The following is a 72,089-nucleotide window of genomic DNA, read 5'->3' as shown; positions in this document are numbered from 1 at the left end:
CAGTTGTTCTTTTGCATCACATATAACGATCTGGGTCGGATTTCCAAGTCACATATTCCTGCTCCAGTTTCATTTGGAATCTTTGGTTTTGTTTCTCTGATTCCTTCTGTTTCTGTCATCATGACCATATTGTTGCTATGGCAACCACCACAACTACTCTCACAACTATTAACACCTCTGTCACTGCCAACAACACCACTACTACCACCTCTACACTCACCTATACCACTATCACCAAAACCACCACCAATAGTACTATTACCACTACTGCCACCAACACCTATACCACAAACGCCATCACCTTAACCACAACAGCCTCTTCAATGACAACAGTAACCTGACTATTTGGTGTCAACTGGTTATGTGCCCAGCATTACCAACAACAATGTGTAAAGCATCACTTCTTTCTATACAAAATTGGTACCATGGGGAGGTACATATTTGTTTGCTATGCAACATCACACTTCATACCTAAGCATCATACTTTTCACATAAAGAGGGTAGCCCCTTGTTGCCAACAGAGATAACAGTTCCCTACACTTTTCCCAGTTTGTTAACTATGTTTTCAGTGGGGGGAGGGGAATCCACCTCCTTTGCTAATTAAGTCACCTAGGTAAGAATAACTATCAACATCTTCAGAAGAATCTTCCAAACACTTGAAAGACGTCATTGTTCTGGCGTTCTTTCTGTTTACCATTGCTGTGTCGACCAGCCTATGACCCCATGATATCCATTGTACATCCATAAATACCTGGTATATACCCCTATGTATGTTTATGGGGGATGTACAGGAGTGCCTTGTCTGTTTTCATGCGTATGGATGTACATAAGTGTTTGGTGTATACCTGTGTCTATGGATGCACATACATGCCTGGTCTGTGTCTATGGATGTATATGTGTGCTAAGTGTATATTCATGTATCGATGTATATAAGTGCCTGGGGTGCATGTGCATGTATACTTGAAAATGTATATAACCATGTCTATATTGATGTATGTGTAATGCGTTGCAAACATGTTGACCTTTACAGAAGAGGGACCGGTTGAACAACACGAAGCAAGGCCGAGACTATTTGAAAAATGATAACCAAGCATTGCAACGCAGCTGTGGCCTGTTGAACAACAAAACCTTGTTATACAACTTTGAAGTGCAGAAGGACGAGAGTGAACATCTGCTCCAAGAAGTGGAGAATCTCAAACTACGATACACAGAGTTCAACATGAATTCACAGAAATTGCAGAAGAAAATAGCCGCAGCTGAGTATCAGAAAAGTTTGTTGTAGACAACAGATTCCAATGGAGTTTGTGACAGCTTTACATTAAATTCATTGAATGCAATTGTTTAAATGCTTTCACTCTTCTTCTTCTTATTATAATAAAAGAAGTCATTATCATTGTTATTAATTATTATTGCAGTTAAAGCTGCAAGCTGGCAGAATCATTAGCCCACAGGACAAAATGCTTAGCAGAATTTCTTTCAGCATTATGTTCTGAGTTCAAATGTTGTTGGGGTCGACTTGCCTTTCGTCCTTTTGGGGGTCGATGAAACAAGTACCATCCAAATAATCGAATTCCCCACTTCCCCAAAATTGTTGGCCTTGTGCCAAAATTTAAAACTGTTATTCTTCTTCTTATTATTAATTTTATTGCAGTATTTGTTCCAACATTTTGTGTTCTGAGTTCAGATCCTACAAGGACTATATCTTTCAACCTTTTTTGGTTGATAATTTACCAGTCATGTACTGGGGTGAATGATATTGACTAAGCCTTTTATTTTTTTATTTGTTTCAGTCATTTGACTGTGGCCATGCTGGAGCACCGCCTTTAGTTGAGCAAATCGACCCCATGACTTATTCTTTGTAAGCCTAGTACTTATTCTATCAGTCTCTTTTTGCTGAACCACTAAGTTACGGGGACATAATCACACCAGCATTGGTTGTTAAGCGATGTTGGGGGGACAAACATAGACACAAACACACACATATATATATGATGGGCTTCTTTCAGTTTCTGTCTACCAAATCCACTCACAAGACTTTGGTCGGCCCCAGGCTATAGTAGAAGACACTTGCTCAAGGTGCCACACAGTAGGACTGAACCTGGAACCATGTGGTTGGTAAGCAAGCTACTTACCACACAGCCACTTCTGTCTCTTCACTTGAAATTTCTGGCCTCCTGCCAAAATAAGGAAGAGTTATTATCATTATTTTAAAATAAAATATGGTCCGTTGTCTTCTGCTGAACCGGAGTACACGGCGTAAAATGTGTGCGGAATCTAGCAACACTATTTTCTGAGGTTCTCCCACATTAACACTGCAAGGGAGTTTGTTGAGCTGCTTATCAAGGCCCTTTTTAATTAGCCCTAATGCTCCAATCACCACTGGTGCTGTGCTGCGCTGCTTTTTATTCCCCACTTCTTGGTCACTTCTATTTCTAGGGCTTTGTACTTAAATAACTTCTCAACTTCTTTAATGGACACATTTCTCTCTGATGGTGCTGTCACATCTAGCATTAAGCATTTCTTATTCTTCTCATCTTTGATGATTATGTCCGGCCTGTTTGCCTTGATTTCTTTATTGGTGTTCATTGGCATGTCCCAGAGTACTGTTACGTCATCTTTTCCGGTCACAGTTTCAGGTTTATGCTGGTACCGTCTTTCTGAAGCTGGAAGCTGGTAGTGTTTACATATCTTCCAATGGATATATTGCGCTACTCTATCGTGTCTATGAATATATTCGGTTTTTGCAAGCGCTGTGCATCCAGTTAAGACGTGGTTCACTGTTTCATCTTGCTCATGACACATTCTGCATTTCTGGTCAGTGCCATCGTTCATTATTTTCTTGTGGTAAGCCCTGACTGCCAAGCCTTGATCTTTTGCTGCTATGATAAAACCTTCGGTTTCGGCCTTCAGTCCTGAGGTCTTCATCCATAATACATGAGTGTCTCGCTTTTCTACGTCTGATTTGTTCACTCTACATCGGCCATGCATGGGTTTTTCTAGCCATTCTTCTTTGCTCTTCTTCTTCGCTTGTTTTTCAATTTCTTCCTTAACCCTTTTAGCAAACTGGGTTACTTTCTCACTCGCCTTCATCCTAGGTTCTTCTGTCATCAGTTGTTTCTTAAACTGTACAGATTCTTTGTATACCGAGTATAGCTTCTTTACTTTATCATGCTGGTGCACAAGCTTCATTAGAGGATCTTTTGACAGCTCAAGATATGTATTTAATCCTACAGTGGTGGTTTTGTAAGATAATTCTAATTGAGTTAGTCCTCTTTCTCCCATGCTTCTCGGTAAATAAATCCTGTTCACATCCGTTTTTGGGTGGCTCATTCGAGCCATGGTTAGTAGTTTTCTGGTCTTGTAGTCTAGTTTCTTTATTTCGCTCATTTGCCAGTTGATTATGTTGAAACTGTAAGCTACGATCGGTACTGCAAGAGTGTTAATGGCTTCTATTTTGTTTGCAGCGTTGAGTTCAGACTTTGTCACTAACCGTACTCTCCTGTAGTACTCTTTTCTAATCTTCTCTTTCATTGCTGAATGTTTTATGCCGTTACTTTCGTCTATGCCATTATTATTGTTGTTGTTGTTGTTATTTTTGTTCTTTTTTTATTTATTATTATTATTACAAAAGTGACAGCTGTTGGGTGCCCTGCATTCCAACCAGTCGATATATGTGATGGTCAGTAGGCCTCACAAACTTGACCCTTTCAGCAACCCAGAGATTTCTTTGTAAATGGAACCCTCAAACTAGAAGGTGTTCCCTTATAGTAAAGATTTCATGGATATATGTCCAATCCATGCCAGCATGGATAACGGACATTAAATGATGATGATGATGATGTGGAGCTGTGAGCCTCAAATTGTTGGTGTTGTGAGAAGAGGCAATATGCTTGGTTAGTCAGTTGATAAGCAGGGTTGCTGGGACAGGGGTGTATAGGGAAATAATGTCCAAGCTAAAAGGAAAATCTGTAAGTTTCAGTTTGTTGATAACTTTGGTGGAGTTTTCAACAGGTTCTTGGAAGAAGGGAATGGGTGAGGGTGAGAGAGAGGAGGGAATAGAATGAATAATGAACAAGAGCTAAGTAGGTGATAAGTAAAAGAGGCAAGGAAGAGTAGGTGACAACTGTAGAGATTGGAGAGGTTTCGGAGGGTGGGTGTAGTGAATAGTGGGGTAACCAATAAAGCAGGGGGGGGGGGGGACATGTAGCAGAATAGTCATGATACAGAAGAGAGGGGAAGGATGAGGCAGAAAGGCAACAGATGGTTGGGAAGGTTATAAGAGTGTGTGTGTGTGTGTGTGTGTGTGTGTGTGTGTGTGCGCATTGGTATAAACACAGTATTGTATCTGAATCCATGAAGAAGAAACTTTCCAAAGTTGTGCAGCAAGAAGTTTGTTCCCAACCACATGGTTCTGGGTTCAGTCCCACTGTGTGGCACTTTGGGCAAGTGTCTTCTACTATAGCCTTGGGCTGACCAAATCTTTGGTAAACAGGAACTGAAAGAAGCCTGTCAAATATACGTGCATGTGTGTGTGTGTGTGTGTTTAACTCCCACCATCACTTGACAAGTGATGTTGATATGTTTATGTTCCTGTAACTTAGAGGTTCAGCAACAGACTGATAGAATAAGTGCCAGGTTTAAAATAAAGAAGAACTGGGGTCGATTCATTCAACTAAAAATTCAAGGCAGTGCTCCAGCATGGCCACAGTCTAATGACTGAAGCGAATAAACAAATGTTAATGTATTAACATTGGTGTGTATGTGTTTGTGTGGGTGTGTATGAGTGTGTGCCTACCATAAGTGCAGAAGTGTGTGTGTGTATGTATGTGTATACATATGTGGAAGTGGGTTTGTTGGGAGCGGGGAGAGTGTGTATGTTATGTGTGAGAAAGAGAAAGTGAGAATGTGTAGTGGAGAGAGAGAGAGGTTATGAGCAAGAAGCATAGTTTTGGTCGCTCACCATTTACAATCTGGTGCCATCATGGCTTTACTAGTTGTGTCGAACCAGTATTTAATAAACCCACCCTGGCCCACCACTCATCTCAACAGGTTGGCTGTGTTCAGCAATTCCAGGACCATCAAATAAAACAGCTGGAAAATCTAGTTTGCGTTGTTTTTTTCACCCAACAGCTCTTATGACAAACTATACATTTCTCCTCCTCTTCTTCTGCTTCTTCTTCTTCTTCTGCATTTATCAATATCTATTATTATTGATTAACTTAAACAAATAACTTTGTGTGTCATGTTTTGGTTGCTGTGGTTTCATCAATACTCGTTGAAGGCCTTTCATCTTTTGAATCTTTCTCATTGCTTTGACTGCTGCTGCTGCTGCTGATGATGATGATGACGGTGGTGGTGGTGGTGGTGATGTGTGTTCAAAGAGAGAGAGAAACAGGTCAGTCTTGTTTCTCTAAATGCTGCTGATGATAATGATAGTGATGGTGGTTATGATGTGTGTTCAGAGAGAAAGAGAAACAGGCAGAGTGTTGTCTTGTGTTTTATCCTTCTACCATTCAGTTGCCATTGATATATATATATATATATATATATATATATATATATGTATATATATATACATATATATATATATATACATATATAGATATATATTCTTTCTCTGCAGCATAATTCTACAAATGTTACACTACAATGTGACAGAAAATATCAGCCTTTTTCACATGCTTTCTGTTCTACCATTTCAATAGTGTTATGCAGACCATTGCTTGTCTTTATCTATCTATCTATATACACACATATACACACACACATAAACGATGATGAAGATGATGATGATATATATATATATATATATATATATATATATATATTACATTTGTAGACGGTCATTTTGCCAATAAATACACACACCAGTTATTTGATCTTCATTTTATCATCATCGTTTAACGTCCGCTTTCCATGCTAGCATGGGTTGGACAATTTGACTGAGGACTGGCTACACCAGGCTCCAATCTGATTTGGCAGAGTTTCTACATCTGGATGCCCTTCCTAACGCCAACCACTCTAAGAGTGTAGTGGGTGCTTTTTACGTGCCACCAGCACGAGGGCCAGTCACGCGGAACTGGCAACGGCCACGCCCTGGCTTTATTATTATTATTCCTGATAGTCTTACTGGAAGCTGTATATTCTGTGGAAGGAGAAACAGAGAAAGAAGGAGTTGGTGCTCAGGCGGAGATAATCGTTTCTTTCATCTTGTGGGAAAATCTTTTATTCAAAGAGTGAGAAGAGTGAATACATCTTTTATTGCTTATAATTCTTTTATTACTATTCTTTATTATTAACATAGTAGTTGTGTATGCTATCATTTCATCTTCTTTTATTATATTATTATTATCATTTGTTATGTCAGAGTTCTTTCGTCTCACAATATGTGACCTCATCATTGACTATCTGTTTTTCAGACCCCCACTCTTCTCTTTGGTCTTGTCCTGTCTCAGATAAGATGGGATGGCCATGGCCAGACCTCTTTTATTATAATAAAAGATGGTTTGCTCAATCAGAGCTGACCTGTGGCTAAACAACACCACCACAAATGGTTTTGATCTCTCCGAAGTCTGGTCTTAGAGCAAGTCTAACCAGACGGCCTCATAGGTATATTCGTTTTATAAAAGATTCTGATCTCGGCACAAATGGCTGCTTTGAGAGTCAGTAATTCTACATTAAACAAACAATGCATGAAATAATTCATGTTGTGTAAGATAACACAGAACTGAAGAAGTGTTGGCTTTGATGCAGGATCAATTGCTGCTTATTGCACTCTCCTCCTTGGTCAGAAAACAAACAGAGGTGCAAGCATGGCTGTATGGTTAAGAAGTTTGCTTCCCAACCAAGATGTTCTAAGTTCAGTCCCATTGTGTGGCACCTTAGGCAACGGTCTCTTACTATAGCCTCAGAATGACCAAAGCCTCGTGAATCCAGGCTCCAATCTGATTGGGCAGATTTTCTATAGCTGGATGCCCTTCCTAATGCCAACCACTCAGAGAGTGTAGTGGGTACTTTTACGTGTCACCCGCACGAAGGCCAGTCAGGCGGTACTGGCAATGAATTTGATAAATAGAAATTGAAAGAAGCCTGTCGTATATGTGTGTCTGTGTGTTTGTGTTTACCCTCCCCCACACCACTTGACAACCCATTTGTTTACAGTCACATAACTTAGTGGTTCAACAAAAGAGACCAATAGAATAGTACCAGGTTAAAAAAAATATAGTCTTGGTGTTGATTTATTTGATTAAACGTTCAAGGTGATATCCCAGCATGGCTGCACTCCAATGAATGAAACAAGTAAAAGATACGCCTGTCCACTCCTACCATCTACAAACCATCTTTGCTTGTTAGCATATATAAATTGACGTTTTCCTCTCAATCTTCTGCTTTCTTGACAAAGGACTACATGCCTGAAATATTGAAACCTCCTTCTTTGTCTTTATGGAAAAAACATGCTTTTTACATTTGCTAATATTTTTTTTTGCTGTCTTTAATGACAATTTAGATTCATCATCATCCATGTTCCATGCTGGCACAACTTGTCTGGTTCTTTTATTGAGTTTTCATCACAAAAAACCTCTCAATGAAACTAAACTTATACATTCAAAATAAGTTTGTTTTTTTTTGTAATGAGAAGTAAAGCTTCCAGTTTATATATTTACAATTATTTACACAGAAAACTTTTAAATAGCTTGTATACAACAGCTGTCTTTTAAATAGCTTGTATACAACAGCTATCTTGAAAGATATACAAGATTGATTTCTTTATAATTCTTTGGGTTCCTGACCTAATAAATATAAACCTATTCTTTATCAGAAAACAACAAGAAAACAAAAAACAAATATAAAAGAAACCAATTCTGAAAACGGAAACAAAACAAGGATATTCTTTGAAAGACATTGATGATGGTTTCCGGAATTGATACAGAGCAGACAAGCATTCTCGACAGCTGTCTCTTATTTTCATTCTTTCATCATCAACATCGTTATAATTAGTATTAAGAAGGCAGTGAGCTGGCAGAGTCATTAGCATGCCAGGAAAAATGTTTAGCGGCATTTTGTCCTTTATGTTCTGAGTTCAAATTCCACCAAGGTTGACTTTGCCTTTCATCTTTTCACTTTCAATAGAATAAGTACCAGTCAAATACTGGGGTCAATGTAGTGGAGTTGCTCCTTTATCCAAAACTTATTGGCCTTGTGCCAAAATTTGAAACCAATATTATTATTATTATTAAAGTGATGTAAAGGTGGATGGCTCAGTGGTTAGAGCATCAGTTTCACAATCATGAGGTAGCGAGTTCGATTCCTGGACTAGGCTGTGTTGTGTTCTTGAGCAAGACACTTCATTTCACATCACCCCAGTTCGTTCAGCTGTAGAAATGAGTTGCGACATCACAGGTGCCAAGCTGTATCGGCCCCTTTGCTTTTCCCTTGGATAACATCAGTGGTGTGGAGAGGGGAGGTTGGTATGCATGGGTCACTGCTGGTCTTCCATAAAACAACCTTGCTTGGACTAGGGTCTCAGAGGGGAACTTTCTAGGTGCAATCCCATGGCCATTCATGACCAAAGGGCATCTTTATCCTTGAGGTGACAAATTGGCAGAAGTGTCAGCACATGGGACAAAATGTTTAGTGGCATTTCTTCCAGCTCTTGGCATTCTGAGTTCAGATACTGGTGAGGTCAATTTTGTTTTTCATCTTTCTGGGGGTTGATGTAATCTACTCACCCCTTCCCTCAAAACACTGGTTTCCTGCTACCATTAAAGAGAATTAACATAGGACCATGCTGAAGAATAGCAGTAATGTCACCACAGCAAAGTTATTACATACTCTGGACTCACAGCCATGCAGTAGGAATGATTTTCTAGAAGTTTACCTAGTACTAAAAGCACCCACTACACTCTCGGAGTGGTTGGCATTAGGAAGGGCATCCAGCTGTAGAAACTCTGCCAGATCAGATTGGAGCCTAGTGCAGCCATCTGGCTCGCCAGTCCTCAGTCAAAGGTGGCGAGCTGGCAGAAACGTTAGCATGACGGGTGAAATGCTTAGCGGTATTTCGTCTGTCTTTACGTTCTGAGTTCAAATTAGGCCGAGGTCGACTTTGCCTTTAATCCTTTCGGGGTTGATAAATTAAGTACCAGTTACGCACTGGGGTCAATGTAATTGACTTAATCCCTCTGTTTGTCCCCTCTATGTTTAGCCCCCTTGTGGGCAATAAAGAAATAAGTCAAATCGTCCAACCCATGCTAGCATGGAAAGCGGATGTTAAACGATGATGATGATGAACAGCCAATATTTCTTTACAGTGAAGTTCTTCATTTTTACACAATCATTTAACCATTTTGATCTCAACCTGTTTCAGACCGACCTTGGTCCTATAATACAAACTTCCTGTTTTAAGACTTTCCATCAAAATTCCACATTAATTCATGTTCCAAATGCCAGTTTAATTATGACAAAGTTATTTTATTAAAAGCTTCATCATTTTCAAAACTAACTGAAACAAATGCAGTCTATACCAACAGAAATATGGTAAGAAAAGTGCTTATTTGTTAACGTCAGGTTCCTGGTTGTGTTGGTAAAGTGAATGGCTGAATTCTTTTATTTGTTTCAGTCATTAGACTGTGGCCATGCTGGGGCACCACCTTGAGGAATTTTAGTCAAACAAATCGACTCCCCCCCCACCACAAGACTTCTTTTTTTTAATGCCAGGTACTTATTATGTCGGTCTCTTTTGCCAAATTGCTATGTTATCGGGAGGTAAACACACCAACACTGATTGTAAAGTGATGTGTGTGTGTGTGTGCAGGGAGACAAAGACACACATGCATACATATATACAATGGGCTTCCTTCAGTTTCCATCTATCAAATCCAAAGTCCAAGGTTTTTGTAGTAGATATTTACCTAAGGTGGGACGGATCCTGGAGCCATGCAGTTGGGAAGCAAGCAGCTATGCCTGCATCTATATTATGAACACCTGCTCCTGGTTGCAAACAGGTACCCTAGAACAGCAGGGGGCAGCTGGGAACCTGATAAGGAAGAAACCTGCTGCTCATATATTTAGAAGGGTAACTCTGAGGATTCCCATGATGGCATACAACACCAAGAAAAAGGACAGAGGTATCATGCTTGATTGATCTTTGATAATTCTAACTTTAGCACAAGACCAGCAATTTTGAGGGGAGGGGGGTAATGCCCCATCAAGCATTCCCCACCCCTAACACTCATTGCTTCTCTGTGGTATTAGTCAGCTGTTGTAATCACCTGAAAGCAGAACTGACACATACTATAGCCCACTCCCTTCAGTTACCTTTGTCCCTTCTTGGGACCACATGGGCCTCTGGCCATTGCTCTCTGTCTCTGCTACGCTCTATATTTAACCCCTTTCTTATCTGCTATCATCCTCAATTCTCCACTCATCCTGTTCCATTCTCTATATCACTCCAGGATATGTCCTAACATATCTCCACCGCCAACTCTCTTTCACCCTGTCATTCTATCTTCCTCCCCCCCTCTACTATACGTTGTAACCTCTTACCAACTGACACAAAGCTACATTTCTCAATACTCCTAGTCAATGGGTCTTTATGTTGCAAGTTACTTGGTAACCCTGTCTGTGCTGGTACCACCTAAAAAGTACTCAATACACTCTTAAGTGTTTGGTATTGGGAAGGGCATCCAGCCATAGAAACCCTGCCAAAACAGACAACAAAGCCGGGCTCAGTCCTTTGGCCTTGCCGGCCTCTGCCAAACCATCCAACCCATGCCAGCACGAAAAAGAGACATTTAATGAGGATGAAAATTTATTTCCTCACCAAAAAGATAACGAGGAAATTTAAGTCTATTGTTGGCAATTAACAAAACAATCATCACTTATATGGTGCTCCTGCTTCCAATTGTGAGGTATATGTCTTTATGGTACCTATTTACAGCTAAGTGAACTGGGCCATTACACAGATTTATTTGGTGACAAGGATTAAATCATCAATTATAATCTCTAAGTCCAACTATAAATCAACTTGGCTTATGTTATTGCTGAGATAATGATGATGATGATGATGATCATCATCATCGTTTAACGTCCACTTTCCATACTGGCATGGGTTGGACGATTTGACTGAGGACTGGTGAACCAGGTGATTACACCAGGCTCCAATCTGATTTGGCAGAGTTTCTACAGCTGGATGCCCTTCCTAACGCCAACCACTCCGAGAGTGATGATTATTAAAAAAAAAATTTAAAAAAACAACAAAACAAAAAATTAAAGGTTTTTTTTTTATAAAGAAAAGACAAATAAGTTCAACAACAAAAAATTGGTAATGGAATAAAACAGAATTGTTTATAAAAATATTGTTGAAAAAAAAAAGGTTAATGTTTAACATTTTAAATTAATTCATATAAATTAAGAAGTATGTTACACCATGTGTAACCTTAAAAATCATCTTGATCAGCAGGTGGTACATGTCATTTCTAAAATCATTTGATGAGCAGGGGTTTATATTTTCTGACAGTCATCTGATCAGAAAATGTGGGGTACATCATTTTCAAAATCACATTGATCATTAGAATGTATAAGAATTTTTAAAACTGTTCAGCTCAACCAGGTGTATTATTTCATCCAGATTAACGAGTGTGTATATAACTTTTGTTCAGATGCATGTGTGGGAGCGGGGGACAAACTACAATTAAAACTGACAAACTAGATTTAAAGTATTTTGTTTTAAGACAGTGGTCAAGTTCACCTTGGAGTTCTGGGTGAGTAAAGAGTAGAATGAGGAGAAGAGAGTGTGTTGTTGTTCTAGCAGTGGTTGACACTGTACTAGTCTGGAGATCAAAATTCCTGGCAAACTTTGCATGGAAAGCAAATAATTACTGGTATACTTCACATGGAAAGTAACAAAAAAAAACAAAACAAGGTTTTAAAATAAAAATAAAATTTAGAAAATAAAATAAAAATTATGGCATACCATGTTTTAGTACTCAATTTACTGGTGGCTAACAATATAAATAAAATCATAAATAAATTGTAAAAAATGTTTTTAAGATGGTCAAGAGTGGATTTTCTAAAACCTTGAAAAATATTTTCAAAATCTGCAGTGCAACTGGCCGTTCTTTATGGTGCACCCATACACTCCTCATTGTGCATCTGATTATCCCTTGTGGTGCATCCAACTGACAGATGAGAGCTACTGGATTGGAGTAAAATTATGGAGAGTGAGTGTGGCTGCCATGGGAGAAGAAAACTAAAGGCAAATAAAGCTAGAGATGAGTAGAGTGTGATTGTTATGGGGACATTAAATCTAGAAGGGATTATTGCTTGAGTGGAGTGTGAAGTGATTGTCTGAATGTCCAGCTAAGAACAGGCAGATATGAAATTGCTAAATAAAACTCAATAGCAACAACATGGAGTTTAGTTTCAATGAGGAAACTATTTTGTTTTGTCTTTTTTTTTTTTTTAACAGACCATTCCAGAATTACAAAAAGTTGTTCTCTAACAGAACAGCCAAACTTACAAAGCAGAGAAAAACAGATTTCCATCAAAAAGTAAATGAATGTATTAATCTTAATATTAATTATGATCCCTGTTAGAAATATTTAATTAATTGATAACCAATAACATTTAGCAAGGAAGAAAACTTTTATGCAGTAAAACTTCATTCAAGAAATTTCTACATTCCTTTTAAAATGGAAGACCAGACAATTTCTGTATTCCTTGTAAAAATGATTATAAACTGAAGTCCTACAACTTAGGACAATACTGACCACAATAACAACAACAGTGACATAAAAGGAGTGAAGTTCAAACACAGTACCACAGACATACATATATACATACACACACACACATATATATATGTATATATATATACATACATACGCACACACACACACATATATATTGGTTTCAAATATGGCAGGGGGCCTGCAATTTCGGAAGGGGACAAATCAGTCACATTGAGACCAGCACTCAACTGGTGCTTATTTCATCAACCCCAAAAGGATGAAAGACAAGGTCGATCTCAGTGGAATTTGAACTCAGAACCTAAAGACAGACGAAATGTCTCTAAGCATTTTGTCCAGTGTGCTAATGATTATGCCAGCTTTCTGCCTTTATATATATATATATATATATATATATTACCTCCCACACACAGCCCCTCGTTCCCGATCACCGTTTGTTATCTCCCCCTTTCTTAGCTCTCCTGAAATAAGAATTTCTAACTTCCGGTCAGCCATTGTTATGATCGGCCATTATTATGATTGACCGTTGACTGAACACTATTCAATTTTTTTTCTCTCCGTGTTTTTCTCCTTGTCTCCGTATTCTTTCTGTTGAAGAGCGTAGCTCGAAACGTCAAAGACTTTCCGTATTCCCGAGCGTCATACTAATATATACTTTTGTTATTTACACCACCTGTCCTCGTCTGTTGTTATTATTTGTATATTCTCCCATATATATATATATATATATATATCAAAAAATAAGCAACACGGATTTCAAAGGTGATTGCAGTACGCACGTTTCATGCTACTTCAATTTATTTAAGTAATGCGAGCATTACCTTAAATGCAATATGAAGAGCAATCTTCAGCTGCACGAAAAATGCATTTTTCGTGCAGCTGAAGATTGCTCTTCATATTGCATTTAAGGTAATGCTCGCATTACTTAAATAAATTGAAGTAGCATGAAACGTGCCTACTGCAATCACCTTTGAAATCCGTGTTGCTTATTTTTTGATTTTAATCACCTATCCTTTTGGGATGCGATATTCGGGTGCCTACGCATAAGTACCATATTCAAGCCTTGAATATATATATATATCAAAAGAGAAAATGCTTTGAAAATGTAATCATGAAAAAAAAAAAAAAACTATTTACATTTTCATCAAAATATGTTACCAGTTTCAATTCTAAAGACCATTTATTCATGCACAAAAAAAAAATAGGGAAAATGCATTAAATTAATCTTTCATAATATCAGTTTCGAAAGATCAGAAGATCCACAATGATTATCATGTAAATTTTATAAGAAAAACATGATTCTTCAAAACTGGTTACCATAAAAAATGAATTAAATTAATATTCCCATTGGTTTTGCATGTTTAAAATGTTTTAATATTTGAAACCAGTAGCATATTTTGATTAAATGCAAATATTTTCTTTTTCTTTAAGAAAAAAATTTCCAAGTATTTTCTTCTTGCTTTTAAAATAAATTTGTGTAAAACCTGCTGATTTTCCTACATTGTATATATATATATATATATATATATATATATATATATATATGTATGTATGTATGTATGTATGTATATAGTGTGTGGGTATTGAGTCAGTACAGTTTGTAGTTTAAGGCAATGTGAGAAAATAAGACATTTGAAGTGGTGTTATTGATTTGGGTTTTAATGGGTAACACACACATTATACACCCTCCCATATATATATATATATATATATATATATATATATATATATATAAAGAGTTTCATGGCAACTTTCTTTCACTTCTCAAGGTTCATTCAAACAGTTATATATAATGAACAAACAGTTAAATGAATGTGTGTGCAATAAGTAGAAAAATGGACTCCATCTGGTGAAATAGAGTAGAGTTAGATTAATTCAGAGTTGAAATACTGTGATTTATGACTCATAGTCATTTGGTGACAAACTAATAATAATAACCATAATATATATATATATATATATATACACACCTCAGGTACACACCCTAAGTATCTGACTAACCTCTCTGCTGCAAGAGTACACATGGAGAGCCAGGTATCATCATTAACAACAACAACAACATTAGCAGAAAATGAAAAAAAAAAAAAAAGGAAAATCATGAAATAAACTTATAATTATTCAGTGAACTCAATTCCAATAAAATAATTGTAGTATTTTATTGGCACCAGATGTATGCAAAGTGAACAGAGGCAAGATTTGAGTCAAGAATGTAAAAGAATTACAGAAAATACAAGGTGTTTCATCAAAAACCATTCCTCTCACCTTATCTGGCTTACTTACTCAAAATATTCTCTTAAATTCTATTTTTTTTTTCACCATTTTAATGTTTTAAATATTTTACAAATCAGATGTGTTAAATGAAGATTAATATTCTTCTAAAATAACAGTATTACTATAAATAATATTGTTATGTCTTGGGAGGGCCATTATGCCAATAACACACGCACTGGTTCAATATCACATCTTCGTTGTCAGTCAATTGGTTATATATCTAACCAACTGACTAAGCGATCGTTTGTTTAATGTGCAGGTTAAACAATCAATCGGCTGTTTCTTGGTCAAAGTTCTTTCGTTGCTGTCTGCGACCTTTTCACTGACTTTCCCCCTCACTCCAAGGTCTGCTCTAAGTCTGTCTGAGAACTGGTCTTGTGTCTGGCTGTGTGTGTGTATGTGTTTGCTTAGAAGAGGAAGTAAGGGTGAGAGCAAACAGTTTGTTTGTGTTGCATGTGCGTGTGTGCGTGGTTGTGTGTGTACACCTATGTGATTGCCTGCATTTGTGTTTGTGTGTCAATTAGCCATCTGTGATCTCTTCAAGGGTTCAGACTTTAGAGCGAGAGGGGAAGTTGCTGAGTCACTGAAAAAGTTGCAAACGGTGACAAAAGAACTGACCAAGAAACAGCCGATTGATTGTTTAACCAGCACATTAAATAAATGACCAATTAGTTAGTTGGTTAGATATATAACCAACTGACTAACAATAAAGAAGTGATATTGAACCAGTGCATGTGTTATGATTGGTGTAACAACCCTCCTAAAACACAACAAAACTTCTTTTGTCACATGAATTCACATCCTTGCAAACCAAATACAAAAACCAAGTAATCTTAAATAATAATTTTACTTTGAATGTTTTAAAAAACAGTTAAAGGATATTTTTTATAGAAAAGGTTATAAAAAAGAAAATATATTCATTATGTAAACAAAAGTTAATTAAAACAACTTTAATGCTAATGAAATATAGTCAACATATCGACCACAATAAAAGAGACATTTGTCATATTGCTTTCAATGGATGAATAATGGTCTAAGGCTGTGTCAGGAACCATTACAATAAAAAACAATTTGGATATTATCAAGGGTGGTGCCTTCCTCAAAGACAATAGCAGTGAAATATAAATGGTTTATAGGAAATCTCACTGTAAACATTTTTGGTGTAGGAAAGTGCCATAAAAATAATTGACCCCTTCCTCCCACCGATTCTTTAAAATGGCAACTTCATCAATTAACCCACCAATTAGAGAAAGTTAATTTCTTTAAAATGAGTTATCTAGTTTACAGTCTACTTGTGTGCCTCTTTTGTAGCAAAATTTCCCACAGCAGAAATGTTTAAGGTGAATTTTCCGGACACGAATATAAATGTATTTGGTTTTAACTACGGAAGCAAATCTGGGTAAAAACAGTCGGCTTTCTAAGGACTTATTACTGGTGTCTTTGTTTGGCAGTAAGCCACATATTTATAGAACAGGAGGAATAGGATTATATGACATTCATGCCTTTCCAAGAGTTATTAGTGGCAAAAATGAAAGAGCTGCAACCAAGAATTAAGAAATAGGTTGCAAATTATTTGCTTCAACAGCTTACCAATTTTCTATGTGTGTGTGTGTGTGTGTGTATACACATACTGTAACTAATGACATACAATAAATTAAAAAAAACATTAACAAGTCTTAACAAATTGTTTGTTTATAACAGCAGTTTTAAAATTTTGTTTTAGTAACTATTTTTCAACAATATGTTAAAATTTTAACAATTGGTGATAAAAAATTACTTTGCTTTCACTGGTAGAGAAGAAGAACAACATTTGAATATTTTTTTCTAATTTTCTATTGAAGTAAAGAATTCTAAAATAATTAAATCAATAAGCAACATGAAGTTAAAGGCCAACGTCAAGAAACCGCTGCATTCCATGTTTAAGAGTTTCGAAACTAGCAGTGAATAGTCACAAATATATAAATAAATACACACATACCACACACGTTTATGTGCTGTCATATTTAACATGTTCATGTCCGCTTGGGTGTAGGAAACCCTTTCACTACTGTGGAAACGTTGGGTTATGAATGATGCTATCAGCTCAAGTGATGCCTGCATTGCGGCTGCTGCGTTGTGCTTTGCCAATTATAAATACTAAATTTGTTCTTAGTTACCTGATGCGGCAGCAGAGGATGGGTTCCGTATTTGTAGCTGATGCCATGCAATAATGCAGAAATGCATGTGACTAACGACATCCGTAGCCCAATCTGTTTTTCTTCAAACATTATTCATGAAGAGAAACTTCTTCCAAAAATATTTCCACAGCAATAGATCTTCTCATCTCTGAATGTGCATTAACGAGTAAAATACGACTGCACACACGCACGTGTGTGTATGTGTGTGTAATTGAATCACAAACAAATCCCATTTGTGTTAGCAGCCACAGTTTAAAATATATAAAAATGTATTTTTAGTTGAATCTCAGATTAATGTTCAAAATATAACTAAAAAAAAACAAAACGCCCTCATTTTTTTCCCACCTCCCCCATTAATAAATTCACATTTTCCTTTGTTTCCATGATATATTTTTGTTTCAACTGAACAAGCACAATGTATGCAAGTAGATGGGGCTCTGCATAAAGCCCACCACTTCACATGCTTTGTGCAGGAGATAAAAACCAGAACAATCGACTTGTTTGTGTTCCATCATACAACAATAACAACAGTAACTTTCTACTTATGTACAACAACGCCTGTCGGCCAGCAATGCACTTTGATATTTTGTACACTGTACACACCTTGCACATTATATACACACTGTACAATGTATCCATCATACATACATTGTGTTTATTTAAACGGCACAAAAAATGAAAACCTCAAAATAGATAGGAAAATTGGGGAAGTTTAATTGCTGTGAGGGAGAGGGGTGAAGGGGGGCGTCAAACATTTTGGGGGGTTTTGACTCTTGAGAAATACAGAGAAAGTGGTGTTGTTATTGGCAAGAGACTGGGGAGTGGTAGGAGGTGAGAGAGGGGGGGTGAGTCAACCAAAAATTGGAGAGGGAATGTATTTTCAAAATAAGGATTGTCAATACTAATAATCCTTTCAACTATTGCCCCCCACCCAAGGCCTGACATTTGGGGGAGGGGGGATAGTTGAATACATCAACCTCACTACTTAACTGGCACTTTATTTCATCGACCCTGAAAGGATTAAAGGCAAAGCTGACCTTGGCAGAATTTGAACTCAGAACAAAAACAGACGAAATGCCTCGAAGCATCTCGTTTGGCACACTAACGATTCCGTCAGATTATTGCCTTGTTTTGCTAATTATTATCAACATCAGAACTTAAAATTTCAAGAACGAGGAGAAATAGAATAAGTGGGATGACAGTCGCAGCAGTAGCAGTAGTAGTAGTTGTCATAGTAGCAGTAGTAGCAGCAGTTAGATAATTAGTAAGTGCTCAAGACTTAATCCTTTAGAATAAGAATAGGGAACTTTTCACTGTACCCTAGTGGTGAGGGTAATTGAGAACCAGCAGAGGTCACATCTGTGATAAGAAAAATAACGAATCCTCAATTTCACAAATCCCTAACAAACATAAAATTACTGTTGTTGTCTTAAAGCTTCAACCTTTTTCATTTGGATTTTGGGGAATTCATTAGAAATGAGTTCAAATCTGAATTTAGGCAAAATTTTAACTGTGGGAATCATGGGCAACACACCAATCAACATGTTTAGAGTTGAGAGTTTTGGTTGTAAGCCCAATTGATTTATCCACCAAGAGTCTCTGGAGAGTGAGATAAAGTTGATAATTCTGACCAATATTTTAGAAGTTAGATTCCTTAACAAGCCCTATATACATTGCCCTATAGTAAATAAAGGGTGAACAACAACCATGTTAACTGTCCAATCCTTTAGCCTTGTGTTGTGGTTCCTTTGGAAATTACAAGAAGAATTAGGTTACCATATTTACAGGATCAACATTATTTCATATGTTGTGTGTCTTCTCCAAATGCACAATTATTATAGGTTTGAAGTCATGACCAGATGTGCCTCAAAGTTAAGAAACTCTATTATCATTTTCATTAATTTAAATCTTAAGCATTTCATTGACTGGTACCAGTGGTCATGTGTATGTAAAAAGTTTGCCTCCCAACCACATGGTCTCGAGTTCAGTCCCATGGCATGGCACCTTGGGCAAGTGTCTTCTACAACAGCCTTGGGCTGGCCAAAACCTTGTGAGTGGGTCTGGTAGGCAGAAACTGACAGAAGGCTATTATATGTGTGTGTATGTGTGTGTGAGCGTGTGTGTTACTGCCTCCTTGTCTAGATATCACATGATGGTATAAACGAATGTCACCCTCACGCAAGTGGTGTCCTTTTCCAATCTAATATGAAAACATGAAGACTATTACTCTACTTGGAAATGGATAAAGGGTTAGCAACAGGAAGAGTATCCAACAGCAGAAAATCTGCCTCAACAAATTCCATCCAACTCATGCGAACATGGAAAAGTGGACGCTAAATGACAATTATCTTCATTTTAATGTCCACTTTATGATGCTGAGATGCATTGGACACTGGCATGTGTGCATGTGTATATGTATGTGTGTGTATGTATATATATATATATATATACATACATGCATGCATATATGTACCCACACAAGCATTTCATTTGTTTATGCACCTACACCCAATCTGTCTCTGACAATTCTCCTTCCTTCCAAACACTCACCCCTCCATCATTCTTCTGACTACGGCACTATTATTCTCTCATCTGCTGTAATTATATGACAATGGAACGGCACATTTCATCCCCAGCCATGTATACCATCTCATTTTGCCAAAGGTAGTCCCCTCCTGTTTCCACCCCTCTGTACTCCTGACCCTAGCACAGTGCATCTCTCTCTTGCACCCCACACCTACACACTTCCAATAATCTGCACTGCAACCTGTCACCCCCTCCCCACCTCACTCCTATTTCCACTACCTTTCACCAGAAGTTGATATTCACAACTGATCAGGTCTCCCCCCTGTATTTGCCATTCCCCTCTGTCCATATGCCACTCTTCTTTCATGCTCCAGTGAACTTGCCTACCCCCTGCACCACTCAAACCTTCCTTTTCCATGGAGGTAGATACAACTACTAAACTACATGCATCCACTGGCACACAAGAATATAACCAGGCAAGCCAAATTCCAGGAACTGCCAAACTAGTGGTGGTGGTCCCTGTTGGCAGGAATCATCAAAGACATGCAAACAAAAGCTATGTTATGTTGGTGTACTTTAGGAAGAAGTACAAATGCTGTATTAGTCAGCATGTCTTGTGTCACTCCAGGATCTGGTTTTTATATCCTGCATTTCTGCAAAATTCCTGAAGGAAATGACAAAGGATTGCAACAAGCGGCAAAATTAGCCGCAAGAGAAAAGACCATTTCTAACTCATGCTAACATGAATTACATCTCTTTGCCTAACACTATCATCATCATCATCATCGTTTAACGTCCGTTTTTCATGCTGGCATGGGTGTGTGTGTGTGTGTGTGTAAATATATATATATATATATGGTATAATGAAGGAAATTGTTGTATACAATGCTCAGGTGCACTACAACTAAGAAAAGATCTTAAAAAATAAAATATATATATGTGTGTGTATGTATAGTTTACTGTTCTGTTATGGTAAGATCAACCAAAAAATGTATTCCATTCTGTGAGAGATGTCATTTAATGAGTTCACAGTATAAAGATAGGAGCTGCTAATAGTTTGTTGAAGGTTGCTCAGAGACACAAGGTATGTGTCTCAAACCTGCCTGGAAACATGTCTTCACAGCAAGAAACTATTAGTAACCCTTATCTTTATACTGTGTACATTAAATTATATATATATATATATATATATATATATATATATACACACACCACATACACATGTATTTATGCATGGAGATGTACATTAAATTATACCTAATTAGAAGAGTAAATGAACGAGCACAATCAAAACCCTACATCTACAGGAGCTAAATTTAGAAATATAGTTTCATGCGATACAAAGGAATGTTGTTATCTATATATATGATACACCATAAATGCATACATACACATACATATACTGTTTAGGAGTCTCTCTCTCTCTATATCTCTCTATCATCCATCTATCTATCTATATACACACATAAACACACACATAGGTTTTTCCAGGTGAACTGCAACTGGAAAATGGATCAGAGCCCTTCATTTGCATAACACAATCATTAGTTGTATGATTCATTAGTGAGTTAACAAATATTTGTCTCCCTACTGAAGATTAATTACTGTATTAATGAGTGTGTATGTGTTTATGTATACAATTTAGTTTGAGTATGGTAAAGGTTAGTAACACTAAGTTGCCCAAGCTGGAGCATAGGGAACAGCTGGGTTAATAGGGCTAAGGATTAGTGTCAAGTTTAGTAATTGTAGGGCATGATCTTTAGGGCAAGTGTTCCCTGCTACCACACACCAACTATTGTTTTGAGAGAGAGAGAGAGAGAGACTGTTACAAATAAAAAATAAACAGAAAGTCTAAATAAATAATGTAAGGCAGACATTGAATATGGAGAGACGACAGCATGAAGAAGAGGAAGAAGACTTGGATGGGAACAGCTGCAGGAAGAAAGAAGTGCCAGTAATTTGTCACAGGATATCCTAAACCTATCGGTCGGTTTTAACTGACCACTTGAGTTTTTGGAATAATTTCAGGTTTTATCTTTTGTTCCTTTTGGTATATATATATATATATATATATATATATATATGTATGGTGGTATCTCAGAGGCGTGAATAACGGCCGATAAAATGAGAACAGTTTGGACATGTGTGGACAATGTCTTTGGTACTATCCATGCAGAATGGAATTAAGCAACAGCCACAAATACAACTGGAAAAGAAAAGAAGAAAAATACAAATAAACAACAAAATAAAGTAAGAATGAGATTTTAAAATTACTAAATATTATTGTTTTAATTAATAATAATATAATTGTTTTAATTAATAATATTATAATGGTTTGAAGCATTAATTAAGCCTTTGCACACCAACCTGCCTCAGACCGTTATTGTTTCTATGATACAAGTTTCCTGTTTTAAAGGGATCTTAATTAAAACTTCCCATTAAAATTTTATATTAATTTACGTTTCAAACGACAGCTTAAAAATGACAAAGTTATTTTACTAAATTCTTCATTATTTTCAAAATTAATTGAAACAAAGGTAGCATCGGTCAACAGAAACAGAATAAGGGTTAAACGTTATCTTTACAAATGAAGACTATTTTAACATCCACACTGCATGTCAATCAGTTTGATCTTCAATCTTTATCAGGTGGGTTCGGTCAGTCTGGCACCATGCCCATATCCACACATAGAATATCAAAAATTATAGTTTTATCTCAAAAGATGAGGTCAATAATGTGAAAAACGATAATTTTAACAAGAAGCTAAGCCTAGACATTAAAACATTTCAGAAAAGGTTTTATAAAATAGATTTAATCAAACACTATCACTGGACAATCAACTGTATTGAGTTCTAGTGGTGTGAAGTAGCTGTTGTGATGTTCATGCTTGTGCTAAGGTTTGTTAATAAATCCAGGTTTTACTTTTTATAGACGGAGGTGGCAAAAGTGAATAAGGATGTTGTGATATTCAAGCCTTTCTCAAAGGGATTAATGCAGTGGAAAATAGGTATGAATATAGGCATGGGTGTGTGTGTACATATTCTCTCTTTCTCTTTCTCACCCACACGTTTTTGACAACATATCAGTGAATTCCAGGTGGACCCTATTTAGGGTACAGCTATCTTTTGTTTGTTTCAGTCAGACTGTGGACATGCTGGGGCACCGCCTTGAAACTTTAGTTGAATGAATTGACCCCAGTACTTGTTTGTTTTAAACCTGGTACTTATTTCATTGGTGTCTTTTGATGAACCACTAAGTTACTGAAATGTAAACCAGCTGTCAAGAAGTAGTGGAAAACACACACAAAGAGGCTGCTTTCAGTTTCCATCAACCAAACTTACTCCGAAGGCTTTGGACAGCCCAAGGTTATAGCAGAAGACACTTGTCCGAGGAGCCACACAGTGGGACTGAACCTAGAGCCATGTGGCTGGGAAGCAAAGCTTCTCCTCACACAGCCTATATACCAGTAATACACTAACTCTTGTGCATCTGCTTTCCCGGCGGATTTCCCCATCACTTCAGTTTTAAATGAAGATCAATATTGGACAGAAAAGAAAGAAATTGCTTCTTGTTTCTATTTTTTGACTTACGCAAAGAAACTGAGGAGGAGGCAAATGACCCAGCTTAGGTTCCCAGTTTCATAATGAATACTTGTCATGATGTCAGCATTACACTTGGGACAACGAGTTTGTACGGAGGATTCACCAAAATGCAAAATCTGTGGGTGTTGCTGGATGACAACGGTCGTCTGTGGGAGCACTGCAATCAAAGAGTAGCAATTGAAGAAGTAAGTATCATTTGGGGTGAGAAGATGGCACAAGATTATTCACCATCTTCCTAACAAAAACCTTGGCCACCTTTTTGAATTTCATAAACCAAACATTCATGAACATGCTTACAGAATCAAAGAAAAAGACAACACAGCCCCAATGACTTTTGGAAACATCTTTTCACACTCAGAATTCAGTTGAATTAGGTACTTAAATAAAAGGTACCTTGCATATGTATCTATACTTATATGCATTATCATCTTTCAGGAACTGGATGATTTGACAGCATCCAACAAGTCAGAGGACTGTACCAAGTTCCAAGGTCTCCTTTGACATAGTTTTCACAGCTGAATGTCCTTTCTAGGGCCAATCACTTTAAAGAGTGTAGTGGGTGCTTTGTTTACAGCACCAGTGAGATTTCCATGCAGCTTGCAGTACTAAGAACCCCTTTGAAGGAGTGGGGCTACAGTTGAGAGAGAGGCAGCTTTGTGGAGATGAGAGAAGGGGCCAGAAATGAACAGGTTTCTTGCTGTGAAGGAGCTACATGGCTACTCGCATTATAGAAAAATGGACAGAAGTGATGTGTGTAGTGCTGGAAAGAGAAATAATGTTGATGATGATGATGATGATGATGATGATGATGATAGAGAGAGAGAGAGAGAGAGAGAGAGAGAGAGAGAGAGAGAGTCAGGGTGGGGGAGTATAAGAACAGGAAGGGTGGCTGGTGGTGGTGGTGGGAGTTGCAAGAATCAGAGAAAGTAAGGGATGAGTAGAGATGTAGGAGTGGTGTGAGTTTACTAAATGATGAATGAGGGTTGAGGCAGGAAGGGAGCTGGATAACCCTCACCTGTTTCCAAGCAAAGTAATATTTCTTCCAGGCCAGACATGTTTTCATGGAAGATTGGAAACGAAGGACATCACTCGTATGATGTTGATGCCTTTTTACAATGTTGTGAGATGTCAAGATAAGGAGATACAAAAACATACCCATACATGCATATACCGCAGGCTTCTTTCAGTTTCCAACCAAATCCATTCTAGGTTTTGGTTGGTTAAGCATAACCCTTTAGCTTTCGGATTACTCTGTCGAAGGTATTACTTAGTCTTTCTCATCATCGTCATTGTTTAACGTCTGTTTTCCATGCTGGCATGGGTTGGACAGTTTGACTGAGGACTGGCGAACCAGATGGCTGCACCAGGCTCCAATCTGATCTGACAAAGTTTCTACAGCTGGATGCCCTTCCTAATGCCAACCACTCCAAGAGTGTAGTGGGTGCTTTTTATGTGCCACCGGCACAGGGGACAGTCAGGCGGCACTGGCTTTCAATTTTCTCATAGCTGAGATTTCAAAGATATGATTGTTCAAGAACGAGATTGTAGGGTAGGTGTGAGAGGCCTGATCTTAACAGCTTGGACATAAAACAGAGAGAATACTTGGACACCTACACAAGGTGACATGCAGTGGGACAGAACCCAAAGCAATGCGGATGGGAATTGAAATTCCAGACCAAACAGCTATGTCAGCACTTCGCACTTGTGTGTGTGTGTGTGAGTGTGTGTATGCACACACACACACACAGTTTTACATCCACATACAGGAAATATATCGAAGTTAAAGTTAAAAGAAAAATTAATTAAAAATTAGAAATGATAACAAAATTAGATGAGGAAGAGAATCTGCAGAAAGAAACAAAGAAAATCAATGAGAAAACAACATGTGTGGGTGGTAGTGTGGTGGTGGTGATGGGGTGGAAGTGATGTGGGTGGGGGTATACTAAGTCAAATTCCAAAGAGAGAATGAGAGAGAAAAGAAGAGAGAGAGAATAAAAGCATTTACTTCTCTCTCTCTCTCTCTCTAAAAGATTTCTGACATTATAATCAAGAATTAAACCTTAATAGCAATTAAATGTTAATTAGTTTCACCTATTTTCTTGTTTAGTTTTGATCTTCATCAGTAAACAACAAAAGTTATCTCTTTAGGGGACTTCCTCTTTGTGTGTGTGGAGGTGATGGAGGTGGTGGAGTGTTGGCATACAACTCAACTGGTGCAAATGGCAACTCCTTAAAATTCTTACAAAACTGTTTACTTTTCTGATAGAAATCTCAGCAGATTTTAGAATTGATGAACCATTTAGCAATGAGAATTCTTCATTCAGGAATTTCTAGTGAAATTCAGGAAGACTTGCAGACATTTCAGTGCCACCGTTCAATTAAATCATAAATAGACAAGTGTAGACTTTAATACTTGCTTTCTTTTAGTAAAAATTACTCATAACTAATTAACAAACAGCTTCGTTATAATCACAGATGGACAGGTAGAATTATATCTGTAGGTTATTGATGTCGTTAACCTTTTGTCAAAGATAATCATTATCCCCATTGCTTTCAGTTAATCATGCTTTAACTTATAGCTTTGAGATTTCAGTGTTGTGATTTATTTTTAGAATGACTTTGTAGGGTCAGTGTGAGAGACCAGATCTGGTGAGTTTGAACATAAAAGAGTCAGGGTATTTTTAGTCAAATTTGAGTGTGATCATTACCAGCGTCGCCTTACTGGCACTTGTTGGGAAGCAAACTCCTTAACCACACGGCTATGCCTGACCTAATTTTCTTAAGGTAGTTATGTTATTTGTCTGCTATTTCTAGCAGATGAAGTGACCATTTAGAGGCTTTCTCATTGACACAGAATTTCTCCCCCCATCCTAATTCTTCAACTTCCTTTTTTAATCTGTAGTCTCACAACCTGCTAGAAATAACAACCAAATGTCCTTCAAATCTTCACAATAATAATACACTGCCTAAAAATAGAAATAAAACCCATTTTAGTCTTTGAAGCCAAGACAAGGAATTATGTCTGAAGCACAACAACGATTCTAAAATATCACATTTTTAGATTTCTCACACAATAAACAGGTCACCGGTTCCCTAATCTATTCGAATTCAATGAAGAGAAAAAGAAATATTAAAAAAAAAAAAAATGATAAATAAGATAAAAAGTTGAGCTGAAAAGCTCTTGTAGAAAGAAGACAGGAAGAATAATGGAATTATCTGAGATGATGGAGAATGGATTTAGTTTCTAAAAATATTCTCGGGATTGGAGAATATAAAAGAGAGTTTGGTGGTGGTGGAAATCTAGAGAATGTTCATACGATTTCGGAATCTTTTGTGAGAAAAAGAGATTGCTGGAAATGTTATTCTCCAACACTAAATATGGGCAGGGGCGGGGTGGTTTTGTTGGGGGTGTGACTAATGAATAATGGGATGATACCTGACTAATGAATGTCAGGCTAACATTTGGTAAAAGAAAATTGCTTATTGTTTGGTGAATGAATTTAGGTAGACTGTGACACTTTGTACATGGAGTGATGGTGAGGATGGAAGAAGAGAGAGGGAAAGAGAAGAAGTGAACTTACCTGGAGCTGTTGGCATCGGCCCATAACCTACAAATATAAAATAGTTTTGATAACAATATTAATGACAACAACAACAGTTATGAGAAAAATATCTGGAATATTAAAAAATCATCATCTACAATTTAGAAATTTGAAAAAGATAACGAGAAAAATTAATTAAAATTTTTTACAATGAGAAATTTCATAAATGGCAATGTGGTTTCATATCAGAATGATTTTGATTAGTTTCTTTAACGAGGAAAAGAAATTTAAATTGAAATTTACATTCAGCTTTGTTGGTCTTGTATCCAAATGCCTGTATGTGTATGGCATGTTCCCTGTTTATTGTATCTGTACTCCTATATATGTAATATCTGTACTCCTATATATGTAATATCTGTACTCCTATACATGTAATATCTGTACTCCTATATATGTAATATCTGTACTTTTGGTATACATACATCATACTTGCATTCCTGTGCTATATACATGTCATATCTGTACCTCTCTTGGCCTACTTACATGTCTGCATGTCACTTCACCAACCCTTTGCACTCAGAAACACAAAACATCACAGTCACAATATAAAACAAGAGAATAAAACAAGAGAAGTGAATTTTTGCAATAAAAAGCCTATGTTGCATGATTTTTAAGTCGGTAGAGTCTACGTGTACAAATCTTCAACTAGTTATATTGATGTCGCTTGGCCCAGTCATTACTTGATCAGTTTTCTCACATCATGTGGTTGTGGGTCCCTTTGGCTTCTCATGTACGAGTGTTGATTTGTTTCTCTTTCCATTTATTTATTTCCCCATCTTCAACCCCTTCTCTCCTATATTTATTTACCAATGTCTATACATTTACATATGGAGTGGGTTGGTTCAGGTTCATCATTTAACCCGTTTTCCATGCTGGCATGGGTTGGATGGTTTGACAGGAGGTGGAAAGGTTGGGAGTGGTGGGGAAGGGCCCATACCAGGCTCCAGTCATCTGTTTTGGTATGGTTTCTATAGCTGGACGCCCACCCTAAACCATTTTACAGGGTGTGCTGGGTACTTTTCACATGGAACCAGCATGAGTGCTACCCACGTGGCACTGGTATGAGTGCACCATCATCATTTAACGTCCACTTTTCCATGCTGGCATGGGTCAGATGGAATTTGTTGAGGCAGATTCTCTATGGCCAGACACCGTTTCTATCCCCAATCCTCACCTGCATCCAAACAAAGGTAACATTTCCTTCCTGTGGTCAGAGATGGTTTACACTTTTAGGACGGTGGTGCTTGTTTACAGGCATCCTCTGATGTCAAGACAAGGAGAAAGGAATGACCTTAACGACAACAGGAACAATATAACCATTCTTTACATCAGGAATAATAGAAGTACATGTAAATGATGATGATGATGAAGAAGATTAAGTAGTTTGGTAATTTAACTCCACAGAAACAATGATGAAGGGTTGTAGGAGCTGTTTATTGTTGTTGATACGGGTTCCATTCCGTGTCCTGGGCACTTCTAGCTGCTTCCTTTCCGCTCTTTTAACCTTTCCCAAGGAGTTATACAGCATCTAGGCAGCTGTGTGGTAAGAAGTTTGCTTCCCAACCACATCAGCTGTAAGACTACGACCATGCTGGAGCACTGCCTTTATTTTCTAACAGTTTTGTTGCCACTTTATGGCACGAAGTTGGTCTATGATTGAGTCTGTAGAAGCTGATCTTCCCCGAGTGTATCCTTGTATGCTTGGCTGGTCTGGTATCATCATTAGGAGTTTATCCAATGTTGTTTTTTTAATGTTTCAGTAGAGTTTTTTTATCATCATCATCATCATCATCGTCGTTTAACGTCCGCTTTCCATGCTAGCATGGGTTGGACGATTTGACTGAGGACTGGTGAAACCGGATGGCAACACCAGGCTCCAATCTAATTTGGCAGAGTTTCTACAGCTGGATGCCCTTCCTAATGCCAACCACTCAGAGAGTGTAGTGGGTGCTTTTACGTGTCACCCGCACGAAAACGGCCACGCTCGAAATGGTGTCTTTTATGTGCCACCCGCACAAGCCAGTCCAGGGGCACTGGCAACGATCTCACTCGAAAATCCTACAGGAGCCAGTCAGGCGGTACTGGCAACGGCCACGCTCAAAATGGTGCATCTCATGTGCCACCCGCACAAGAGCCAGTCCAGGGGCACTGGCAACGATCTTACTTGGCTTGCCGGGTCTTCTCACGCACAGCACATTTATATATTTCTGATTTCTTTAGAAAAGCAGTTGAAAGGCTGAGGATCCCTAAATATTAGACTGGCACAGTAGAGTGTTTTTGCTTGTGATTTCAAAGATGGTACTTTTGGAAGCTGACAGTAGCCACCAATTCATGCATTAAAATCTTCTCTAATATGGAAGTTTAGAAAATGCTCTTTCAGGATTTTGCTGAACTGCTAAGTTATAAGGACATAAACAAACCAACAGCAGTTGTCAAGTGGTGGTGGAAGACAAATACAAAGGCACACACACACACACACACAAGTAGTTTCCATCAACTATATCCACTCAGAAAGAATTGGTTGGCCCAGGGTTACAGTAGAAGACACTTACCAAAGTGCTGTGTAGTGGGGTTGAACCTGAAGTCATGTGGTTCCAAAGTAAGCTTCTTAACAACACAGCCTTGCTTTTATTTGTTTTATCTATTTTTTTTTTTAACCCTAAAGCATTCAAACTGGTCATATCTGTCCTAAATGTTTTTCTTTTTTTTGTTCAAACTGGCCAGATCTGTCCTCTCACACCTACCCCACAATGTCATTCTATAAATCATCGATTATATCACTGAAATCTCAAAGGTACCAAATAATGCACAATTAATTCAAAACAACGGGAATTAATAAGGATTACACTCGACAAAGTAATCTGAATGCTAAAGGGTTAAAGAAATCCCAGATTATTTCCAATAAACATTATTTACTGAATGAAACTATAATAATGGTTTCACCCTTTGGCACAAGGCCAGCAATTTAGGGGCAGAGTGGGGGATAAGTCGATTACACTGAGCCCCCCCCCCCTCCATCCCCAGCAATCAACTGGTACTTATTGACCCTGAAAGGATGAAAAGCAAAGTGATCCTCACCAGAACTGAACTCACAACGTAAAGAACCAGAAGACATACCATCAAACATTTTGCTGAGTGTGTTCATAGTTCTGCCAGTTTGCCATTTTTAGTGAAACTACAACATAATACTGGTCATGCTGTACAGTTATTGATTAATCTAAATCTTGACCAACTAACTAATCAATATTTTAACTCGTTAATATGTTTAAATGAGCTTTCAACTCTTCAAGACAACAGTTGTTTTTTTCTAAGATTGAAATGCAGTTAGAAACTGTTAAGTCTAAAAGACTACGGAACCAAAAAAGATGGTTTTCTTCTTTGAAGATTTTGGAGAGAAAAAAATCCCACAAAACCTCAAATATCTTTGTTATTTTGCGTTGTTTCTGAAAATGAATTGGAGATTCCTGATGAAAGAGTTATTTTCAGAACCATTATGGGAAAGAAAGTAATTTATTTTTTGAAATAACATTAAAAAGTGAGAGACAACCATGTCATTAGATATATCAAGAGAGATAAATATAATGTTTGATGTACAACAACAGGAAATAAAACATTTGTATAATAAAGATACTTTCAACACTTGAAACCTGCAATTTGTTATTAATAATAATAGTAATAGTAATAATAATAATAATAATAATAATAGTAATAGTAATAATAATAATAATAATAATAATAGTAATAGTAATAATAATAATAATAATAATAATAATAATAATAATAATAATAAAGGTGATCCAGAAGACAGTATTGTTGGGTACAGCTCACATTCTAAGGAGAATATTGTCTCTTTGAGTCAGAGGAGAAGAAGGCACTACTTGAAACCTTTGAGGATTTGTTGTTGCCTGCTTTCGAGTAAAGAATAACTGGTAAGTGAGAACTATTCGAGTCTTTCATAATAATAATAATAATAATAATAATAATAATAATAACAATAATAACAACAACAATAATAGATGTTCAAAATGCGTAAAAGAAAAACACTGATGGGTGATTTCTAGCTTTGTGTCACAAACTGTTTCTTTATATAAACTACTACCACTGTACTACAACAGATACTACAGCAGGTAACATACTGGAGAAGTGAGGAGGGGGAGAAACAAAGGAAACACAATGATGCAGGAGGTGGAGGTGGGTTGATGAAAGAAATCAACAGAAAACAACGACAACCAGGAGTGAACTAAATACATGTCTACACAGATTTTACAATTCGTTCTCCTTTTTATGTAGAATAGAATTGCCAGAGTAAACCAAATATTTTGGGATGCTGCATTTCATTTTTGCAATTCACTCTTCAAGTGCATAAACAGCCTAAACCTACAATCAACTAAAGAAGTGGAACTAGAACACACACAAATACTGAACAGTGGGAAGGAGTGCTCAACACCACATTGATGGGATACTATTCTTCGTTTGGGGGTTGATAAGGCTACTGAGGCTTTCATGTAAAGAAATCCTCATAATGGTTCAAGCATACCACATGGAAGTGTTGGTACTCATCTTTATTTTGGATGGGAATCCAAAGTGGGGAGGAGTACCAATGTTCCCACGTAGCATGCTTGAACAATTGTGAAGATTTGTTTACATGAAACTATTGGTAGCCTTGATAACCCATAAATAAATAATATCTATCCACCAATGCTGTATTGAGCACTCCTTCTCACTGTTCAGCATTTGTGTGTGTGTGTGTGTTTGTGTAAGGCATGAATCAATGAAGATGCAGGAAGAAAAGTGAGTAAAATATTCTTTTGTTGTATCATTGACGGCTTCACAACATGAGATGATTAAAATAAGGAGAAGTGACAAACAACAGATGGAGTATTATTGAATGTTCACCAGAGGAACATGCAATGTGATCAATACATCAATACTATTGGTATACAAAGGAAACAATCACAATCACGGGGTGATAAAAAAAAAAATCTGCAATGAAGTCCATGCACAGAAGGACTTACCTGGAGGGGGTGCCCAGGCTGTTGGGTAACAAATTTGTTAAAATTTCATTAATTTCATTGAGACTAAAAGCAAAATGATTAATATGCAAATTCATGCAAGGATGTCAACAGATTAACTCGTTTGATACCAAGATGCCCAAGATCAGGTTTTCTGTTTTAAATAAATTAAAACCTTGCATGAAAATTTAATGCTAAAATTCTAAATGTTCATTTAATAATGGCAAATTTATTTTAGTAAGTTCTTCATTATTTTCAGAATTAATTGAAACAAAAGCAGTGCATTTCAACAGAAATATGGTAACAAAAGAGTTATGATCAAATGGTTCCAGAATTATGATTAACGGTAGCAGTAGAAATATCTCTGTCTCCCCTTCATACAAGGTCTCAAATTTTCAGAAGATAGAGAAATGAGATTGTGTGTCATGTTGGGTCATAGTTGACTAAAGAGGTGGCAGAAAGATGAGAGGAGTTTGTTGGACACTGGCTGAGGTACTCAGATTCTGATGGAGGGCAATGCTGTATTAAATATCAAACTAATTAACTCAATCATTTGTTTCAACCTTTAGCATTTAATCTGGTCATATCCAGCCCAAATATTCTACCAGTTTTATGTAAAAACTGTCCAGCTTCAACCTCTCACATCTACCCTACAATGTCATTCTAAAAACACACCATTGAAATCTTGAAGTTACAAGTTAATGTGTGATCAATTCAAAACAACATGAAGAAATAAGTCTTACATTTGGCAAAGAAATCTAAATGCTAAAGGGCCAATGTGCTGCTTAAACAATCAATTGGTCGTTAGTTCAAGTCTTATTTGTTGCTATTCCTGACCTTCTCAGTGACCTGTCCTCTCTCCTCAACGTCTGACTATGACTGAGAATTAGAAAAAAAGATACTTACAGTTTCTCAAGCAGCCACCACCTAAAAATTGATTGCTTTATTTCGGTGCCAAGATAAGGATTGGTGCTTTTAACAGGACACAGCACACTTTGACTTAATACATCACACACCTGTATTTAAGCCCACCTGTCTCTATACCTAGCTTAGGTTAGCCCAATACAGACAATGTTGATTGGGGTGGCCCTGGTTTTCAAAGTCAATTGGTGAGAGTAACAGAAAAGTTTGAAGAAAGGGAAATAAGTTATTTTACTGATCTGTTGTAATTGATAAGATCTATGATCCCAGATCTCCCTTCCATGACCATTCCATTTTTTACTTTTTCCAAATCTTGCAATAAGTATTTTCTTTCCTAAATTTGTTTTAAAGTTTTTAGAATATTGAGAAGAAGATTTGGCTACTGTTTCTAGCAGACTCACTGACCAGATGTCAGTTCAAGTTATTTGTGTTGGTCATCTCTTCTCCACTGAAACCGTTTCCATATAAAAGAGAAGCAAAAATATTATGAAGAAAACAATCTGAAAAAAAAGACTAAATTTGGATAAAGAAACCATCTTGTTCCACATTGAGGCAAATGCAAAATGTACACACACACACACACACACACACACACATACACACACACACAGGGGGATGCATACAAGCACACACACAAATGCATGCACACCATACACAGCTCTTTGAAAAGAGAAAATCTCTTAACATGTAGCTTCCAAATAGATTGAAAGAATATGGACTTTCTTCTTCATTTTACATCATGTAATTGCATCATGTTGTTACTACATGTTATAACTACATGTTGTAAGAACACTGTGTCATGTTAGTGCAGTTAATCTCAAACGTTAGAGCAAACAGAAAAAGTATTTTAGAGCACTTTGTGAAAAAAAAGTCAAACATTTATACAGGGTTTTGGTAATATACTAAAAAAAAAGGAGGGCAGGGGGTGATTTATCTAGTTTAATTAATAAATTTTAAAATAATTTTTTTACCCAAAGTATAATTATGAAAACATCATCATCATCATTTAACGTCCGCTTTCCATGCTAGCATGGGTTGGACGTTTTGACTGAGGAGTGGTGAACCAGATGGCTGCACCAGGCTCCAATCTGATCTGGCAGAGTTTCTACAGCTGGATGCCCTTCCTAATGCCAACCACTTTACAGAGTGTACTGGGTGCTTTTTTATGTGCCACCGGCACAAGGGCCAGTCATGCGGTACTGGCAACAGCCACGCTCAAAATGGTGTTTTTTACGTGCCACCTGCACAGGAGCCAGTCCAGCGGCACTGGCAACGACCTCGCTCAAATGTTTTTTCATGTGTCACCGGCACAAGTGCCAGGAAGGCGACGCTGGTAACAATCACGCTCAAATGGTGCTATTTACGTGTCACCGGCACGGAAGCCAGACAGCTGCTCTGGCAATGATCAAGGTCAGACAAAACAACACGTAAAATTTATTTGTGTATTTTTTAAATATAATTATTTTATTTTCAGAGCACCGTTTGAAAAGTCCTGTATTAGGGTCCACATAAGGTCAGACCATTTTGTTAGCATTTACAATATTTAGTTAAATATTCAGTAGTAAATATTTACAAAACGACAGTGAATATCAAATAGACTGCAGAGAACATTTATTAGCCAATGGTGAATATCTAACATTCAGCAGTGAATGTTTGACAGTTATCAATGAATATCAAACATCTTACAGTAAACTGTTACTAGCCAGCAGTGAATATTGAATGGAATGCAGTAAATGCTTAAAAACTTATGCACCCATTTCTGTCCATGTGAAAAAGAGTCTTTGAATTTGCTTTTTTTAATATTCCTGAAAACAATGTCTATTACTGCTTTCAGCTGAAAGTCAACCATTTTGTACAACCAATGGTTTTAGTTGGTACCAATGAATGTAAGATATTTAAAATAACAAAAAAAAAAAAAAAGAAAAAAAAGAAAAATTAGAATTGGTTGATGACAAAACACAAGATTAATTGAAGTCACTGAATAATGACTTTTGATGAAGACTAGGTCTTAGACTTAAATATTCAACACAGTGCAATGTACTACATGATTAGGGTTAGGTTAGTGTGCCACATGAATGGATGAGGAGGAGGAGGACGAGGAATAAGGACTTACCATGAGGAGGAGGTGGAGGAGGAATCCAAGCTGAAAGACAGGAATTAGAAGAAAAGCAAGCTTAATTAGGGTATTTAGAACAGAAGAACAATGGGGGTTGAAGAATTTGGAAAGACTTCATTGGGAAAGAAAAAAAAACCGATGTTATTAAAAACTAAAATAATACTGAAAAATTAAATGAAATAAATATATTTTGGTCTTCATCTGAATACAAGAAAATATTCCATTAAGTTTTACAATGTAAGAGTAATTAACTGTAATTAAATTGGATTTGAATATGCAGATCATATATTACAGGATAAAATCTGGAATCTGTGGAAATTAGTAAGGGGTGGCACTGACATCATCATAATCCTCATTTAATATCTGTTTTCCATGCTGGCATGGGTTGGATGGTTTGAAAGAGGCTGGCAAAGCTGGAGGGCTGTATCAGGCTCCACTGTCTGTTTTGGTTTCCACAGGTGGAAGCCCTTCATAATGCCAACCACTTTACAGAGTGGACTGGGTGCTTTTTATGTGACACCATCACCACATACCTTTGCAAGATGAAAAAAAAGGGAGGGAGAGAGAGAGAGAGAGAGAGAGAGAGAGAGAGAGAGAGAGAGAGAGAGAGAGAGAGAGAGAGAGAGAGAGAGAGAGAGAGATAGCTTACAGAATATTAATGTGTCTAATTGATGAACATATTGACATTCAACAAACTCTAATTATACATCTATCCTTTTTTATCTTGGAAGTTTGGTTCCAAAAGGACAACAAGGATAAATGAATTAGTTTCCATGCCCTTTGTAAATGCAATCATCATCATCATTGTTGTTGTTTAACGTCTGTTTTTTCCATGCTGGCATGGGTTGGATGGTTTAACTGAGGACTGGTGAGCCAAAAGGCTGCACCAGGCTCTAATCTGATCTGGCAATGTTTCTACAGCTGGATGCCCTTCCTAACACCAGCCACTCTGAGAGTGTTAGTGGGTGCTTTTTACGTGCCACCAGCATGGGAGCCAGTCAGCCAGCATTGGCATTGACCAAGCACGGATGGTGCTTTTTATGTGCCACCAGCACAGGTGCCAGTCAGGTAGCACTGGCATCGGCCACAACTACAATTTCCGTTTTGATTTGCTTTTGATTTTTGATGTTATTTGACTTGATAGGTCTTCTCAAGCACGGCATATCACCCGATGATCCAAGGGTACTTTTAAATGGGTTGGTTATGCAACACTGGTATAGGCTACGGCTGTGATCTTACTTTACTTGGTGGGTCTTCTCAATCACAGCATATCTCCAAAGGTCTCGGTCACTTGCCATTACCTCCATGAGGCTCAACGTTCAAAGATCATGCTTCACCACCTCATCCCGTGTCTTCCTGGGTCTCCCTCTTCCATGGATTCCTTCCACTGTTAGGGTGTGACACTTCTTCACACAGCTCTCCTCATCCATGCCATGAGTGTACCACAGTAATTCTAATCCCTGATTAATGAATTGATGACAAACGAGGCTACATGCATTACAGTTAATTGTAATTAGCAATTAATTGCAATTAACTGCTAGCTGCTTCTACCATTCTACACAAAATGACTGCTAATCTGTTTATTTGAAAAAGTCATTTGAAATTCTTGGAAACCTGTTTTTATTTAGTTTCCCCTCAAACCATGTGGCTGTGTGGTAAGAAGCTTGCTTCCCAACCACATGCTTCCAGGTTCAGTCCCACTGCACAGCACTTTGGGCAAGTGTCTTTTACTATAGCCTCAGGCCAATCAAAGGCTTAAGTGGATTTTGTGGACAGAAACTGAAAGAAGCCCATCATATATATGTATGTGCATGTGTGTTCTTGTGTCTGTGTTTGTCCACCCCAACCCCACTGCTTGACGACCGGTGTTGGTGTGTTTACATCCCCATAACTTAGCGATTCAACAAAAGAGACTGATAGAATAAGTACTAGACTTAAAATAAGTCCTGGAGTTGATTCATTTGACTAAAACTTCAAGGTGGTGCCCCAGCATGGCCATAGTCTAATGACTGAAACAAATATCCTTGCCTAAACAGCCTGGGATAGTTATAAATAAGTACCATTTTCAGTCTTCCATGGAAAACATGTCAAGCTTGGAAGAGAGAAGGGTTGGTGACAGGAAGGGCACTCATCCAGCTGAAAAAAAGTTTGCTTCAGTGATTTCCACCAGACCCAAGCAAGCATTGAAAAGTGGATGTTAAATGAGGATGGTGAAAGGGCAGTGTCTGTGGCTCTTCACAGAGCCCCAACCCAGACCCCAACTCAAGACTATGTGGTGGGGGTGGGGAAGTGAGGAAGAAGGAAGTTATCATCAGAATATCTGCAACAGACAGGACTGTGAAAAGGTGGGTGTGTGGGGGGAGGGCATTGGTGGAACAACAACAATTCTTAGTTTGGTTAATATTTGTAATAGAATCCAGCTGGAAGAATTGTTAGCACAACAGGCAAAATGCCTAGCGGAATTTCGTCTGTCTGTTTGTCTTTCCACACTGCATTCAAATTTTGCTGAGGTGGACTTTGCCTTTCATCCTTTCAGGGTCAATAAAATAAGTACCAGTTATACACTGGGGTCAATGTAATTGATTAGCCTCTTCTCCAAAATTTCTGGCCTTGTCCCACAATCTGAAATCAGAACTGTATATAACAACAACAACAACAACAACAAGTAGAAACATTGTAGGTGGTGGTGATGGTGGTGGTGATGGTGGAGGTGGTGATGTTAGTGAAATTGATGAGGAAGATGACGATGGCAGTGATGATGATGAAGCTGAAATCTTGAAGAAATAAAAGTTCCAGTTTACCTTAAAAGAAAAAATAGAGTTTTAGATAATGTTAAATCTGGAAAAAGCAAAAAGGGAAACGATTTTTATCATAACAAAGGCCTTTTGGTTAATATACAAACAGCTTTGATTTCAATGCTTCACAGATGGCCATCCAGCCTCAAGTCAATCCATATCCATCTTAGATACTTAAAATAGATTCATCAGTGGTAGATTTGTCTCCATCATGAACAAAAGTAATACAAGCAAAGAGAGTCTCTATATAGTCTCTGGAACTGCTAGAAATAGCAGCAAATTCTCCTTAAAAATCACACCTTATTGTCTTAAACAAGGAAAGAATACATTCATCCTTACATAATGCTAAAAAGACAGGATGCTCATGGCTGGAATGTCTTTCATTATAGGTTTATTTGATCAGGACTGACCTACAGTTAAGCAACAACTGGATGAATATAAATTGATACAACAAACTAAACTCAACAAGACCCAGAATAATGGTCTTCTCTCAATTCCAGGATCAAGCAGTGCAGTTTGTTCTGAAGTGAAATACTCCAATACACACTGCTTCAGTCCATTCAGCTGTAAATAAGGACCCTTGTGAAGGGAATGTTGTGACCATGGTCACTTATACAACATGGAAACCAGATAGCCCAGCCCTATTAAGTTCCAGGACTTGAGAGAATAATGATCAAAGGTTGATGAAGGTATTTAGCAAGTTATTAGTAAAACTGTACTGGTGATTTGAAACTGAATCCCTGAATACACTGTCAGACACCACAAGCAAACCACCATAGTTTTATGTGATTGGTTTACAAACTGACCAATCAATGTGAAGCAATGGCATGGACAGGTTTTCTCGAACATTCTAGAATTTGACTTCCACCCCCCTATAAAAACCATTTGTAACTTTTGCTACACAAGTATATATATGTACTTTGGAGAGAGAGAGAGAGAGAGAAAGAGAGAGAGAGAGAGAGAGAGAGAGAGAGAGAGAGAGAGAAAGAGAGAGAGAGAGAGAGAGAGAGAGAAAGAGGGAGAGAGAGAGAGAGAGAGAGAGAGATGTCTATGTTAATAAGAACAAGAAAGAAATTAACCACAACTAAATTTTGTAAACCAGTTTTAGGTAATCTCATAACACAAAAAGAAAAGCAAACAAGAAAATTTCCTGCAAACAGTGGAAAATGGCATCTGTTTTCCCAATGAACCAAACGAGTCCTAAACGTTACAAAGTTTGGTAAATAATATAATACAATGCCTGAAATAAATAATTCACAAAGTTTGGATATTTTGGTTAAGAATATATTGAAATGATGGCAGCAGTAAAATAAACCAAACAGTTGAAGACTTCAATGTTTTGTCTAAGAATACAATACAAGAACTGTAACAGGAATTCCTCACAGAGAGAGAACGGTTATTGAGGAAACTTGTCCACAATCTCTGGTCCTGACTCTTAACCTTTATCATTTTAGAAGTTGTTACAATAAACAGTTTTAATCTATTGTCTCTGCAATAGTTCCGGGAATGTGTGGATGAAAATATAAGTTTGGACAAAATTCCTTTGAGTGGATCACTGAATGTTTTATATCCCAGAATTCCAGGAGAGTCGAGAGAGACACAGGCTGGGTTTGGACATTGGGCCTATCATTCATGGTTAAACTGTTGCGTAGGAATCTAAAAGGAAATTGTTGAGATAATAGTTACCTTGGCCACCAAGGGGAGCTGGTCCATATTCTGAAATAGATTAAAAGATGAGTGTGAGAAAATACTGAGAGGGAGAGAGAAGAAAAAGATAGAGAAGAAAACAAAAGGGAATTATAAAGGGAGCAAAAGAGAGAGTTTGTGCCATAGTAGCAAGGGTCGACAGGCAACACACACTCAGAGTTGGCACAGTTTGCAATAACAATCAGATATAATTTGTTTAACCCTTTAACATTCAGATTACTGTCAAATGTAATGCTTATTTAATCACAATGCTTTTAATTAATCCTGCTTTATCTTGTAGCTTCAAGATTTTGAAAATGTGATTGTTAATGACAGTGTAGGGTAGGTGTGAGAGGCTGAATCTGGTTAGTACAAACATAAAACAGGTAGAATATATGGGCCAGATATGGCCAGTTTAATTTCAAAAGAGTTTAAGATATAATATGTGTTTGTGTGTGTGTGTGTGTGTGTGTGTGTGTGTGTGTGTGTGTGTGTGTGTGTGTGTGTGTATCTATCTTTCTTTCTCATGCTGTCTGTTCTATTTGCATCTTACACTGACCACCCTGCTGGGCAACCAAATTCTCTCTCCTGCATCACACATCCCTCACCATTTCTCCCATGCACTCTCGCAACCTCTACCCACCCACACTCCCTGTTCTCCTGTCCCCACTCTTTTTTTACTCACCCAACACCTCAAAGGTCCACCCTCACACCTCATCACTATTTCTATTTCTTTTCAGCTCCACCTCCCCAATCACCCCACCACCCATGTAGCTCTTCTTCAGCAAGGGACTTTTCTGTTCTGGCCCCTTCTCTCACACTTTAACCTCTCATCTCTAAACACAAAACCACTCACTCACAATTGTCTTGCAAGCTGCACAGTTAGTGTTGGTGCCACGAAAAAAAGCACCCAGCACACAATGTAAACTGGTTGGCCTTAGGAAGGATGGCCACCTGTAGAAACCATTCCAAAGTGGACAGTGGAGCATGATGTAGTTCTTGGACACATTGGATTCAGTCAAACTGTCCAACCCATGTCAGCATGGAACATGGACGTTAAAGATGTGTGTGTGTGTGTGAGAGTGCATGTGCGCGCGTGTGTGTGTGTGAGGATGTGTATGTGTATAAAGTCATCATTGCTGTTCAACATTCACTTTCCCACATCTGCATGTATGGGTAGCACAAAATCTGTTGAGATGAATCTAGCTGGATGCTCTTCCTGTCACCAGCCTCCACCTGTTTCTAATAGAAGTAATATTCCACCCCCACCCCCGCACTCAATCAGACATACTTTCACAAAAGATTGGAAATCAAAGACTTTTTTGATGGCATCAAGTGAAGCCAAGGACACAGTAACACACACACACACACACAAACGGTGATACAGACTTATAGGCTAGGAATGAATATTTATGTCCCCCCCCCAGCGTTGTAGCAGTGGAATGTAAAGAGTAAAGTGAGATCAAATATCCATCAATGGGTGATTAAGTTCAATGATTTGAGCAAAAGCAGGACACAATAAGTGTGGTGTGTAGACATTAGGGCTTTCCCTTCACGGCCCAGAAAAGGTAAGGGTTTGACTTACCTTGTGGGTGGATCATTGGTTGTGGGGGTGGGGGTTGCATATCACCAGCAGGTGCCGTTGGGTAAGGAGCGGGTGGATAGTAGGCTCCTGGGGCTGATGGTTGAATCCCACCCTTTTCAGGAAGAGGGTAGGAAACTCCTGGTGCACCGGGATAGGGAGGAGGTGGGTCGTTCATGGTGACTAATTCTCTCTTTCAAATGAATCTGAAGAACAAAAACAAAAAATAAAAAACAATTCAATCTGTTAACAACAAGAACAACAACAACACTACAGTTGAAAGATTTTAATGTCCACTTTTCTTCCATTCTTGTACGGGTCATAAGGAATTTGTTGTGACAGATTTGTGCTGGTGCCACATAAAAATCACTCAGGACACTGTGCAAAGTGGTTGGTGTTAGGATGGGCATGTAGCCATAGAAACCATGCCAGTGGAGATAAATGGAGCCTGGTGCAGCTCTCCAGCCTTGCCACTTCCTGTCAAGCTGTCCAACCCATGCCAGCATGGAAAATGGACATTAAATGATGATGATAATGCTAATTTGAAGCCAGTGCTCCAACATGGCCATAGCCAAGTGATTGAAATCAGTCAAACAACATTATAGACTTAAAAGAAATGAAAGTTAAAATTGATATTGGTGAGACTTCAGCTGAGAATGCGGAATGGTGAAGTTCAATAATAGCAGAACCGGATCATTTTGGTAATTTAGAAGAATCTAAGCAAATCAACAATTATAGCGCCAAAGTCTATTGTTTTAACTGAACACTAATTAATAGATTGGACAACAGCAGAAATAATAACGGGACTAGAAATACCACAGAATTTTCCATTCCATTCTTAATATGATGGAATGTCAAAATCGTCCAATGAAAACTGAGTCACAAAGGCAATATCTTAACTTTCTTCTTAATATTTTATTTATTTATTTATTTATTTATTAGTAGGTGCAAACATGGTTCCAGGTTCAGTCCCACTGCATGGCACCTTGGGTAAGTGTCTTCTACTATTGCCTCAGGCTGAACAAAGCCTTGAGAGTGAATTTCATCATCATCATCATCGTTTAACATCTGTTTTCCATGCTGGCATGGGTTGGACAGTTTGACGGGAGCTGGCAAGCTGAAGGGCTGCACCAGGCTCCAATCTGATCTGGCAATGTTTCTACAGCTGGATGCCCTTCCTAACGCCAACCACTCTGAGAGTGTAGTGGGTGCTTTTTACATGCCACTGGCATGGGAGCCAATCAGGCGGGCTTGGCATCCATCACGTTCGGATGGTGCTTGGTAGACAAAAACTGAAAGAAGCCCAGCATGTGTGTGTGTGTGTATGTGTGTGTATGTGTGTGTGTGTATATGCGTGTGTGTGTGTGTGTGTGTGTGTGTGTGTGTGTGTGTGTGTGTGTGTGTGTGTTTGTTCCTCACCATAGCTTGACAACTAGTGAAAGTATGTTTATGTCTCTGTAACTTAGCGGTTTGGTAAAAGAGACTGATAGAATAAGTACCAGGCTTAAAAAGGTGTTGCTTTGGCATGGCCACAGTCCAATGACTGGAACCAACAAAAGATGAAAAAAAACAGTAGAGAACTGTTGTGCTTCTGTGGTGGGTTACGACCAATATCTTCGTACTGTGGTTTTTAAATGGCTCAAATGAGAGTTCCGCTTGACCGGATCCAACAAATGATGTCAGATGAAGTCATTAAACAATTCTAACTCGATCAAAATTAGGACAAAACTCTCGGTTCCACAATCAATCTTCTTCCACTGTTTTACGCAGTAACAATATCCACAGACAATATGGAATAATCCATTGGTCACATGACTAATTATTCTTGGATATTTCACATTTGCATTTTATTAATGGTTCTTAAGACTTAAATTTGTAGTTGTCATAGCAACAACTACTCATGTTCCTTCACACAAATTGTTGCCGTTGATGCTGAACCAGCTGCCATTCATAGAATGAGATGTGTCAGCTTCTGGAATTGGATTGATGCTTCTGCATTCCACATGTGCGGCAGAGGTGGCAGAATGAATTGTAGTTCCATAAATCTTCAAATACAAGTAATTTCCTGAGTAATTGTCAACCTTGAGCTAACGAACTGGTTATTAATTAGTCATATAATTAATTGAAGCCTTGGGATACTCCCATTAACAGATTCTACAAACAGTGAAGGACCCTGCAGTTCATTATTTTTCAGATGATGTTTAGACCCAGCTCAATCTTAATTACATAGATATGTGATGGAAGACAATCCAGATATGACCAACTAGTCAGTTTTTGGAATTACACATCAAAGTGTGCATCACCCAAAATAACTTTTTTTTAAAGACAGATAGTTGTGATTTAAAGGCAATTTGGCTGCTGTTTTTAGCAGGTTGGGAAACCACATAGAGGCACCTACACTGGCCGGATGTGTCCTCTGTAGCCTGTTAAAAGCTATCAGACTGCAGTTGGTTGTTTTCAGCAAGTCAAGCGATCACATGACAGGTCATCTATTAAACTGACTGAAGAAGTAAATATATTTATATATTGTCGAATTATTGTCCATTGAAAAGGCAGCAGTTTGAATAATAATAATAATAATAATAATAATAATAATAATAACGATAATATTAATGACAATGGTGATGATGATGATAACAACAGCAATAATGATAATAATAATAATAATAATGCCGCCCCCACTACCATTGCTTAGCAACAGAATCGTTAGGGAAATAAATACTTTAGCTTGTTTACAACACCTGACTGACAGGTAATTTAAGAAATCCAATATAAGCTTTCAGTGAAGGAAGTTTGCCAAAACAAAAGCAATGAAATAGTCATTATCCATGTTTGCATAAGAGATGGAGAAATGGGTGGACAGGTGGGGGTTTATTACTGACTGGGTATTGATTAGTAATAACAAACGATCAGAAAGAAAGAGAGAGAGAGAGAGAGAGAGAGAGAGAGAGAGAGAGAGAGAGAGAGAGAGAGAAAGAGAGAGGCCAACAGCAACAATAATTAAAAAAATTTGTAACAGGTATAAAGATTATTCATTTTAAAATCTGACCCTGTTAGAGCTGGTGCCACATAAAAAGCATCCAGTCCACCCTGTAGAGTGGTTGGCGTTAGGAAGGGCATCCAGCCATAGAAACCATGACAAAACAGACACTAGGACCTGGTGTGGTCCCTAATCTTAACAGCTCCTGTCAAACTGTCCAACCAATGCCAATATGGAAAATGGATGTTAAACGGTGATCTTTTTTTAAATCACAGGTGTGACTGTGTGGTTAAGAAGCTCACTTTCCAACCCTATGGTTCTGGGTTCATTCCCACAGCACAGCAACTTGGACAAGTGTCTTTCCCTGTGGGCCCCAAGCCAACCAAAGCCTCGTGAGTGGAGTCATTAGACAGAAACTGAAAGAAGCCCATTGTATATACATCTTTTAATCTTTTACTACTTTCAGTCATAGAACTGTGGTCATGCTGGAGCACCACCTTAAAGAGTTTAGTCAAACAAATTAACCTCAGTACTTGACTGGTACTTTATTTTATCGACCTCGGGAAGATGAAAAGCAAAGTTGACCTCAACAGGATTTGAACTCAGAATGTAAAGAGCTGAGACTAATACAGTAAAATATTCTTTTTTGATGCTCGATTCTGCCAATCTCTACTGGCTTCAAACTCTGGCACAAGGCCAGCAATTTCAAAGGAGGGGTTAGTTGAGTACCTCATCTCCATTGCTCAACTGGGATTTATCATATCAACCCAGAAAGGATGAAAGGCAAAGTTGACCTCAGCAGGATTTGAACTCGGAATGTATGCTGTTAAGCATTTTGCCTGGTGTGCTAATGATTCTGCCAGCTCACTGCCTTCCACAACAACAGAATCACCAAGCTTTGATGGTGAACAACGAAACTCATCTAAGAAAAACAAATTGATTAAAAATCTTCAGATTTCCCCCCATCAACAAATGTATATTCCCAGATGACTTACTTTTAACCACCATCTTATATTTAATATTAATATCTTTGTAACCCAATAGGAAGGGTATTCCAGAGAGATTAGCTTCATCAGCTGCCTTATGTTTCAGTACCTTGAATATGGTGGTATATCAAGTTTGTTGTAAACAGAACAAACTATGGAAGGACAATCATCAATAGTGGTGTGTATTGTACTGAATCAAAAGTTTTGCAGTGTTTTGGTGGTAACTTACTTGCTTTAAGCAGCCGAGCATTCAAAGTAGAGGCCATAGTGTTGCACCGTCAGGAGCCACCTTTCAGCCAGTTCTTTGATTCTATGCTGATACCAGTTCTTGTCCTTCAGCACAAAGAATTCCTTCACTGAAGCTTCCACCTCCTCTTGGTTGATGAAGTGTTGTGAGTGCAGAAAGAGAGTCATGGAACAGAACAAATAATAATCGGAAGGAGCTAGGTCCGGACTACAGGCTGGGTGTGGCATCGGTTTGACTCCCCTCAAGTTCCTGGAGATTGGGTCATATGAAGTCTTGCTGCAGAACTCATTTCCTGTTAAGCAATGCTGAATATTTCTGCTGCATAATTGCATGCATCCACTCCAGCTGTTCAAAGTACAGGTTGGCATCAATAGTTCAACCATCCGAAATAAAGTCAGTGAATTATTTCCTTATAATCCCATCAAACTCAGAGCAAGCATCACTTTGTGTTTGAAATGGCCATGTTTGGCAACAAGTTCCAGAAGCTGGCCCTTGCTTAACCACTGCTTATGCATGTCAAGATTGTGGAAAAGTGTCTCTCTTGGAATGTTATTTGTTCTGATCCGTGGCTCACAACCTGCGCTTATGAAACTTCATTAACAAAGAGAAGATGGAAGGTTTAGTGATGGAGTTCTTTGCCTCAAAAGACAAGAACTGATATCAGCATTGGATCAAAGAACTGGTAGAAAGGTGGCTTCAGATGGTGTAAACACAATGGCATCTCGCTTGAATGCTCGTCTGCTTTTGTTGTAACCTGATAAAACAAAAAAGTTACCAAAATATTGCAAAATTTTTTCTGCTCTACAATTTGAATTTTTCAGACCAAAAATTCCACATGAAATGCAGCAGGATTTGGAAAGATAGTGACAATATTTGAATGTTTACACATGATGTTGACTTATTTGCTAGAAAATATGGTGTATAAAGGACTTGAAAGTTGTACTGACAAGATGATGGTGGTGGACAGGTAAATACTTAAATAATTACAAACAGCACAGGGTTTTACAAAGGTATGAACCTCCACCCACACACATTCACTTGACGAAATTAACTCTGTTACACATTTTGAGTATTTTTATTATATCATTTTATGTCTGTTTCCTATGCTGGCATGGGTTAGATGGTTCATCACAGTTCAAGTCATTTGTTACAAGGAACCACTGTCTCCATAGACTGATGCTTGTGTGATTTGGCATCGTTCCTACATCTGGATGCTCTTCCTAACACATCAGCCAGTTCATTACATGTTGTGGGTACATTTATTTGTGACACCAACACTTGAGAGGTTAAACAGTCCTGAGGCAGGGCTAAATGGACCTCATAGCCCTACACTGTCTCTGCTCCCAAAGCTGACCGTCTTATAATGGAAACAGGAGGGGGTAGGCTTGTACATCATCATCATCATCATCGTTTAACGTCCATTTTCCATGCTGGCATGGGTTGGATGGTTCGACGGGTCTGGGAAGCCAGGAGGCTGCACCAGGCTCCAGTCTGATCTGGCAATGTTTCTACAGCTGGATGCCCTTCCTAACGCCAACCACTCAGAGTGTAGTAGGTGCTTTTTACGTGCCATTGGCACAGGGGCCAGAGGAGGCTGGCAATGACCACGATCAGTTGGTGCTTTTTACGTGTCACTGGCACGGAAGCCAGTCAAGGCGGTGCTGGCATCTGCCATGTTTGGATGGTGCTTTTTATGTGCCACCAGCAGAGGGATCACAACTACAATTTCCATTTGATGTTGATGTACTTGACTCAATAGGTCTCTTCAAGCACAGCATGTTGCCCTACGATTCAAGGTACTTTTGAGTGGGCTGGGGCTGGTTATGCAACACTGGTGTAGGTTACAGCTGTGAACTCACTTTATTTGCCAGGTCTTCTCAATCATGGCATATCTCCAGAGGTCTCGGTCTTTTGTCATTGCCTCTGTGAGGCTGTGAAAAGAGAAGATACACACACACACATACATACATGCATGCCCATGCACACACACACACAATTCTGTCATTTGTCCCTCAATACGACTCTTCCACCTTGCAGTTGAGAGATTCTTTACCTTGCAAGGTACTTGGTGAGCCTGTTGGTACTAGTACCACTTAAAAAGCATCCAGTACACTCTGTAAGGTGTGCATGTGCACACATGGGTATGCGTGAATGTGCATGCACATGTGTGTGTGTGTGAGCGCATGCGTATGTGCAGATATTTATAACTTTAGACAACCCCACTATTGTTGGGGGGCCATTAAAAATCCAACCAGGACACAAGATAGTCTGGAATCTGCAACATGGTTGGCGTCAGGAAGAGAACGCAGTCAGAAAATTCAAGACTAAAAGGAATTTAAGGAGCGAGGTGGGATTGACCAACCTGTTTGGGATGGCAGTAACTCCAAATAAGGACTGAGATTGACTGTAAGGATCTGTCTAACCCAAGTCAATATTGAAAGTGGAAGTGTGATGATAATGATGATGATGTGTGAGTATGTGTGTGCCTATGTGTTTGAGAGTGTGTGTGTGTGTGTGTGTGTGTATCTTTCACAGAAATACACACACAAACATCAGTGGGAAAGCCAATAAACCGGTAGTTTTGAATGAAGTCCTTTGTGATATTTCTTCTACACCGAGTTACAGACACTCCCTTGTCACTACTGCCACCAAAAAAACCAGTGAACCATTGATTGGTTGCCTGTAATTAATGACACTAACTATGACACTTCATAACAGACACACTATTGCAGTAGAACAACACTGCTCTGTGCTAACACTACACACACACACACACACACACACACACACACAGACTCTGATGATGAAACACTTATGTCTGGTCGCTGTGACATTGGTTTTTCATTGATTTGTTATCTCTGTATCAGTCTTTGTTCACTTCATAATGGGTGAGTGGGGATGGGGACGACTGCTCAGGAAATCACACACACACACTGACAATGAATGATTGACTGATGAATGAAGAATAAGCAAACAGAGAAACCACCAAAGCTAGAAATAACCACCGAATATTCCTCAAAATGAGTCCTACTGTTTTAAAAAGAACACAATGGACAATGTAATTCCTGATATGCAAAAAGTTGGGACGGTCGTGGTTGGAAAGCTTTGATTATGGGTCAACAGTATCAAGGATTACCTTGAGGTTAAACAATATGGAAGGTTAATGGAAGAGTCCATTTATGAAGACACATCGACAGAGTTCAGAGCCAAAGATCAGTACCATCTTGGAATTAGTTGCAGGAATGAGTTGAACTGAAGGTCAACAGAACCATGATCAGAGGGGGTTCCATCCATGACCAGCCTGCTTTTCTCTAGACTAATATATCTACAATTACATCATTAAGCAATGCATCCTGCTTCTATACACTCACACACAACCACAGATATACACACACACATACACAGTCACAGGCATATACATTTACACATATACATACACACACACACATGCAGGAACATCTGACTGCTATTATTAGCAGGATCTCGCAACCACATAATGTCACCTTTGTTGGGCTCACAATGATGTAAAGAGACAGGAAGCAGACCGATGCAGAGTTTGGGCTAAAAAAAATAGTGACTTTTAACTGTGAAGAGATTTAACCATTTTGCCACTTTGCCTCCATGAGGCCCAACGCTCCAAAGGTGCTTTGTGCGTGCCACCGGCATGGGTGCCCGTTACATGAAACCAGCATCAGGCACGACTATGATTTCACTTGGCTTGACGGGTCCTCTCAAGCACAGCATATTGCCAACGTTCTTGGTCACTAGTCATTGCTTTTGTGAGGCCCAAAGTCTGAAGATCATGCTTCACAACCTCATCCCATGTTTTCCTGGGTCTACCTCTACCACTGGTTCCCTCCACAGTTAGAGATCAGCACTTCTTTACACAACTGTCCTTGATACGCATCACATGACCATACCAGCGCAGTTGTCTCTCTTGCATACCACATCTGATTCCTCTTATGCCCTATTTTCTCTCAACATGCTTACACTCTGTTGAACATGCATGTCCAGCAAAGTATACTGGCTTCATTTCTTTCAAGCATACGCATGTCCTTGGCTAATGCCCAGGTTTCACTGCCGTGTAGCAAAGCTGTTTGCACACAAGCATCATACAATTTGCCTTTCACTCTGAGAGAGAAGCCCTTTGTTGCCAGCAGAGGTGTGAGCTCTCTGAATTTTGCACAGCCTAATCTTATTCTCACAGCTATGCTCTCAGAGCATCCACCTCCATTACTAACTTGGTCACCTGGATAATGGAAGCTATCTACCTCTAGCGTACTCCCCCCTTGGCAGTTGATGAAGTCTATTTTCAGCGTTTATTGTACATGTGCATCTTCCACACACACAAGCTATTTTCCCTGTTAACCTTCCTCTGATATTGCTGCACCTGTTATGTGTCCAAAGCTTACACCAGGTAAATCTTATGGAGTTCATACCTATGCTTTTTCTACAGATCAATCAGGGTCATCTACCTGAAGGGATTTTTCTGCCTTCCTACTTACTAAGACTTTGATTTTTGCTAGGTTAACTCTAATGCCCTTTGAGTTTAGATCTTGCTTCCATACATGAAACTTGTTTTCTGGTTCTGGTCGTGATATTCAGCTACAAGAACAAAGCCATCAGCATAGAGGAGCTCCCAGGGGCAGCCTGTCTTAAATTCCTCTGTTATTGCCTGGAGGACTATACACGTACGTACACACACACATCTTTAAATGGATAAAACTGACTTACAGATGTTATTTATTTAAAGACATTCAAATTCATACAAATTCTTGTCTCCTGTTTCTACACCCAATCATTTCAATTACAGAAATAGAATTCAATTCCCATATTCGAAACCAATCAGTTGGAGATTTCCTCGGGGAGAATTCCAAAACAAAGTGACATTTCTACGTCTAAGCTAATCTACAACCAACTCAGATGTGTTTATTTTTCTTGAACTCAAGTGTTCCTTAGAAAAATGTTATTACCATATATATATATATATATATATATATATATAAACAAATAAACACATTCAACATATTTGTGCTTGTGCAAATATGATACAAAATAGTTCATTGATGGTGTTGTGGTAGTTAAGATATAAAATAAAAATAAAAATAAAAATAAAAACATTTACCATCTAGATGGTAAATGTTTTTATTTTTCATTCCTTTTTGAAATTATCCCTAATTGTGGTTTGGAGTTTGACTGCTCCTTCTAGCGGGTTAGATGTCCTATTATGGACATCTCTCTTATGTGTTTAAATGTACACTGTATGTATTTATATGAATAATATATAGTCTATTGACTAGTTTTTTCTTCTCGTTAGACCACTGGTAGCAAAAAGAATTTCTAAATTTTTTTTTGCTACTCTGAGATTTATTAATAATAATATAATGATTTTTTGGCTAATTTATGGAAGAAAATCGGCATTTTTTGTATTTGCTGCTGCTAAGAAAACCGCACATGCATGGTAGATATGCAAAATTATAACATATAAACACGAGGCATGTTCTATGTATTGCCTCATGTTTATATGTTAATCTTTGCTTTCCTGCTGATGATAGCTGGCCTAGCAAATTATTTTATTTTGCTGAAAATAGCTTGAAATCATGGTTCAGGAAATAGATGGTAAATGTTTTTTTTCATTCCCTTTCAGAATTATCCCTAATTGTGGTTTGGAGTTTGACTGCTCTTTCTAGCGGGTTAGATGTCCTATTATGGACATCTTTCTTATGTGTTTAAATGTACACTGTGTGTGTATATATATATATATATATATATATATATATATATATATATATATATATATATATATATATATATGTATGGTTGAAATTTACAGAAAAACAAAAGATGAAGACAGGTGTATAAACAACATACAGGTGCATTAGTTTGAGACTTGGGAAGGCGAGAAAGTCTTTAATATTTCAAGGCTATGCTCTTCAACAGAAAGGAACACAAGGAAATAAACAGAGAGAGAATAAATATGGATGTATATATGTGTGTGCGTGTCACCCACAAACTTCTACGGATTCTCTACTGGACTTTCTACACTTCAGCTGCACCTCTCCTGCCTATGGATTACACTGGACTCTTCTGTTGATGGAATACACCACGACGTCTGAAGCTTTTGAACCTTTGAACTTTCCGTAACCTTTTTATATTTTCTAAACCTTTTTTGTACTTTCTGCTTTTTCTTCCTAGCTCTCCTGTGTGACCCTTCTGTCTTGCATTCACCATGATAGATCGCTAGCCACTACACATTGTTTTTTTCTCTCCTTGTTTCTTTCTGTGTTCCTTTCTGTGGAAGAGCATAAGCTCAAAATGTTAAAAACTTTTTCACTTCCTGAGCATTAAACTAATACATCTGTTTGTTGTCTACACCACCTGTCTTTGTCTTTTGTTTTTTTTTGTGAATTCTTCCCCTATATATGTGTGTGTGTGTGTGTGTGTGTGTGTATATGTTTTCCTTTCAGACTCTCATGTAGTTTATTCCAGTGTCTGGTTATTGTCAGCACCCACAATACGTACAACTAAGCTAAGATATTCTCTTGTTTTGTCGATCACTTCATTCATTCATTCATCTGACCCACATTATTGCTAAGATGTACTTTTGTAAACTAATTATTTAAATTGACTCTTCAATATAACTTCCAAATCGTAATCTCTCTCAGCGTCAGTTTTTCTCCTTAATTCTTCATTTAACTTCCAAACTGAAATCGCTGTAAAGCCTTAGTTTTCTTTCTTTCATGTTGGCTAAATATTTTCATACTATCTCTAAAATAATCCTTCCTTGTTTGTGATGTGCCTGTCCATTCCCACCCCCCACCACTAATACCGGAAATCCCCCATCTTGCCCAACTCCTTCCTCTCTCTCTCTCTCTCTCCTCAGGACTAATCCAACCAGATAGCAGCAGCCCACTTACTTAATCTAACATTGGCATATTCATATTCATATTTACTTTTATTTATTTCTATTTATATCTGCAGCACCAATAATGCTTATATTTGCAATGCTCATAACATTTATACTTACAATGTCGCTAACACTTGCTCTTACCCCTCAGTAGGGGCCACAATCTTAACATGCCTGAATGTTTGAATGATGACAGGTCGAAAGTGAGAGCAACAGGTGTCGCATGTCTATCAAATGAACATGGAAACCTTCTTTTCAGGCACTGAATAACATCTCTCCTTCCCATGTTTACTCCCACATCCCTTTCCCAGTTTTTAGAGATGCTTGAATGGAGACATGTTGATGTATACTGCATACCAGAGATAAGGTGGAGAGGAACTTCAGCCAGGGTCCTCACAGGCAAGGCACATAGGTATAAAATCTTCTGGGACGGGAACAGTGATGGAGTAGGTGGTGTAGGCATACTCCTTGCAGAATAATGGGTGGATAAGGTTATAGAGGTAGTCAGGGTGTACGATAGAGTGCCTAAGCTCAGGCTAGTCTTGTAGAATAGTACAGCTACAATTATCTCTGCCTACAGCCTACAAGCGGGCCTACCAAATGAACAGAAGTACCACTTTTATGATATCCTTCTACAGGCTACCTGCAATGTCAGTGTGCATGTTCAACAGAGTGTAAGTATCTTGAGAGAAATGTTAGGCATAAGAGGCATCAGATGTTGTGTACAAGAGAGACAACTGTGCTGGTATGGTGAAGTGATTCATATGGACGAGAACAGGTGTGTAAAGAAGTGCTGATCTCTAATTGTGGAGGGAACCAGTGGTAGAGATAGAGTCAGGAAGACATGGGACGAAGTGGTGAAGCATGATCTTCAAAATTTGAACCTCATACAGGCAATGGCTAGTGACAAACCTTTGGCGATGTGTTTGAGAGGAGACATCAAGCCAAGTGCACCTGTGTTGGTGGCACATAAAGAACATCTTTTGAAGATTAGGTAAAGTGGTTGAATTCCTTTCAAGCGCTGGGCCTTATGGGAGCAAAGTGACTCAGTTTTTTTAAAGTGGTAGGCCTCACAAAGGCAAAGAGATTGGGTTTCTTTCAAGTGTTGGGCCTCAAGGAGGCAATGATTGAGACCTTTGGCATTATGTTGTGCTTGAGAAGAAGACCCATCAAGCTGAGCAAAATGGCAGTCATGGCAGATACCAGTGTCATGCAAATTGGCACCCATGCCGGTGGAATGTAAATGCACTCCAGGGTCCCACAAATGGCAGCCGTACCATTGGCACATAAATGCACCCATTACACTCTCTGAGTGGTTGGTGTTAGGAAGGGCATCTAGCCGTAGAAAACCATGCCAAATCAGACTGGAGTCTGGTGCAGCCTTCCAGCATGGCAGCCCAGCCAAACCTTCCATGGGCAGCAGATGTATGATGATGATAATAATGATGATGATGGTGTGTGTGTAGATATATATATGTAAATATAGTAGTAAGAAAAAAGGAGGAGGAGAATTTCGATTATCCCCTCATGGTGAGTTGCAAAAGATATATAAAATGAAAGGAAAATTCACAGTTTACATCATCATCATCATCATAGTTTTAATATATTTTTTAATATATTTTATAAGTGAAAGAGTATTGTGCTTGTCGACTGGTTTTGCTTTTGCTCATCATGACATTGAAATTATTGTAATTTTGTATTTTTTTAAAGAAGATTTTCGTCCATGTTATGTGTAGAGAAGTTTGTGAATGAATGAATGAACAAGTAGAAAAATGTAAGGGGAGGTAACAGGTGATCCTTATTACTCAGGACAGGGGAGGTCATTGCTCATTTTTTTGGGGGGGGAGGGAGTAATAAATATACAAAAACTCAAAAGCTAGAGCAGTTGAGATGAAATATTTAGTGATGTAATGAATGAACATGAATTAAAATATATATTGAGATCAACATTCACTGTAAACAGTGGGAGCACTGTCAAATTGATGGTTGTTTCATTAGTTTCTGGTGCTGAGTTGAAATGTTATTGAGGCTTTGTTGTTGTTTAGCCCTAGGCCAGCTCTGATCCAGAACAAATAACAGCAAAATGTTCCAGCTATGATTACCTCATCTTACCTTCAGACAATATATTCAAGACTACATTATTCAGTGACCCTTTTTGTTTTTATTATTATGGTTAAAATACGAGTTGAGGGAAATGCTTCAAACTTACTGACCCCACCCCTATTTAATAGATATCTGCTGAGTGGAAAGAGGAACCAGTTCTAGGAAATTTCACCATAAACATTTTTGCTGTAGGAAAATTCACTTCAAGAAATTTTGTATTAAAAGACATCATTACATATTTTAATGTCTGATGCTTAATGTTGCCAATTTAATGCTTTACAAAACCTTTCAGGATTTATCAATGTTTATCCTATTATTTAATGGTCTTATAAAACCTTCTGTTTATTCTTTTAATCTTTCACTCGTTTCAGTCATTTGACTGTGGCCATGCTGGAGCACCACCTTTAGTCAAACAAATCAGCCCCAGGACTTATTCTTTGTAATACAGTTCTATATTTAAGTGGTTAAGAGCGTGGGCTACCAACCCCAAGATTCTGAGTTCAATTCCAGGTAGTGACCTGAATAATAATAATAATAATAATAATAATAATAATAATAATAATAATAATAACATCGAAAAATACCTTAGGAATGAGAATCCCAGGTTCTAAATTTCCCCAAGACACCTGATGAAGGCTGGAGGGTTTATCAGCTGAAACGTGTTACCAGCAAACAAGATGAGGACAACTATTCGTCAAATGTAAATAATGTAAATATTTATTCTTTGTAAGCCTAGTACTTAGTCTATTGGTCTCTTTCGCCAAACCACTAAGTTACAGGGACACAAACACACCAACTTTGGTTGTTAACTGATGGTGGTGGGGGACAAACACACACGAATATATACATATGTATGTATACAATGGGCTTCTTTCAGTTTCTGTCTACCAAATCCACTCACAAGGCTTTGGTTGGCCTGAGGCTATAGTAGAAGACACTTGCCCAAGGTGCCATGCAGTGGGACTGAACCTGGAACCATGTGGTTGGGAAGCAAGCTTGTTACGCCCCCTCTTGATGTCACACATTTGACCAATGACCTCTGTTCCTCTCAGAAACCAGGAAACAGTGCTGTGGTCAGCACAGTTTGTTGTTTGTTGTATTTTTTTTTAAATGGTCAAACAATACCCATTACGATTGTCCATTTGGCGAATTAGACTTCCAGTGAATTGTCCGGACATGAAAGGGACTCAATCTTTGCCTTCTGTCTAGGGACACTGACTGAATTCCTAGTGGTGGTAGTGAGAGTAGAGGGTGGTTTGAGCAACTCCCTCTCCGACCTACATAATAGGGGTCCAACATATGCCAGCATGGGAAGTGGATGTTAGAGGAAGATGATGATGATGATGATGATGATGAGAGAGAGTTGCTCAGAGTTCCTTTATCAAGAAGTAATCTGAGTACAAAACCAGATACATGGGAAAATGATAATAATAAAAATAATGGCTCCAGGCTTTGGAACAAGAGCAGCATTTTGAGGGGAGGGGAATAGTCAATACCTTCAATCCCCATCTCATGACTGGTACTTATTTCATCAGCTCCAAAAGGATAAAAGGCACAGATGACTTTGAGAGGGTTTCAACTCAGAGTATAAAGAGCTGGAATGACTGCTATAAGGCATTTTCCCAATGCTTAAACAATTCTTTCAGCCTCACTACATTAAATATGAAAACATCAACTTAACTACTGTGTTTTGTTGTGGATGGTGTCACTAAGTAAATTCTTCTCTTAAAATATTTCAGCAGTAGCTCTCTCTCTCTCTCTCTCTCTCTCTCTCTCTCTCTCTCTCTCTCTCTCTCTCTCTCTCTCTCTCTCTCTCTCAACACAGATTGTTGTTATGTTCCACTCCCAGAGCTCTCTCTACAGGAAATATATATATTTAGGAGAGTCAAGAGGAAAATATATAAAGGGAATCTGTGTGTGTGTGTGTGTGTATATACATATATTCTTTTTCTTTTATTCTTTTATCTGTTTCAGTCATTTGACTGTGGCCATGCTGGAGCACCACCTTTAGTCGAGCAAATCAACCCCAGGATTTATTCTTTGTAAGCCTAGTACTTATTCTATCGGTCTCTTCTGCTGAACCGCTAAGTTACAGGGATGTAAACACACCAGCATCGATTGTCAAGCGATGGTGGGGAAGACAAACACAGACACACACAAATATATACATATATATGTATACAATGGGCTTCTTTCAGTTTCTGTCTACCAAATGAACTCACAAGGCTTTGGTCGGCTTGAGGCTATAGTAAAAAACACTTGCCTAAGGTGCCACACAGTGAGACTGAACCCGGAACCATGTGGTTGGGAAGCAAGCTACTTATCACACAGCCACTCCTGCACCTATATATATATATATATATATATATATACACACACACACATACATACATACATACGTATACACACACATACATACATACGTATACACACACACATACATGTATGTATGTATGTATGTATGTATGTATGTTTAGAGGTAATGGACAATTTCTGCTACCTAGGAGACCTAATTAGCTGTCGGGGAGGATACACAGAGAGTGTAATAGCGAGAATAAGAATAGGATGGAGAAAATTCAGAGAGTTTTTACCTCTGTTGGCAACCAAAGTTCCCTCTCTCTGAGTGAAAGCAAGACTGTATGATGCATGTATATGAACAGCAATGCTACATGGTAGTCAGACATGGGTCCTGAATGTAGATGACAGAGAGGAATGAAGCTGGTATGTTCCACTGGATGTGCAATGTAAGTGCCACAGAGCACTAGGGTATTGAGGGGCAAGTTAGGCATAAGATGAATTCGATGCAAGAAAGAAGACTGTGGTAGTTGTGCCATGTGTTGCGTATGGATGTAGAGAGTTGCACAGAGAAGTAGCAATCAAAGTAGATGGAATTTGTGGAAGAGGGAGACCCAGGAAGACATGGCAGGGAGTATTGAAAGTCAATCTCAAAAACACTGAGCCTTACAAAGGAGATGACTGAGGACAGAGACGGCTGGTGCCTTGCTGTATTCCAGAAGACCCATCCTCCACAATAGAAATGTCAAGGCTGCCCCACCCCTTGGGGAAGAGGAATGGCCCACAAGAGTCCTGTACTGGTGCCACATAAAAAGCACCCAACATGTTCTGTTAAGTGGTTGACGTTAAGAAGGGCACCCAGCCATAGAAACCCTGCCAAATCAGGCTGGAACCTGGTGCAGCTCTCCAGCCTGCCAGCTCTGGTCAAACCCTCCAACCCATGGGAAATGGACGTTAAATGATGATGATGAACTGGAGTATCGTTGCCTACCCAGCTCAAGCCTTTGTATCACCTCACATGTCCTCACCGTCCCCAACGTCACTTGAGAGCAAGTCTCAACACATCTCTACCATCATCCCCCTCATTATCACGATCTCCAGCTCACTCGTTTCGTTTCCAGCTGGGGAATCCATGTATCTACAACAAGACACCTATTTCTGTCCCCTCTTAAATCACCCAACTGGTACAAATCCACCCCACCCCCTTAATATTACTCCCCCCCCCACTCCCAGTTGAATGATCTTTATCTTGCAAGGCACTTGGTGATTCTGTTGGAGTTGGTGCCACATAGAAAGCACTGGTGCCAGTTCCATATAAACAGCACCAGTGCTGGTGCCACGTAGAAAGCACTCAGTACACTCTGTATAGTAGTTGGTGTCAGGAAGGGAATCCATCTGTAGAATCCATGCCAAAACAGACAAATGAAACCTGGTGCATCTCTTGGTTTTGCCTGCTCCTATCCAAGCTGTCCAACCCATGTTAGCATGGAGGATGGACATATGATGATGATGATAATGAGGGCAATACTGGAATGTTGGATCAGTAGAGCACCAGACATAAACCTCTGTGGTATTTAGTTAAGATCCTTTATGTATATGTCCTGGTTTTTGGTTTCCGTCTCTTCCTAGAGATGGAACCAGTCTCCACACAAGTGACAAGATTCCTTTGTTAGAATTTAGACAACTTACAGTAAGGCCATCATTGTCAGCGACATCAATGAGTGTTTGTTTTCCCATGCTGGCATAGGTTGGATGGTTTGATCACATCTGGTGAGCAGCAGAGCTGTGTCAGGTCCCAACGTCAGCTTTTGGCATGGTTTTTATGAGTAGATGCCCAGTGGTTAGGGTGCTGCATTCAAGATTGCTATATTATGGGTTCAATTCCTGGACTGGGTGGTGCACTGTATCCTTAAGTAAAATACTTCATTTCATGTTGTGAAGGGCCAGCCTTTTGATTAGGGGCAATGTCAGCCTACACCTGCTTAGTCAGTGGGGTGATATTGTCGAGGTCGACTTTGCCTTTCATCCTTTCGGGCTTGATAAATTAAGTACCAGTTGTGTACTTGGGTCGATCTAACTGACTGGTCCCTCCCCAAAAATTTCGGGCCTTGTGCCTAGAGTAGAAAATGATATCATTTGAAAGCTAAAAATGATGCAAAGTGCATTGTGACCAGTGATGTATAACAAACATCCAATGGTCTGGTCGATATGTGATACTATCATATATATGTATGTGTGTGTGTGTGGTATGTATGAATGTGTATAAGTGCATGTGTGTGTGCGTGCGGGTGTTTCTGTGTCCATATACTAAGCCAATATACACCAGTGGCTAGATGTCAGCCATGTTTTCCATATTTTTTCACGGTTTCCTTAATGACTTCTAGCTCTAATTATATAATTAGTTATGTGGTTAGTGAAATTGTTATGGAAGCAGTCAGCTACATAACCATGTGATCCAATAACCATACAATTGTGTGTGTGTGTGTGTGTGTGTGTGTGTGTATGCATGACAGCATATGGTGTATAATCTGTTGTATTTAATGGACAAAGAATGGAAGAATGAAATTTGAAACCTGATGGTGTGTCACTAATCAATAAATTTAATGAGAAAATATGCAAACACATGGAGTAGATAACTGCTCTGAAGGACACACAGACACACATGTTCATAAAGACACATACGGAAGGAAGAAAAAATGCAACATGTTAAAGATTCCCATGCGAACAATTACAGAGAAACGAAGTGAAATGGCTCCAACTGAGGATTGTGTCAGGGATTCTGCACAAAGGAACTTGCTTTACGATGGGAGATCAGAACAAGAATTTGAACTGAATGACGGCTTTTGTTCTTTTTCTCTTTTTAAATCTAAATTAAGGGACATTTGTTCCTAATTATTTTAGTGAGTCTGAGACAATTAAAACTTTGTGCAATTACTGTTCCATCTAATGTGTTGTTGGTTAATATTTGCAGAAAAGACATAAGCAAGGAGAAGATTTCAGAAGGATGACCTTTAGTGGGGAGAAAAGACAGAGAATAATGGTTAATGTAGGGCAGGAAGATGGTTGGATGCACCAAAAACAATGGGGTGGAAAGATGGGTTGGTCAAGACTAAGTTGAGTGGAAAAGGTGACAGCCAACCAGCTCTGAAGAACAGAGGCCATTACAGTAGTGGTAGAAAAGGTAAGGAGAGGAGACATGATGCCAAGGGTCCACAGAGTGGCAGAACTACTCATGATAGATGACCAATCAGTCGACAAGTGGCCCTTCTTTGGATGTGCTTCAAGACATTTGTGTGTACGTAGCAGCAGCACCACATCAGAAATGGGAGTGGTACTTCATTCTCAAGACTTGTTGAGTGTCAGAAGCTGTTGGAGATTGAAGTATTCTTTGTCTCTTCTGATGAGAAGGACTGGGTTTGGTGATGGGATTCTGTGGTTGTGCTTTTGCCAGAAAAGAACTTCAGTGACAGAGAGAACATGGTGAGTGCCACACGTTTAATGGGAGTGTGGTACAGAGACGTTTTCTTGATGTGAGTGGAGCTTGAGTTTGTTTTTACTATTAAAACGAATAAAGTTCAAATGTGTGTGTGTGTGTGTGTACAAAGCACCCAGTACACTCTGTAAAGTGGTTGGCATAAGGAAAAGGCATAGAAACCATACCAAAATAGACAACTGGAACCTGGAATAACACTCTGGTTTGCCAGCTCCCATCAAACTGTCCAACCCATGCCAGCATGGAAAACAAACATTAAATGATGATACACACACACACACGCACATTGTTGGGTAACAACCTGGTGAAGAAGTACTCAATACAACTGTAGAGTGCTGTCATTAGTATTTTATTAAATGCCTTAAACCTCTCAGTTTGGGGTTCAAATCAAATTGATGCTCATTTAACTTTCTGTCCTATGGAACGAGTAAACAAACAGCCCTATATAATTATCTAAAATATCAAAAATAAAATCGTTTGGATCAGTGGTTCTCAACCATTTTTTCGGATTCCTATTTTACTCTGGTGGACCCTCATAAGCCATTCCATGTTTTTTAAAAACCCTATTATATTTTTATAATTAAATATTAGAAATTGTATTAAAAAACTTGTTAAAATATTTTGTATCTTGTAGAAATATATCAAATTCATCGCACATAAACTCTACAACAATTCTGAGATGGACCCGAGTTGAGAACTGCTGGTTTGAAGCATTAAAAGCTGGTCCGGAGTTTCATAAGAACATCTACAAGACCACTGAGTATAAACTCCTCTCCGATTATTAACGTCGGCATATAAGATACGACTAGGTTTAAATACCAAACTTTGATAATTTCACCAATAGACAGATATCACTTGTAACCAGTATTTTCATGCTACGGTGAAGATATTTCCATATTTAGTGGGATACCTCTCGATATTAAAGAGAAACTGGGCCACAACTAAATAAAGTAATTGTAAACAGATGAAGACGAGACTGCTCCCTCGCTGCTCCACCACCTGCTTTCGTATTTAGGACGATAAGAAAACTGGCGATTGATGGATGAAACCACAGATCCTGGTCAGGAAATTGCTGAATAAACATGACGTAGTTATTGATATAGGTCAATTTCACCTATTAGACTTATTTCGGGAGACGGTTATGAACTCAGATGGGCTTAGAAAATAGTCATACCTGATGAAGAAGGGAAAAAGAAGCAGCAACTTAGCGACTGTTTCGTTCTGTGAAAGAATTCTTCAGCTTAAAAATTTATTTTCTTTTACATTTTTTTGCCACCTCAGTTCTGTGTCCATTTCCGATATAAATGTTTTACTAAAGAACCTGTCTCATGAGACGGGTGTCTTTCGAAAAAAATACCTTAATATAACAACACCTAACCTAAACAAACACAAAGAAAAAGGCGCTATGGTAGAAATAGCAATAGAATATCCTTAAATCAAAGCGTAAAACCTATAAATGAGGAAGAACATCTAGTAACGAAGTTCTAGTACAAAAACTTGTATGAGAGGGAGGCAGGATGATCATGATTGGAACGTCTGATTACAAAGTTCTTAATGATACATTCAGAAATGTATTTGTTTTAATGAAATTAACTTAATTTTAAAAAATTATTTAAAATTCCCCACAAATGGTTAAAATACAGTTTTAACAGAACGATTTGGAAGAATTAAATGACAGTTCTCCGGTAATTTTCTTTCATGTAAATAAATGTTTTATGTTAATTTAAAGATTTGCCAGCAAAATCTAATAAAATAACAATATTCTTATCTAAAAGGTGTACATGTTTATGTGTTTTATATGAAAATAAAAACTGTATCAATATTCAATCTATAAAGATGTGTGAGGGGTGAGGAACAAGTGTTGGCGGAGGAGGGAGTCGTTTTATGATGAAGCTCGATGCGATTGTTTTGACTTTCTGTGGAAACGGTAAAGGCTACCGAGAACTTGGAGCCTTTCCATTTGTATTACCATTTCAGGGTTGGAATGTTCTACCCGCCTCTCACGTTTCGATGGCAACCGCAGTGAATGCCGGGCTCTCCCAACTCCCTACATCAAATGCGTGTGAGCATCTACGTACACATACTATACACTAACATATTTGTGTGTATGTACGCATGTATTCGTATATACGTGTGTGTGTGTATATATATATATATATATATATGCGTGTGTATTAATCTGTGCATGTAGGTGTACGTGTATGTATATGTTTGTGTTCGTGTAACGCGTAATTGGCAAAGAATATCATCAAAAGAAGACATCGCTACATAATTAACAGAATAAATATATAAACTGTGGTGGAGGTGACGATAGATGTTAGAAGGTGAAATAATTAAAAACCTGACAGGTAACTACGCAAAATTTCAAGCTCGACGCCAAAGGCCAGAATGCTCGAAGTTATTCTTGCTATAATCAAAACCTTATCCAGTGTAACAGACAGACAGACATGAGGAATGTTATGCCGTGTGGTCTTGATAACCACTAGATATTATTGTTAGCAATAATACCTGGTTGCATATTAACAGGTTGTCAAATGTATGGGGACCTACTCAATCTCACTCGGAGAGAGGGGGGGGGGCAATCACCCGAAAATGTACTGAATAAACAGCCAAGCAATATCACATAAAATCCTGCATTTCCGAAAACCCATTCTATTCCTGTTTATATTATCAGAAATATCCTAATGTTATTACCACTTGACAAGGCGATACACTGGCAGAATCGCTAGCACACCGGATAAAACGTTTAGCAGTATTTCGTCCGTCTTTACGTACCGTGTTCATATTTCGCTGAGGTCGGTACTTACTTTATCGATCCCCCCTTTCGGGGTCGATAAAGTAAGTACCAGTTGAACATTGTGATCGATGTGATCCCCTAAAATTGCTGGCCTTGTACCAAAACTGGAAACCGATATTAATTACTATTTGATAAATGAAGGAGAGATATTAACAAGATTGTCAACACCAACAGCATACACTCGTTCTCTGTTGGACAGAGACATTTGATGGTGAGATTTGTTTATAAATAGTTCAGCCACGACAGAGCACTTCCTAAGACCCTTCTAAAAGCAGTTCAGCAAGATCTTTCTTTTTTTTTTTTTGTTTCTTGTATATTGAAGGCTAAATTGACCAACGGTGAGGAGATTTGGTTGTTGTATCGAACAATTTGAGCGAATGAGTTCCCTTGTTAGGTTAGTGTCTTCAAGTTTTAACATGAAATGTACCGAAGTAGAAGGAGCTCATACAAATGTTGGAGTTTGTCAACAAAAGGGAGTACTCAATGCTTGATGTAGAGTATCGTTGATTTAAATTTTTTCTTGCGATTCGACTTTTAAATCTGACGATAGCAGTGGCATGAAACCCAGACACCAAGAATCACACACACACACACACAGATATATATACATACATGTAAACATATACGCACACATTAATGTGATATATATATAAATGCCAATTACATTTTCAAGGTGGTAATTTGTTTTTTTCTTTTACGCCATTATTTGCGTTATGAAATTCGCTTTTGTCATTCAGACGTTTCCTTTGAAGCTGGCAAAGATATTCCTGGTTTGGACGTCTGAAAATTCAACCCTTAACTGCCTAAAACAATATTCCAACACCAAAACAATTCACAGCCTCTTCCTTAGAATTTATGAAGACTTCAAAGAACTTAAAGATGTAACAGACAGAGAGAGGCGACATCTTGATGGGATCGATTTGCTCCCTCCAGGATCGATAAATAAGTACTTGATACACACACACACACACCTCCCTTACAAATATGCCGACTTGTGCGTCAATGTAAGGCAATCGATATTTTGGAGCTTAAAATAAAAACAGATTTTTTCTTTTTTGTAGTTGTTGACACGGATCTCTTCAAGAATAGCATTTGTTAGTGCAGTGTAACCGTCCCAGACTCTCGGCATTCTATTTAAATGACCAACAACTAGAACAACAAGCGCGCGCGAATGTGTGTGTGTGTGTGTATGTCCAGGGTGCGGAAAAAATGTTTTTTCTTTTCCCTATTTTACATTGGCATTGATGAATCTAAGAATCTCTTTAGTCGCACCCTGTATATATTTATATATACGATGAAACAAAGTAAGAGAAAACTCATATTTTCCGCTACCATTCGTGTGAAACAGGAACGTTTTTGTCACACACGCACACACACAAGATATATATATATATATATATATATATATATATATATATATATATATATATATATATATATATATATATATTATTTTGTTTATATATACGTACACACGCTTTTTTAAATAGAAAGGTGGAAAACAAAACTCCTTAATTGTAATACGTTAATGAATAACATTTTTTCTGTTAGTATTATTATTATTAATATTATTATTATTATTATTATTATTATTATTATTCTACGGGATAACTTTTCCGGCATTGATTAGATCAATTTATTTCTACTGATTTTGTTTTCACTCAGCTATGCATAATAAAATCTTTCTCAACACACACACACACACACACACACACACATACACACACAAAATAGCTGAGTGATTTTGAGTAAAAGAACAAAATAATAATAATAACAATAATAATAAAAGAAATAAAATTCTTTCGGTGGAAAAGTTTCCAAAATAACAGGTATCTTTCGATGTTTAAAAAACGCCGAAAAATCCAACGGAATAATTTTAGCAAGAGTTTTGAACATATTTAATTAATTTTAGGTTCTTCAGCGTGTCTCTTGAACATTGAATATATAATTAAGGGTTCTTCCCTAGTTTATGAGAAGTGTCAGAATTCTACATCCACAAAAGTAAATCGATATATGATGTAATATAACTGCAAATTACCAAGAATGAAACCGAAAAAACCCCTCAAAAAACGCATTATATACGTTTTATAATTGGTTCTAAAATGAAAAAAATACATTTTCCAATATATTTTGTCATTAATCCGTAAGTAAAATATCGGGGATTATCAAGTTTACGTATTTAAAATGCATAGAAAGAGGAGTCCGCCGAGATGTAGTTTTGCCCTTAATTCTATTGAAACTCGTTAATTGCTAAATGATAAAGAGAGAAAGAAAGAAAAAGGTGACTTACTTGCGTTGAGTGATATAACAGTTGGGAAGTGTGTGTTGTTCCGAAGGTATTTAATGTGAAAGCGAAAGCCGCAGCTGGAACTAGAATATTTATTGTTTGGTAAAGGTACTCGGCAATAAAAAGGGTGGCAACTGCAGAGGGTGAAGGAGGCGGCGGCGAGAATGTTGTAATCCAACTCAATTGAGGTCGGTGGAGAATGAATTAGGTGACGTCATGTATTTCGACGTATTACGTCCCCAGAAAGTGAGTAGAATCAATAACGGAGAGAGTGAGAATGGAAACGAGAGAGAGAGCGTCGAAGTTAGAAAGAGTAATAGAGAGAGAGGGAGGGAATCAGAGAGAGAGAAGGAGGGAGACAGAGAGACAAGAGAATGAGAGACAAAAAGAGGAGTAATATAAAGAGTGTGTAGACGTAGATGTAGACATGCATGTATGTAATGTAGTGTATGTCTATACATGTATGTATGTATGTATGTATGTATGTATGTATGTATAGGCATACCTACACAAGTGTGCCCTTCTGACTTTGTTTCCTCATATCTTTCAGGAAAATGGATAATTTCTAATGAAATTTTCTAAATAAGTTAAAAATTATTTTCCGTGAGTGGGGAGAGGAGTTTTGGAAAATTGACACGAGTCGACTTTGTTTCCTCATAACCTCCTTTTTACAAGTACTTTTCAGACGGTGCAGATTACAATTATATCGGAATTTAATACGATAGAAAGAAAGAAAGAAAGAAAGAAGGTAGGCACGCGTCCATACACACTGCCACGCCTCACAAACATCTGCAAAATGAAACTTGAGGTTTCGAAAACACATTGCGGTGTGCGTCAGTATTTATGTGCATGTGTTTGTGCTCACTGTTTTTCTTTTCTAATCAACTTTTGATGGAATCGTAATTTACACTCCCTGAAAAGTATTTGTAGAAAGCTTCATTTAAAAATACCGATTTTACTGAAAGTTATCTAGAAACAAAGCCAACTCGAGTGAATCTTCTGAAGTTCCTCTCTCCCTGAAAATTTTTTCACAAGTTTCGATATAATCAGAGTTTATACCATCTGAAGTGGATTTCTAGAAAACTTCATAGAAAAAGCCTATTTTCTGAAAGTTATGAGGAAACAAAGTCAGTGGGGGTAGCACTTGTGTAGGTATGCCATATATATATATATATATATATATATATATATATATATATATATATATATATATATATATAGGTTATGAGAGGTAATGGTGTCAGTAAGACCCAAAGGTGTCAGGAAATGCTGAGTAAGCGCTATGGATAGACCATAGTTAAGCTCCAGGTTCGGTGATTATGCCAATAAGGAGTCCACCGTAGGTCATATGTCAGCGTGTGTATATATAAAAAAATTTTTTTTCAGAATGAGATATAAAACCAAGGCTGTTTCCGATAAAGGGATGTAATAAATATCCTGGAAGCAGCTGTAAGACCTTCTATTTATAAATGTTCTAAAATCTTCACAGCCTTGGTTTTTTTTTATCTCATTCTGAAAAAAAAATTATATATATATATATATATATATATATATATATATATATATATATATATATATATATATATATATATATATATATATATCAATTTAAATAAGAGCTAAAAGGTGATCCATTGTAAAAACTTTATTATGACCTATGACCATTTCGATGCAATATCCCGACTAACTCATGCATATTATAAAATATGGATTATTGTATCTCTTCAGAGTTAGATTTGATTAATTCATAGCAGACAGTAAAAAAACAGACAACATTAATAGTTGTCCTAAAATTACATGTGTATAAACAGGTTGAATAGACATGACACATATTGACACTGTATAGAATATCGGTCATGAAAACCGTTAGAAAGCAGAGTAAGTGAGAAGTGTTGTTAAGTTAGGATATTAGCCTAGGATGTTAAGTAGCGAACGAGTAAGGGTTTTTTACTTGTTGAGTTTGAGGAGAGGGGAAATGTCCATGAGATCTTTCAGATCCTACAAGACCAGTGGAGTTTGATGTCGCTAACATTCCATCGAAATTGTTGTGGCTCAACAGCTGCAGGAGAGACATGAGCAAGGAATAGATTCTAGTGGGACTAGGTTTTGAGGAAGAAGGATTGAACATAACGATTCGTGTGAGATCGGAGGGTGAGAGGTAGAAGCAACAAGAATGATGCGTGGGTGGGGGTAGTAACGAAAAGAAAAAAAAACGGAGAAAGGATACAGCATACTCATTGAGCAGAGACTGGAATGTGTCTGTTAGTGGTTAAAAAGACAATCAGTCGAATGGTCTTTGTCTAGATGCGATCCAGGATGTCTCCGAGTAGAGTAACAGCAACGTCCCAGATTCGGACCGAATACTCCATTGCGGGCCTCACTTCTGCCTTGAAGAGTATCAACTTTTGGAGATTGGAATATTTGCTCGTCTTACAATACTAAACTTCCTGGGCGCCATTCTGGAAGTAAACTCACACGAACTGTTTAAGAAAGCTAACAGCATCCCATTGCACATCTACTCCTTTGTGCATCCACTCAAGCACAACTATCCACCCAGCGACATCGAACAGTGAACACCTGTGAGAAGATAAATGCATTATCCTTTGACAAAGCTATCTTCATCTGGTTTGCAGCGCACTAGAGACTATTTCAAAGTATTATAAAGTACTCCCATGAAGCATCGCCGCGATACCTCGAAATAAATCACTCACCAACCACGAATAGCAATCTGCCTCGATTTACTAAGAAAAGAAGTTTTAAATGTTATAACCCGCCATATGATATTGGTGTAAAAACCGATATTAAAAAACATTTCCAGAAGCCATAAATTCCACTAGCTGTTCAACAAAAATAAAATTAAGGTGAGGTATACCTGCTCAAAAAATATTGAATGCCACATGAGCCACAGCGCGAAAATATTGGTTTCAAATTTTGGCACAAGGCCAGCAATTTCGGGAGAGAGGGAAGGCAAAGTCGACCTCGGCAGAATTTGAGCTCAGAACATGAAGACAGACGAAATACTGCTTATACAGTACTTTTTCAAGAGTCATACACACCAAAGTTCATTCCTTCATATCCACCCGAAAAATACTACTTTACTTTCAAAGCATATTTGGAACTCGAGAGATAAAGAACAGATCACCGACATCTTATGAGCAATGTTAGATAAAGTACAGATAATAAAAAAAATGTCTCAGTGTCTTGCGACTTCTGTTTCACAAAGAAACTCCATATATGTGTATATGTATGCATGTTTATATACATGCATGTATATGTAGTATGCCTTTGTAAGAAACACTGAAAATGTTGGCTAACGTAAATCGACAATTGTAGAGTGTAAATACATTATTCAAATGAAATGCATGTAAGTTGTAACTTCGGAGCTTCAAATGTAGTTGTTCATCAGGTCGCTTGACGAACTATTAGGAAAAACTTTGGGGTACGACTATCACTACTCATTTTTTTTTAATAAGATATATATGGAAATGAGCTTTTATGTGACCTTTTCGTGCGACTGGCAGATGAACTTAATACACGAACGTTGACCAATCAGTTTGTACGTTAACGGATAGCATTCTCAAGTCATTCCTACTTTCAAAACGAACTATTTTTATAACAACGATCAGAATAGGTGCAAATCGCGACACAGCTCCATATACTATACACTTTTGAAAATCTGGTGTGAAACCAGTAAAGTGTATTCCTATATTTTAAATTCTAATTAATTCTAACATCTCATTCCATTTGATCTTCCGGCAGCGATTACACGTTGGAGAGAAAGCGTGTCCAACAGACTGTCGTTACGGTTGAGGCACTGCAATGAAAGTCACTCTATGTTGCTCTAACAACAATATGATTATGTCAGCCATTTACACAGTGCAATGTTAGCATCGCACACCACCTCTTCTACTCCATCCTCGCTCTCTCTCTCTCTTAATGAAATATTACTGATATCTATCCTTCTCTTACCTTTTTTTGTCTCTTTTACTCTCTGTCTCTCACTGTTTTTCTTTCCCTCTCTCTCCCATCTTTCTCTCAATCAGTCAGTTATCGTTGGGAATCCAGTTGTCTTCAATAACACAAAACAAAATTTTGAATTTCTGAAGGTCAGGAAGCACTCAGCGATGTAATTTTGCGATATGCAAATGTTAACGAAGATTGCGATGGCTATTTAGCAGACGACAGTCTTAAGAGAAGGACTGAGAGATTTTAGAAATGGGACGCATTCTAGGTTTATGGACGGCGACTTTAGCAAAGAGGAACAGAAGTGACACAAAATCACGAGAAATCCAGAGACGGTGTTAGCGACAACACCGGTAATAAATTTCACCTAATTACCGATAATTAGTAATTGGGTGAAATTTCGCCCCATCATGGTAAAAATTATCGTAAGATTAAATTAATATTTGCTTTTCTACTTCATTCGCAGAAATATTTTTTATTGCTTTTGTTTATTTATTTCTCTTGAGACAAATATGTTATGATATGTCGTTTGTTATGATATATCAAGAAATAGCTGAGTTCTCATTTACAATGCGACTACGCCTTTTTAATTACAAAATGCAGCAGTTTAAAACTAATTTGGGTTTCGAGAGAGGCGAGGCGATTTTATTTATTTATCAATTTATTTGTTTATTATCACAGTGAACAAGCGAACAATGGCGTCGTTAATCTTACAATACTGTTATTCTGATGGATTTGTTTATCTCACCGACTAAGGGACTTCATTCGAAAAGGCCCGATTCCCAATTTTCGCAATGATATAGATCGCCGGAAGACTCGCCAACACACACACACACACACACATTTATATATCCACACAGAAGAAAGGAACATTCATTATATGATGCGGAGGCAAACATTTGGCGAGTCATTCTTAAAATACTCCGAGTTTCATACACATACAGAATCACAGTCTCAGTTCCTCCTCTACTCTCGAACCCGTTGGGCAGCTGCGTGCTTTCCAGCATCCAGCCATGATGTTAGCCTGTAAAAGGTTGATAGGGACATTGAGACATTAGTCTTTCTCTATCATCTTTCAATAAAATATACTAGGAAACAGAGAACAAACGCAGGTGTGAACAAATAACAGCATAATAAATAAGTTTTATTTGTTGTTGCTTGGCTTTACAAACACGGTTTCAGTCAGCCTGGTCGCCTCTGGTTGACGTGTAAACAGCATGGGGAGATCAAGAACTTCGTTAAGCCATCCCAGCGGAGCGAGTTGTTTTCACTTCGAAGTCATCGCGCTAAAGATGTTAGAAAGCGCGCGAAACGCTTTAAGTACTGGTTTATTACGCATGCGCACTCGAGGGGCTTCTGGAAAGGCAAGTCCCTTGCACATGCGTAATTGCACTTCCTAGCATAGCGGCCATAATTTTGCGCCACTACAAGCCTCTCTCATGTCGCTTTAGAATGGCATTGTTCTGCTACTTGGATCACGTGTTTCTTTTGATCTTTGCTGTTTGACGTTCTGTAAAGTTCGTTGTTTTGATCTTTTTCATACTGATTCTCAGAGCAATCCTTCCACCGTTTTCTTCCAGTCCTCATCAGCTGTTGTAAGGTTTTTATCATCTTTAGCGAGCAACGTCAGTTTTGCCTATTGTTTCTTTTGTCTTCCTCCATGGAGTATGTTTATTGTTTATCTTTAGAACACTCACTCCAGTAAGGATGTCGAAGAAGTCTATTTTGCTTGTTTCTGTTCGAACGAAGCATCGATCCCCAGTGTTCAACTGGTACTTATTATATCCATCCCGAAACGATGAAAGGCAAAGTCGACCTCGGTGGAATTTGAACTCAGAACATGAAGATGGAAACGCTGCTAAGCATTTTTCCAGACATTCAAATGATTCTTCCAACTCGCTGCCTTAAATTCTTTAAAGGTTTAAACAAAACGTTGAGGAATGCCATAGGCAAAGACAACTCTCTACAAGGACTCAGTCAAATGCCTTTTTAAAGTCAATAAAATTTAGCTTCAGTTGTCCTTGATGCTCAATCCACTGTTGAATAATAAATGGAATTAGTTCTAATTGGTCAAGGCAGATCAAGTGGTTATTTCGACTTTGAAGTCAGACCAGTGAAATGAAGGGAGATCACCTCACTCCGAACAGAGTTCTAAAATCATTAACAAGGGAAACTACTTCATGTGGATGGTATGGTTTGAAATCATTCGCTAGCTCCATTTGTAAAATTTGTGATCTGTTAGTGAATATTTAGAAATTTCTGTATGAATCACTTGACTATATTTTGTTAATTTCTTCGTTATTTACATTCTAGATAGAAGTTCAATCAAAATGAATTGATTTATGGCAAGGAAGAAGCGAATGACACGCAACGACAGACTCTACACTGAGAATACCCTAACAGGCAGTCTGTACAAATTGATAGTTGGTCGTTGTGGATTAGTTAATGAGAGCGATGGCATAGAATCAACTCTGTAAAGTAAAAGAGGCTCATTAAATGCAGTTAAGAGTCAGAAGAGTTGACAGAGTTTCGATTTTTATCTATCATCCAGCTTCATTTAATATGGACTAGAAGTATGACCTATTCCCAGTGTCTTGTTTGTGAGGAGAAATTGAACAACGAGTCAATAGTATTCAGTATCAATTACGGCGCCATTTTACAAGTAAACGCTTTCATTTGGCAGGAAAATATGTTGATTATGCATCTACCCTCTTTTATCACATATTTTCTCGTTCACCTTTATCTTTTCCTGTAGAAAATGCACCCGTCTGTGTTATTTGTTAGGATCAGACGCCTTCATTGCTTCCTGTCCTTTGTTCTTATGTTGATGTGTACGAATATGTAAATCCGGATAAAAAATAAACACCCTCACACCACAGTCGTGCAAGCACAAGCGATAGTCAGTGGATCCTGGGTAGCCGAGAATTGTGGGTGGCTGCTGGGTTGCGTTTTCGAGATAAAAGCAAATCATATGAATAATCACCTGATCAATCCG

At 38.1% G+C, this 72,089-nt stretch overlaps 3 protein-coding genes across 7 annotated transcripts in view; 1 reads left to right on the top strand and 2 right to left on the bottom strand.

The window, feature by feature from the left end:
- Positions 1 to 1,393, top strand: part of LOC106871089 (cilia- and flagella-associated protein 184) — a 22,297-nt gene extending 20,904 nt beyond the window's left edge. For both annotated transcript variants that reach the window (XM_014917378.3, XM_014917375.3), the window contains exon 12: positions 1,031 to 1,393. In XM_014917378.3, coding sequence (XP_014772864.1) covers positions 1,031 to 1,282 — 252 coding nt within the window. In that variant the 3' untranslated portion in view covers positions 1,283 to 1,393. The remainder of the gene's footprint in view (positions 1 to 1,030) is intronic.
- A 980-nt stretch (positions 1,394 to 2,373) lies between these two features.
- LOC149137333 (uncharacterized) lies at positions 2,374 to 3,531 on the bottom strand. Its single transcript, XM_089339388.1, has one exon. It carries the CDS (start codon positions 3,529 to 3,531, stop codon positions 2,374 to 2,376), a length of 1,158 nt encoding a protein of 385 aa, XP_089195514.1.
- An 11,354-nt stretch (positions 3,532 to 14,885) lies between these two features.
- Positions 14,886 to 65,368, bottom strand: LOC106871095 (lipopolysaccharide-induced tumor necrosis factor-alpha factor homolog). 4 transcript variants are annotated; one of them, XM_014917392.3, is made up of 8 exons: positions 65,135 to 65,368; positions 41,040 to 41,242; positions 39,455 to 39,484; positions 34,971 to 35,000; positions 31,940 to 31,957; positions 26,904 to 26,930; positions 23,311 to 23,479; positions 14,886 to 21,926 (listed from the first exon to the last, which is right to left on the bottom strand). In XM_014917392.3, exons 2-8 carry the CDS (start codon positions 41,212 to 41,214, stop codon positions 21,818 to 21,820), a joined length of 558 nt encoding a protein of 185 aa, XP_014772878.1. In that variant the 5' UTR covers positions 41,215 to 41,242; positions 65,135 to 65,368; the 3' UTR covers positions 14,886 to 21,817. The 4 variants fall into 4 exon arrangements, with proteins under 4 accessions (XP_014772878.1, XP_052821783.1, XP_014772879.1 ...); XM_052965823.2 differs by lacking the exon at positions 23,311 to 23,479; XM_014917393.3 differs by lacking the exon at positions 31,940 to 31,957.
- Between the last annotated feature and the right edge of the window lie 6,721 nt (positions 65,369 to 72,089).

Source organism: Octopus bimaculoides, chromosome 2, assembly GCF_046866305.1.
Source record: "Octopus bimaculoides isolate indiv1 chromosome 2, ASM4686630v1, whole genome shotgun sequence".
NCBI classification, from domain to species: Eukaryota; Metazoa; Mollusca; class Cephalopoda; order Octopoda; family Octopodidae; genus Octopus; species Octopus bimaculoides.
Note: the sequence above shows the minus strand (reverse complement) of the source record. Positions and strands in the feature narration are given on the sequence as shown.

Bases quoted from the DNA above. Each gene is read 5' to 3' on its own strand.
- LOC149137333 (XM_089339388.1), bottom strand. From the start codon at position 3,531: ATGAAAGAGAAGATTAGAAAAGAGTACTACAGGAGAGTACGGTTAGTG.
- LOC106871095 (XM_014917392.3), bottom strand. From the start codon at position 41,214: ATGAACGACCCACCTCCTCCCTATCCCGGTGCACCAGGAGTTTCCTAC. The intron at 35,001-39,454 runs GTAACTATTATC...CCTGTCTTTCAG, and splicing joins AGCTCCCCTTGGTGGCCAAG to CTTGGATTCCTCCTCCACCT. The intron at 21,927-23,310 runs GTAAGTCAAAAA...TTTCTTTTCCAG, and splicing joins CTCCTCCTCAGTTTCTTTGC to TTGTATTTGTGGCTGTTGCT.